General features: G+C 41.5%; 1 protein-coding gene across 1 annotated transcript; it reads right to left on the bottom strand.

Moving 5' to 3' along the window:
- Positions 1-19,218: 19,218 nt before the first annotated feature.
- Positions 19,219-55,167, bottom strand: IRS1 (insulin receptor substrate 1). The gene is made up of 2 exons (XM_075268817.1): positions 51,134-55,167; positions 19,219-20,295 (listed from the first exon to the last, which is right to left on the bottom strand). Exons 1-2 carry the CDS (start codon positions 54,372-54,374, stop codon positions 20,291-20,293), a joined length of 3,246 nt encoding a protein of 1,081 aa, XP_075124918.1. The 5' UTR covers positions 54,375-55,167; the 3' UTR covers positions 19,219-20,290.
- Between the last annotated feature and the right edge of the window lie 16,922 nt (positions 55,168-72,089).

Here is a 72,089-nt window from a genome sequence, read left to right as displayed (position 1 = left end):
GGATAAGGGAGAACAGCCGGGTGGAGTCTGCACATAGAATAAAGAACCTTTTATCAGGCCATTCTAGGGATGGTCATTCCCAATAACTAGCCCATGTAAACCAAATCTCATCTATTTATGCAGCACATCACCCTATGTCTACCCTATTGCCTCACAATACAAACTGCATGGAGATGAACGATGTGTTTGTCCCCATACAATTGCAATTCCTAATCTTTGCTCCTCTCAGTCAGTCCATGTTTAAGAATGAAAAAATAAGTCAGTATATCTCGCAGGAGAGCTATATTGATGACCCTCAAAAAAATGAAAGATTTTACTTAAAGCCAGATTGATTGGATTAAACACGTGACCACAAGTAAAAAGCATACCTCCAACTATAAAACAGGTTAAAATATAAAACTTTGTAATATATTTTATTAAAGAATTGTATCTATTTATTGTGATTACGGATACACATCATATTCCGCAGCACTTTTTCAGAGATATTGTCCATACAAGATAGTATCAACAATCTGAATTTCCTATCAGTATGTCTTTGGAGTGAAGGAGGAAACTGGAGTACTCTGAGGAAACCCACGAAAACACGAGGAGAACATACTAACGTATTTGGCTGGATTTAAACCCAGGACTCCAGCGCTGCAAAGCATCAGCGCTACCCACAGCACAACCATATGTTATCACAGACTTAATTTCTGCATATTAGTCAAGAGTGGAAAAGAAAAAACACTCTAATAATCACTGCTTTTACACTCTTTGTACCTTGCTTTTTTAACATTGCTAAGTTGTAGATTAACCCCTTCCTGCCACAAGCATTTTTCAGTTTTCACTTTGGTTCCTCGCCTTCCCAACCCTGTAGCTTTTTTATTTTTCCATTCACAAAGCCACATGAGGGCTTAATGTTTGAGGGACCAATTGTAGTTCGTAATGGTACCATTTAGTATTCTGCATATACTGCGTTTGTGCAAATTTCTTATGGGCTTCATTTGTACAGCCTTGACTGAGTATCCCGTATGACATGTCGCCTATATTGTATGGGTCAGTACGATTCTGGGGATACCAAATTTACATAGTTTTTTTATGTTTTTACCCCTTATAAAGAAAAAAATCCAATATGTTGCAAAAAAAAAAGGAGAATCTTATTCGCTAATATGGAGGAGGATATAATGTAAGCAGGCGGACTGAAGATGAGGAGCGATCAAAACAATGCATGTATGCAACGTGGGGCCCCGGCGTATGGAAGCATTCAGTGGTAAGAGGAGCAACTCCAGCAGAAATTGTGAAGGAACCCAAGCAGATTTATAGAAGATTAGCTGAGCTGAATCCCATATCCTCCAAGGTTGATAGTAATTCCCCCAAAATACGATATTGCTCATGGTATCCAAATGAAGGCTGGTGTCCATATGGATTAAATATAATGACAAATAAAATAACAGCACTATTTGCCAAAGGGCACTAATGGGTGGTAGATCAGAGCTAAGCAAGGGTAAGTTTACATTATGCTTTATTATCATTCACTTAGGAGATCCATTTATTGGATATTCCAAAAATAAAAAAATGCAAACAGATGTCAGCAAAGGGGATCCACTTTATACAGACTAAAAACAGTCGCTGTCCTTTTTTCTTTTATCAGACAGAACGGCAAAGTCTGCCACGCTTTTGTGTTCAACAAAAACAGATGGCAACAGATATGGTTTTGACTTTTCTTAACACTGAAGTCTATATAAAATGGATGCCCTTTAGTTGTTATCGGTCTGAATCTGTTTTTAGCATATGCATAGTATAACTAGATTATAGCAATGTCATGTGCGACTTTTAGCAATTTGGATCGGTGAAGGAATAAGGCTGGTCTTACACGGCCGTAATGATTTTATGGTCCGCAAGTTGCTGATCATCAACATAGACTCCGCAGACGCCCGTAAACTGCTGCACTCGCCCATAGAACGCTAGAAGTCTGTGCAGTGACGCAATTCACGGCCATTATAGACATATCCTATAAATTGCGGATCACGGTTGCGGCCCGGCCACTCCACAGATAAAATATTCGGTGGTGTAAGAGGCCACATTGAATATAATGTGTCCGCAAATGGTCCGCAATTGAAAACCCTCAATTGCAGACCATTTGCGGACTTACATTACGACTGTGTAAGACCAGCCTAAAAAAGCTCTCTTGTTCAGGTCTGGGCAGCAGTAGGTGGACATCAGTCTGAACACTCCTCTGTCACAACACTAAACTATAAAGGAAGTGTGTCACCAGGGTCCAACATATCACCCCAGCCCTGCAGATAGATAGGTTAAGGTCACCTGAATGGAACAGTATTTTCTCCATAGTAAGTCAATGCCATCGCTGCTGAAATATCTCAGTTTTTCTAACTATGAAAATGAGATCTTTTGAGCAGTGAGGGCACTGTCATTGCTCCAAATAGCTAATTTGCAAATTGACAAAAATGGCAATACCTCAATGTCCGATGTGCCGATTCACAACACATTGATTTAGGTGACCCCAACCTATCAACGGGGATGGTTTCAAGTGCTCAGTTCTGGTGATAGATTTGCTTTAAAATCCATCTTCAGAGAAAAAAAAAAACAAAAAAAACGTGGCAATTTATACGCAAAACCAGCACTGGATTCATAAGCAATAGAAATGAGAAAGAAATAATTTATACTTCTCCATCCTTGACCCCCTTTATTATTAACCCTTGTGAACTAAAGAAAATATCCCCTGCGTGTTTTCAGCCATCGGTCTTAGGTAAAGCGTCATCCCATAATGCTTGAAAGAAATAGTCATTGGCCTCGCTTACAGAATCTGGAGCAATTAATATTACCCATATAGAATGAAGTACAGTTTATCTGATACACTTATCTGTATTATGAGTGACACTTCATTTCCTCCACATGGACTGTAATATAAGGTGTAAAGTGTCTACTTTGGTGCGTCAATGGTTTTGCCCTTCGACTCCACAAACATTAGACAGTGAGTAACGTTTTCATCATTGATACAAGTAATGACAAGACTGGAATTCTTCCAGGAAGCAATGTTTCATAAGTGCTTTGAAAAAATATATACAGCCTACCAAATTAGCCTAACAACTATCGTAAAGATGTCTAGGTCTAAACCATGTAACATTTCTAAGAAAATGACTCACTCCGTGTTCTGCGTAATGTTTTAGGAAATCAGCGAATATAGGGTGAGGTACAAACATATAGGTAAATGTATATTTATGTAGATTGTGAGCCCCACATAGAGCTCACAATGTACATTTTTTCCCTATCAGTATGTCTTTTTGGAATATGGGATGGAAATCCATGCAAACACGGGGAGAACATACAAACTCATTGCAGATTTTTTTTTTTTTGCCTTTGTTGGGATTTGAACACCAAGACTCTAATGCTGCAGTGCTAACCACTGAGCCACCGTGTGGCTCCGGTAAATGTATATTTATCAATGTCCTTAACCTTCACCTGCAGAAGTAGAAATACATAGTAAGATATTATAGATATAGACAAAGATAGACTTGGTGCAAGATGTCATATGGCCTGGAAACCAGCACAGCAACTACAGGTGGTGGCACTACATAATAACATGTATACAATCTAACAAAAGGATAGATGACATAGGACAGATACAGAGCGAGAGAGAGAGAGAGAGAGAGAGAGATCATTAGCTCAGATAGATGATAGATAGATAGATAGATAGATAGATAGATAGATAGATAGATGATAGATAGATAAATAGGAGATAGATAGATAGATAGATAGATAGATAGATAGATAGATAGATAGATAGCTCAGATAGATAGATAGATAGATAGATAGATAGATAGATAGATAGATAGAAGACAGATAGATAGTAAATAGATAGATAGATAGATAGATAGATAGATAGATAGGAGATAGATAGATAGATAGATAGATAGATAGATAGATAGATAGATAGATAGATAGATAGGAGACAGATAATAGTAAATAGATAGATAGATAGATAGATAGATAGATGATAGATAGATAAATAGATAGATAGATAGATAGATAGATAGATGACAGATAGATAGTAAATAGATAGATAGATAGATAGATAGATAGATAGATAGATAGATAGGAGATAGATAGATAGATAGATAGATGATAGATAGATAGATAGATAGATAGATAGATAGATAGATAGCTGAGATAGATGATAGATAGATAGATAGATAGATAGATAGATAGATAGATAGATAGATAGTTCAGATAGATGGATAGATAGATAGATAGATAGATAGATAGATAGATAGATAGATAGATAGATAGATGGATGGATGGATGGATGGATGGATGGATGGATGGATGGATGGATGGATGGATGGATAGATAGATAGATAGATAGATAGATAGATAGATAGATAGATAGATAGATAGATAGATCGATCGATCGATAGATAGATAGATATGTAAACACAAAAAGCTGCAACAGCTCTCTGCTAGTACCAAAAGTATTGCACCTATATGTATTAAAAATAAAAATAATAATAAATTATATTAATTAATGAGGTTCTTAGCACACATTTTGATCAAACTGTGAGAGCCCTTCTGCCATTGACAAGAGGATCTCTTTAGGCTGCAGAAAAAAATTGCAATGAAAAAGACACAGCAAAAACATCTGCAATATTTACTGCTATTCTGCTACATTTTGCATTTTTCCCCCATTTAAGTCTATGGGGAAAATGTGATTTCGTAGGGAAAATGATCATGCTGCATTATTTACATTGCTGCATATTTATTTTCTTTTTTACAGCAATGTGGGGATGAGATAAAATGGGACCCTATACTACAAAAACAAATCTATCTGGGTCTAGGCCTTCAGAAAAAAAAAAATCAAGGGATGTGCGATTCAGCCATATAATGGTCTAATCTATAGAGATACAGTTCTGCTTCATTTTATGTAAATTTAACCACAGGTGGGAGCAATGAGGGAAGGACAATGATAATTCATTGCAATAAAACTGGTACAAATCCCACCATGATATGGACATGGAACAATAGGCCCTATCTAATCAGTTTCCATTATCTTAGAACATCAATAACGTATTAAATATAACATGACAGCTCTGTGGATTCTGAAGTAATGACTACATGTGTTAACAATTCTTTGAAGAAATAGGATACATTCAGGCTTCGGTCTTACAACACACTTAGTAAAGGTAAAGCAAGCAGTATACTCAGAAACTCAGGACTGTAGCATTTTACAGAGGGACAAGACAGAAGACAGACACATATAAAATTATTTTGATGATTTTACATGGTTTTGCTTTTTCCAATTCCAGAGAAACAGGATAAATTGTATTCCCAATTTGTCAGAACTGCTAATGGTGTCTTTTTGTATTCTTAATTGTGTATTCCTAGGAATATGGATTCTTCGTCTGTATTTTTAGGATATGATTTACAACTCCAAGGTAGGGAAATGTAGCAAAACATATGTTGGTTCATATACTGTGATATCTCCAGCAATAATGTTGTTTTAGACAATGTAGCAATGTAAATATAAGCCACTAAAAATATTTAAAACTGACCTTCTATATGTGAGGAGTTATTTTATCCTGTATATTTAGTGACTCCTATTTCTGTAGTGATGAGAGCACCAAGTCTAGGACTTGGAATAGAAGTTCCAAAGCTGAATTCCAAAAAGCTTAACAATTTAGCTCAACAATTTAGAGCATTAATACAAGAAATTAATAATGACTATACCAGATCCACCCAAATAACTGGAAAGTTTGTAAACTGAATTGAAGCATGAGAGTGGCTGACAACCCGTAGCTGCTTCAGTATACAGTCTGCAATCTGAGCTTGCATGATACATGCCTTGCTTGGATCTTGCTTGTTTTGCCACCAGTGCTTCATTTCTTCCAAAACAATAGCCTTATGGTATATCTGGACATTTGGAGCTTTTCATAATAAGAGAGCAGTACAGATCCATGCATGGAGCACTTCATGTGTCAGAGATGAGACCTCCTTTATAGAGCACCATGATTCAGATGCCCTGTTTAAGGCTAAAGCCCCCTGTTTTGGAAAGCATTGCTGGACTAAGCAAACAGATTCAACCAATTTGATCTTCTGACATAGATATTTTTGGCTGGGTTTCTCCTCTGAATAGTGGATATGAATACATTTTTTTCCATCCCTCTTCCTATTAGTTTAAAGAAAAAAAAATAACAAATGGAATAGCTATCATGGTTCCATTTACTTTAACAGGGAAATAAGTAAAGTTTTCCACTCATTAACATGAATGGGACTACAGATAGAATAACTAATGTAGGGGATGACAATAGTGATCAGTCTTCTACTCATTTGTTAACCAGTCCTAAACCAAAGATGAATGGATAACAAATTGTTGGGAGCATATACTTTCTCTGACCCAACATGATGCATAGTTCTTAATGATCACGCATTCCTATACAGATGTAGCAGAGTTAACCTGAATGTCTGTAGTGTAATATTGTACTACAGAAGACAAAAAAATGAAATATGTTTTTCCAATGACTTTTCATTTTTGATATCTTCAGTGAGATAACACATTGCAGCAATTTAACAAAATGCAAAAGTTCAGGTTAACTTGGTTATATGTGTATTAGATGATTTATATGGGTAATGTGACCTATAGTCTGCCTAGAGACAAATAGAGCAGCGGGAGGTGTAGCAGCGAAACAATGCTTTCTGATACGATATATTACAAAATTTCATACAAGCACCTGTACTTTTTTTTTTTTTTTTGAAACAACAATGCCTATTTAACAAATTTTTGTTTTTTTCCAGAAAGTGCACAGCAGGGGCCAAGCAATACCAACCAATTGTCCAGAGGCAAATTTCAAATTCCAGAACTTGAAGCTTCTGGTTCCAATGTATAATCTCTGATGGAGCGCGTATCTACTTTGTGTCACTTAGTATAATGGTATATTTTATGTGACAGAAGGACCTTTTGAGCCCCCTCAAGGACCAATCCACTTTGCATTCACTATGGCTACACCACAGCAGTTGTCCAGTTGTTTTGCAATCTGTAACTGGACTGTGAGAAGAGGGGCTGACAATAATTGGGGAACATTTTTTCCAGTACAAAAAAATTGCAATATATATACACTATATATGCACTGGTTCAAATGTCAGAAAAAACAAAAACCTTAAGAAAGCTATAGCCTGAAAAAGGGAAAAAACATTGCTCAAAATGTTGTGGAATAATACCCTGTTATGATAGCAATAAAAGCAGTTAGCCTACTATGGGAAGGATTACAAATGTAAAAACACTTCCGATATCAAGAATGCACAAGTCTTTACAATTTTTTTGCAACTGTTCCCAGGCTGTGAAGGCAGCAGCTGCTAAGATGGCTACAGTAAAATATCTCAGCCCTTGGCTACATTTACAGTTTCAAAGCATAGTTTCCTGTAGCCATAAATTATGTTTAACGGAAGATCTTGTTTTAGAGAAACCCTGCATATATCACGGATGATATTTGATCAGAGAATTTCAGTTTGTAGTATGACTTCAGCTCTGGTAAGAATGTGATGGGACAGATTTGTGACAAGCAGCATTGTACAAAGTACTGTTTTGCCAACATGCCAAAGCCAGTATGCCTGAACCCTCTGCCTAGGCACAGGGTGGAACATTGCTAAAGGCTGGTAGTGGGAGCTTGGAGTGCACATGTATTATCTTGACAGCCCAGCTGTCCTGAATGCACATGGTGTGTCTGAGTCGTCATTTAACACAGATTGCTAAACCACTGTGTAAATTTAGACCATTGGTTTGGTTGGCTCACTTTTAATGAGATCAATGATGATATTAACAGCTGAGCTGTTGGAATAACACACCGACATCTTCCTAATCTCCAGTTTTGCCATGCAGATGTCCCGAACCAACACCATAAAAATACAGGCTTTAATAAGTTCTAGGGAATGTATTTATCTGCCAATGCTGAGACTCTTGTCAAGTATACAACAAATAGAAAGTGTTGTATTGTAATGCACCCATGATTTCAGCATTAGCGCCTTATGGTAGACACTTGGCTGACAACAAGGACAGTGGTGGTTATAGTCTGGTGTATGGTATATATTGTATCCAGTGCGGTTTCCGCCTGAAGATAGGACATGTCGCTTCTTTTCTCCGCTAGCAGCAGCCAGCCGCTAGCGGAAAAAAGAAGCCCGGCAGTCTGCATAGACCACCATTGTAAAGGGGCGGATTTTGAAGCGAAATCCGCTGTCAAAATCCGACCCTTTGCCCACATGTGAACGAGCCCATAAAAGGCCCTTATTGTCTTAATGGTTGAGATTAGGGTTGAGCCGATCTTGACTTTTCAGGATCGATTTTAAAATCCGATTTCCAATCATTTTTCATTCGAACCCGATCTCGATCCCAATGCAATTCAATGGGATTTTTCAATTAATCGGAGATCGGATTTTAAAAGCAATCCTATTCACTATACAGCATGGAATCTAACAATTGTTAGAATCCATGCTGTGTAGTGAATCACTAAAGTAGCCAGAGGATTTTTTTTTTTTTTTTTTTTAATCCTCTGGCTACTTAGTTCCCTCTGGTGTCCACTTACCTCCAGAGATGGCTGGTCCAGTGCCCGGTGCCTTCTTCTTTGCTGCCGCTCCATGCTGCACCCTGCCCCCTCCCTGCCAGGTTAGGAGAGTGTGGGTGGGTTAGGAGAGTGTGGGCGGGTACTGGGAGGGGAGATGTCACGTCTCCCCGCCCTGTACTCGCCCACACTCTCCTAAGCCACAAGCCCTGCCTACCTAGCACTTTAAACACTAACCTAGGAGGCGGGGCAGCGAAGCAAGAAGAAGAAGGGCACCGGAGTAGCCATCTCTAGAGGTAAGTAGCTGCTACAGATGTTAGTTTAGCCTCCCATTCCAATGAATGGAGGCAGCTGGCGCGCAGGGGGTTAAGGCTGTGTGCTGGCTGCTTCCATTCATTCCTATGGAACTGCAGCGGAGCCTTCACACTGAGTATACAGCGTATACTCAGTGTGAAGGCTAAGCAAAGCATTGTGGGAAAAGATCACCAATCTCGATCCCACATAAAAAGATCGTGTTCGGAATTCCGATGGCGATTGTGAAATTTTCTCGATCGCCGATCGGAATCCGATCTTTTCCGAACACGATCGCTCAACCCTAGTTGAGATTCTACCAAGTCAAGAGAAAGTTCTGGTTGTTACTCACCTGTTCTAATTTAGTTCCATGTGTTATCTTATTTTCTTCCCCTATCCACTTCTTGTCCTGCTGAGCATTGGGGCTACCCTGACAGACAGTTACTCTCTGATGACATCACACACTGGATTTGTGTCCCATTGTACAATGATCTGTTGAGTAGAGTATTAAGATATTCTCTTCTAAAAACTTTGCTTCTAGGGGAGAAAAACACACTATTCCACACCTTTTCCACCGTGTCACTATTCCGCGGGGCTAGCCGAAACAGGATGGCGATGTAGTGCATTGGCATCCTGTCACAGTATCCCGCACCCGATTAGGCCAGAATGAAAGGGCCTAAGCAGGAGTGAGTCTCGAGCTGCAGACGCCGCAGTTGGTTCAGCCAGGGAATCCGCGGGAAGATGGAGCATGTCGCTTCTTTTTCCTGCTAGCTGAAAAAAAATCACTAGTGGCAAAAAAAAAGCGAGTGACTCCCATTGAAATGAATGGGAGATGTTTTTGCAGGCAGATTTTGAGGCAGATTCCGCATCAAAAACTGCAAGCAAAAAACACAAAAATACCCTTACAGAATGCAAAGGAAAAAAACCAAAGTCGTACTGAGGTACTGTAAGCCTAAACTAACATTTGCATCTTGAAGTCCACCAATAATTGACAGAGGAAAAAAGTCCTGCATGGAGGACTTTTTCCCATGCCGATTTCAGTTTAAGAAAAGCAGCCAACAGATCCCATAATAGTCAGTGGGATCCACCTGACTTCCCGTGTAACCACTATTTTAGAGGTCTGCGTCTCCATTGTTCGAGTGTGAATCTAGCGTTAGTTCAAAACAGCCACAATGGAGCTGTGTGCAAGAGGCCAAGTGAGAACTTCTGCTAAAGTAAGGGTACAATATCAAGAAAATGAGATCTGTGGTATATTAGGAAAACCCACAACAACATCACAATTCTCTTTGCCTGGGACTCCAGTAATACCATCTCTTCACAGCAATTTATACAATGAATGACCATGGTCACCGTCATTGCAGTACATGTAGGATGAATAAAGGATGAAGATGACCTTGGCAAAATAAATGCAGTCAGAAGCACAACTGGTAACCAAAACACAAACTTCACGTTATACTAGAGGGATAGCATTAACTAGTACTTTGGGATGGGATGTCCATCTATGGATTTATTCCAACTGCCATATTTGGAGATGGGAAAGAAAATTTCTCACTATGTTACTATATAATAGAATACCGTATATACTCGAGTATAAGCCGACCCGAATATAAGCCGAGGCCCCTAATTTTACCACGGAAAACTGGGAAAACTTATTGACTCGAGTATAAGCCGAGGGGGGAAATGCAGCAGCTACTGGGAAATCTCAAAAATTAAAATAGTCAGAGTTTTTGGGTGCAGTAGTTATGGGGTGCTGGGGAAGGGGAGGGGGTGTTTTGGTTGTCTGTCTACCCCTTCCCTGAGCTTGAGGACTGCTTTTTCTTCCCCCACTTGGAATTCAGCCTGGCTGAATATAGGGTATCTGCAGTGCTCCTATTAACCCCTTCCCGACGGAACAGGAGCACTGCAGATCCCCTATATTCAGTAGACCAGGCACTTTCAGACACAGGATACCTAATGTGTATGTGTTTCACAGTCATTTTCTACTTTTGTATGTATTCTAGGGAAAGGAGTGATTTAGAACTTTAATTTAAAAATTTTTTTTTTTTTTTTTTTTGCTGACTCGAGTATAAGCAGAGGGGGCCTTTTCAGCACAAAAACTGGGCTGAAAAATTCGGCTTATACTCCAGTATATACTACGTTCATTAGTATATGAGAGGCCAGTAAGTTAGTTCTGGAATGAATTGATCTATTGCAGACAACATAGATTGGAGGCCGTCATTTCCTTTCAATAGAAATGATACAGGGAAAGGATGCACATTTTGTAGCTATAGTGTCCCTGCAATGTGTATGAGATGACGACTATTGTGCTTTGGGACATTTAGTATTTTCTATGTATTATTTAAACGCTTAAATAACTACATTATAAAGACCAGCCTATATGTTGGCATTATCAAGACTTTCTAGCTTTCTGGGAAACCAGAGGTAACCACTTATCCTGGTAAAATCCAAGCAAGTCAAAAGTACAGAGTTCTGCTATCCAAAAGATTTTATGGGCAGCAATTACAGTGTATCTGGCCAGCTTAAGAGTTTTATAAATATAATTCATATTCTTTATATATAGCACACACATCACTATAGGATTATGTTGCTGAATGCTTAAGAACTAGGTCACACTAGGCTTTCTAATGCTACACATCTTTTGTTGAACAGCCGATTTCCTGCATTCATTCCTCCAGTGTTTCTCAGTATATACATGCAGATGAATAAGACAATTACGCACTTTCATCAAAATGAATACATTAATATAATATACACCATATATTGCAGAGAGTATCAAAGTGCATGAATAGTTTTCAGGGCAAGTGAAGGTCACAGTAAAAATATGGAAGCTCAAAGGTATATTGTATCATACACAGCCCCCATAGAAGTCTATAAACCTACACTGTATGTTTGTATACCTCTTAATTCATCCTGAATTTTTTTTTATCTTAGATTTTGATATCCAAGATAAATCTAAAAAAAACATGAAAACTGTTTATTTCCAATTTTTCCTTTTTCAGTCTTGTATCTAACATAAAAATCTATAGAAGGTAGGAGGCCAGCGGCTAAAGATGGACATCTGCACTCTATGTTTCACAGATTGAAGTGTTGATAAGGTGAATAAAATATATGACCTTTATTGGACAAAAACCTACTGCACAAAACGTTCTTCTTCAGGTGAACAACTATTTGCCAGGTGAGGTCAGATGTGTCACAGACGTCCATCTCTAGCCGCTGACCTCCTTCCTTCCATTACCGTCTGGTCCTCGATGACCAGTCTGTGGATTCTGCAGCCACCTCAACCTCTATGCTTTCATTGGTGTTGTGACTCATTCACAACACCTGAAGGTGAGGGACCAACTGGTCCATTTCTCTGTACATTTTTATTTACAACATCCATTGTAAACTCATCTACACTATAAGCACACTCGGTGCTCTCCCCCTTTTTTGTTCTCGTGAATCTATACAATGTGGAAGAGAAGTTTGTTAATAATTAAAGTTGGCCATACAAGTTGGGCTTTTGTTGGCTGAAATGGCCAATTTATCATTTGGCCGATCAGTTCTTAAAATACTGTGAACATCCATGTTGGAAATCTTTGGGCAACTGAAAATGAGTGTTTGGCATTATCGTCCAGTTTTGGTGGATCATCAGCCAAATTCGACAGATTCGCTGCATTTTTTTTTCTTGAAAAAGATAAATTGCCCCCTTCCCGACCAGTAAATTTAGTGGCTAATGTTAATAGTGAGATCAGTCGTACAAACAATTCCATCATTGATCAGATGGCCGAATCACATCCATCAAAAAACAAATGTTTGAGTCTACCACATCTAGTAAGGTAACACTCCATCGCTGTACAGAATGAGACAATAAAATACTTACTAGCCAGCAATCTCTTTCTATTACCTCCTCTCTGCGTCGACTTACGTGCCTGAGTTTGGATACACATACAGGGTTTTCGAAAGGTAAGTACACAAAATGAAAGGGTGGACTTTATCCAGTATATGAAGCGTTTTTTATTAATGAACATGTGACCGGAAATGCACCGTGGAGGTGCTGCAGGTAGACCGACAGTGTATTTCTGCAGGATGATTTGCCGGTGTTGCTCGAAGAAGTGCCTGTGCCTTTGAACATGAGAGCAAGGATGTAGCTCCAGCAGGATGGAGCACCTCCCCATTTTGGCCACATCATCCGTGAACACATCAACAACCGATGCCCGAATCGGTGCATCAACCGCGGCGGACCTTTGCTGTGGCCCCCTCAGTAGCAGGATTTGACCCTTGATTTTTTTCTTGTGGGGGCATGTCAACTCCATTGTGAACGCATCACCTGTGCCAACCCGCAAAGAGCTCGTGCACCGCATGCAGGCTGCGTTCGTCACGGTGAGCGCCATGCCAGGAGTCTGTAAACGGATGCGTCAATTCATCTCCCGGCGTTGCACTGCTTGAATCTAGGCAGACAGCCAGCATTTTTAGCAATTCTTGTAATAATTAATAGAGATGAGCAAGTAGTGTTCGATCGAGTAGGTGTTCGATCGAATACTACGGTATTCAAAATACTTGTACTCGATCGAACACTACTAGCTGTTCGAAGCTTAAGGTTCGATGCAGAACCAGTGTTAATTGTCAGAATGCTATACATTCTGCCAATCAACACGGGTTCTTCTCTTACCTTTCCGAAGTCTTCTCCGTGCTGCGTCCCCGCGTCTTCTTCCAGGTGGAATTCACTCTGCCTAGGCATCCAGCCTAGGCAGAGCCGACTGCGCATGCGCGGGCATGCACGCGCATACACGTGCATGCGCAGTCGGCTATGCCTAGGCAGAGTGAATTCCACCCGGAAGAGGACACGGGGACGCTGCACCGGGAGAAGACTTCAAGCAGAATCCAGCTCAACCGTCACTCGTGGACTTGGTAAGTATGATTTTATCTAATGTTGCGTACCCCTGAAACGAGCATTTCCCCCCATAGACTATAATGGGGTTCGAAATCCGTTCGAACAGTCGAACAGTGTGCGGCTGTTCGAATCGGATTTCGAACCTCGGACATTTTAGTGTTCGCTCATCTCTAATAATTAACAATGATTAAACTGATTTCCCATTAAAGCGCTTTCTCTTCTTCGTTTCTCCTTTCACATGGTGCAGCGAGGGATAGGAAACCGACATCTCGGTCTACCTACAGCGCCACAACGGTGCATTTCCGGTCACATGTTTATTAATAAAAACGCTTCATATACCGGCTAACGTCCACCCTTTCATTTTGTGTACTTACTTTCCAGACACCCTGTACAAGTGTATCAGAAATAAGTCTGAAGAAAAGCTCCATGGTAAGTAGAGGATGGACTGCTGTACTTGATTCCTTTTCCATTCATGTCAGTCCTGCCACCAAACACTTACCATCCATCATGTGGGTAATATATTGGTACCAAGATTTTAAATTCTCATTGATAATATTTTGCACCAATGTCCAGATATTTTGGTGAAACCAATATTCAATTACTTCTATTGACTAGGGTATGGGGGCACTCGTCCACATTAGGGAGAGTGTTTGCCTACATAGGCAGTACGGAGACTTACAAGTCATTCCTGCTCCGCTAGGGATTATGGGTAAAAAATATGCAAATCTATTCTCCTGGATGGAATTAGGAGAACAGTGCACTCTGTATGCCGCCCTCTAGAGGGCAGCATCCTTAACATCATGAATGACTCAGTTATAAAGTCTTTTAATCATAATGTGGATTTAATTGCTAAATCAGTATTTCTGTCCCAAAAGGAACAGGTGCCCAGCTATGGACAGCGCTGTTTCGGCCTATTGGGCCATCCTCAGCATAGCGTAGGGATACTGATTTAGCAGAGTGAGAGACTATAGACCAGGGTATGGGGGCACTCGTCTATTGACTACTATTCTATTGACTACTAACGGATACTATTACAAAGGCCATAGACATTTCCACCTAACTTTACCATACCCCCAATTGGCAACTTCTCAGAGTAATCCAGTTGGTGACGTATGACTTCAGATTTACCATTTTAGAGTGTGTGAAAACGATTGTCATACAGATTTTTAGAAACAGACAACTGTAATATTGGATAGCCCTGTATTTCTGGGAGATTTCTGGAAATAGACTTTACAGATACACATAAATCTTATTACTCCATAATTTCTAGACAAACTGTTTCTAAATACAGCAGCTGTCAGGCTGTTATATATATGTTGTAGGAATTAAAATCAAAGCACATTTTCAGGAAAAGATATATGTGGCTTTAATGGTTTATATTACTTTATCATGGGAACTGTGTAAAGGAAAGAAAGAATCAACTTCATGAAAATTTTAATGAATGAGCACTTTGTTGCTATAATATGGTCAGTATTCATCAGGACGAGGTTTGAGGAGCAGGAAAAACAACATGGAACAATTTCACTAGTTACTGCAGGCATGTTTTCAGCCTGGTCTGACGGATGTGGCTCCCCACGCATGGGCCTCTCTTGAATATCTAGTCTCGCAGTTGATCACGTACAGCATGCTTTTCTCTCTGCAAACAGCTCGGAACACCAAATGGGGAGAAAGAGACGACTGGACACAATTACATATGTTTAGAGAACTCTGAAAGTGCTCAGTTATTTGTAAGGGGCATCAAACTAATCTCTGTGTTACGATAAGAGAAAAGCAAATACCAACAATTTCTACTATGAATATATTAGAATATATGTTTATTTAAGAGGATTATACACAGTAAAGTCACACACTGAATATTTCTCAATCTCTCCTGACATGTCTGTTCTATTAAATACTACCCAGAAAATAATTCGGAAGTATCTTTTCTTGTAACGCTAGGTTCACACCAGCATCAGCCTTTCCATTGTTCTGGTCCATCAGAGAACCAGAACAACAGATAAGCAGACTACTATTACTGCTGCTACTACTACTACTACTACTGTGGCCACATACAGAGCCAAAGAGAACCCATTAAAGAGGACCTTTCATGTCCTCATCAATGTACAGTATTATATACCGCTAAAAAACCAACAGTGCGCTGAATTCAATGTACTGTCAGCTTTCCCGATATGTGCCCTAGTGCTGGAGATATCAGTGCCGTTAATTTTGGCACCAATATCTCCCCACTGTCAGAACGGCATGCCTTACAGCCTAGTGTCATCGCTGGGCTGTGAAGAATGCCCCCTTGACTGTAATCGAACATAACTTATTGTCATATGGGGCATCTCTTACAGCTAAGCATTATCACTGGGTGGTAAGGAACCTCCCCTCTGACAGTACAATGCTATGATACAGTACAGTAATGTGGGGGGCTAACCTCACAACCCAGTGATGACGCTAGGCTGTACGGCCCATCCTGACAGTGGGGGGATCCCCTTCAGATCAGCGCCGAAACTAACTGATCTCTAGCACCGGGACACTTATGGGGAAAGAATATGCTGAATCCAGCGCACTGCCAGCTTTCTAGACGTATGTAATACCGCACATTAATGAGGACATGAAAGGTCCTCTAACTATAATCGTGACCCTTCTTTAAAACTGAAAGAGCCTGACAGCCGGTAGAACATGGCCGTGCACATAGGAACCACTGCAGTCAGCTGACTATACAGTGAGCTTCCGAGCAGTACGGTAATGCTGTAACGCTATCCGTTCATTACTGTAGTGAACAGGCCATTCAGGAGCTCACGGCATCGTAACGGACCATAATGCAGTGACTCCTATGCACACGGCAGAGCTCAGTCCAGGTCCTACCTCCCAAACATAGACTGTTTTCCAAAGACAGGACTCTGTCGTGTGCAAAGACCCTTACAGGTTTCTTTTAAAACCAGTGTAAGCCGATGGCTGGTCAGGTAATGGAGGGGGTGTACATCTCACCCGGACTACTCAGGTGGGTGAGATGAGAAAACTCCAGGAATGTTTGTTCTCAGCAGACAACTTTCGTCTGCTGAGCATTTTGGTAAATGCTCAATTTTGGGCTACATTTTTAGGAATGGCAGGTAGGTTGGTAGTGGGACCTGTCATTCCACCCCCCTCCAGTCCACACTTTGGGGATGTTTCAGCAGCGACTCAGCTGCAGAGAGTCTCCTCGTCAAGGAGGCTTAAGAAGATGCTCCAGCAGCAACACTTTGGCAGAGTTTGGCTGGAGAGCCAAAGAGAGGGGTCATATTTTTGTAGCTGTGTCCTGAATGATTCTACTGGCTTTTTGGATTTCTGTTACTCTAAGTGAGGTAACCTTTAGAGATGAGCGAACACTGTTCGGATCAGCCGATCCGAACAGCATGCACCTATAGAAATGAATGGAAACACCTGTGACGCCGGCCGGCCGCCGGCAAAGTCAGCGTCACAGGTGCTTCCATTCATTTCTATGGGAGCGTGCTGTTTGGATCGGCTGATCCGAACAGTGTTCGCTCATCTCTAGTAACCTATTCTATGTTTAGTTAGAGCCTAGCCGGGCAGGTATTTATTTTTGTATTGTTTCCTTTTGTTGCTGAACTACCTTTTTGTGAAAATAAACTCCCACCTTTGTTTTTGGACTAAAGAATCTGGTCTTTTGTGTCTATGCCACCCCACCTAGCAACCCCAGACCCTGACACCAGGCATTTGTCTATAGGGAGCTACCTTGCAATAGGTGGTGCTAGGAGCAAATTCCTCTTTTTCACCAATGAGGTCTTATTTGTATTTGTTACCCAGAATCCTTAGCAGGGCATGCATGGCTTAAGGAGTCCCTGGTCCATCTCTCCCTAATAAGACATTACCCCTTCTGAACAATGATCTATCTACTGGTAATAGACTGGTAATAGGTAATAGGTCAGATAACCTCCCTTTCATGTACATTGTAAGGAAACTAGATTGCAATGTGCATGCTGCTCTGCAAGACCGAAAATCAAGAAGAAAGATTTGTTAGGAATTATACATTCAGAAAAACCTCACTCATTATTAAAAAATAAGTAAATAATTTTTTCTTTAAATTTTAACTAAGGTTTATATGTAACTGTTTAGTGCACAAATATAAAATTAGCTTTCTGATCTCAGTGTATCACTGTGTGCAGTATAGATTTCATTGTGTACTTGCAACCCCATCATGTTTATCCCTGTGGCTTGTACTTATGGACAGGATGCATGAATAGATAATCTACGAAGATAAGCAGGAGATGACAACTGACAAATATACACTCTCAGGCTCGCTTCAAAATCTGCGTTCGGTATTCCGTTCGAGGGGTTCGCTTGGCGACCCCCGAATGGAAATCTATAAGCATTAAAAAGTGGTTAGCTAAAAAAAAAAACATGGACTCCATAGACTATAATGGGGTCTGTGTGGTTTCGATACAAAATACACAGAGTGAAAAGTGCTGCTTGCAGTACTCTTCTCTGCACATGGTTTGTGACACTAAGTAGAAACCACACGGACCCCATTATAGTCTATGGGGTCCGTGTGGTTTCTTAGCTTAGTTTCTTTTAATGTGTATAGGTTTCCCTTTAGGGGGTCCCCAGGCGGACTTCCCAAATGAAATACCGAATGCAAATGTGAACCAGGCCTCAAATGCTGGCATAGTCATGCTGATAAAGATATGCCAGGTGTGACAGACACCATGCTTGGTACTCCAAATGGATTTGAGGCCTGGTTCACATCTGCGTTCATTATAGTCTATGGGGTCCGTGTGGTTTCTTAGCTAACCGCTTTTTAATGCGTATAGTTTTCCATTCAGGGGGTCTCCAAGCGGACTCCCCGAAAGGAATACCGATTGCAGATGTGAACCGGGCCTCAAATCCATTTGGAGTACCGAGCACGGTGTCTGGCACACCTGGCATATGTTTATCAGCATGACTGTAAAAGGCACATTTGTATAGGCACTGCAGTGGAGGACACATTCATATAGAAACGACAGTGGAGGACACATTTCTATAGGAACTACAGTGGAGGACACAGTCGTATAGGAACTACAGAGGAAGACACTTTCATATAGGCTCTGCAATGGAGGGCATACTCATATAGGCGGTGAAGGGAACACTTGTATGGGCACTGTGCATTTGTATAGGCGGTGGAGGGCACGTAGTTTGGACACTGCACTGTCTATACTCTTGTATAGGCACTGCAGTGGCACTAACTACAGAGCAAGGCATATTCATATAGGCTCTGCAGTGGAGGGTACATTCATATAGGCTCTGCAGTGGAGGGTACATTCATATAGGCTCTGCAGTGGAGGGTACATTCATATAGGAACTACAGTGGAGGACACATTCGTATAGTCAGTGGAGGGCACATTCATATGAGCACTGCAGTAGAGGACAATTTTATATAGGCAATGCAGTGGCACTAACTCCTCGGACTCTTTTATAACTACAACTATGCCATTTATCATACACATCAAGACAAATAAAAGACACTTCTACATTAAAAACAAAATCCAAACAACGTTACCAGAAAAAAATTAAACAGTATCTAGTTTATTACATATAGAAAGATTTTCCAGAATTTACAAACAACCACATTGCTCATTCCAGGGAGTTTCATTTTAAGAGTTCAGCCAAGTTTCACTTTTTTCCCTTTTATTATTATTATTATTTTTTTTTTTTTTCATTTTTGTTTTACATTATATACAATGGAAGACTCTTGATTTCATTTTTATTTTCTTGTACCTGTGCAATGAATAGGCCTGTGTGTAGTTTTATTTGAATCTTTTAACCTGTGAGTAACATGTGTAGGATCGTCAGTTCTAATAAACATTTTAGAAGAACTGCAGCCCTATCTGGCACAGAAAGAGTTAAAGCACATCACTGCTGGGAGTGCAGAGTTATCCTTACATACGCTTATATTACAAGTGTCTCTAAATAGGATCCAAAATAAAAAGAAGTCCTAACAATCTAGGACCTGCTTTGTCTCTTAGAAAGGAGAATAGTACCCTACTTATGTCATTAGCCGTATTTTAGCAATTACCCAACGTCTGTTTACAACAGAATACCTCAAATTCCCACATAAAAAATGGGCTCTAACAGAAAAAAAAACATGTATAAATCAAAACCTATGTTAAATATTTAATTCTCATCAATCATTATTAACAGTTCTTTCGTACTTAATAATTTACACCAATGATTTTGTAATACAGTTTTTTTTCTCTCTTGAAATTTTCAGCAGCAACTTAAATTGAATGAATTGAGAACAATGTGCGAAGATGCAAGTCCGTGCGCACCGCGAGCTGGTGCAGGGAGGATCGGATCGGATCACTGAGGTTGTCTCCAAGGATGTAGTAGGAGCAGATTGCTTCTGTCCAGACGTCACAGTGCTTTTTGCTTGGCACAACAGAGAAGGTGCAGTTCAGTCAGCTGACTCCTGAGGTTTGCGTGTGTAGTAAACAAAGTGAAGTGGATGCAGCGTACCATCTATTGAAGAGGAGGATGTGAGGTCCTGGTTGTTGTGATGTGTGGAGGCTACTGAGAGTCCATAATCCCTTGAGATTGAACGGGTATCTTGCTGAGGTTGTAGAGGTTGTTATTCTACAGACAAAAAAAACAAAAACAAAACATGAATATAGTAATTTATCATCAAAGGAAAACAACGTACTACACAGATCTTTACTCTAAATAGAAAGGCAACAAGACAATTCAAGTGACATAAACAGTAGAGATGAGCGAGTAGTTTTCGATCGAATACCTCCCCTGCATTGTTATTGGTGTAATCGGTCGAATACCACGTGGTAAGCGCAGTAAACATTCACTTCCCTTCCCACCTTCCCTGGCGCTTTTTTACACCAATATACTATATTTACCATATTACTATATTTTACACAATATACTACTCGCTCATCTCTAATAAGCAATTTAAGTCACATCGAGCATTCGATGCGTTTAACCCCTTGGTGTACGGCCGATTACACGAATACCTATGGCGGCGAGGTGTTTGAATACTACTCGCTCATCTCTAGTAGTGTCCTTTCACATTATGCCACCCCTAACTGGTAACACAAATTTCTGAATACGTTTAGAAAACTATATCGGAGGATGGATGACAGGTCCTCTAAACACGTTTCTTTGTACTCTTCCTTCACGTCTTAACTAAAAATGCTCATGGTACAGGATTTAGCTGCATTTGTATCTATAGCACTGTAGAAAACAGGGAGCAGGGGATCATTCATCACCCATAGCTACGTAGTTTTGACTTGCACACGTCAATAATATAAAAAAATAAAATCAATGTACGCCTTCATAAACATCGACATCTGTCTCAGTCGAAACGCCCGATGCAGTCTGCACTGCTCATTACAGACTTATCAAGTGCTCAGTAACAATAGCTGAAGAGGCTGCGAGCGCTGAACTCCATGCTTAGATCAGTGTCTGGACTCACCATTGTTTCTCATCAACAACAGTCACTATTTCCTTAACAACCTATAAAACAAATGGCTTAGTGCAGGGGATCTCGGGCTACAGTGAGCTCAGCGAAGGATCATTTAATGTCACTGACATCACTGCTGGCAGCTTAGGAACAGGGGAAACCTGTGTTTAATCTATTTCCTACTTACCGCCAGCAATAACTGGAGTCCCTGATAATACAGCTTTGTGGTTGGGCTGGACATTTTTGCTGGCTTACACAAGCCTTCCTGGCAAGAAGAACATGTAACTGAAGGCTACGAAGGGGCGCATTTTTGCATTAGTCTTGTGTTTCACATCTGCTCTAAGGTGTGTTTTAAGGAGGTGAAACCTCATTATTTCAGATGAATGCTAAAACGTTCCCAATAAGACTATTCCGAATGTTATACAAAATCATCCTCAAACTGTGGGCCAGAGACACAACAGAAAGACTATAATCTCTGTAATCCAGACCCAGATTATTTCATCACTGCTAATTTCACAGGATGACTGCAGCTTTTTCTCAGGCTTCCGAGCAGAAACCTATGCTAGTTACAGGCTCCGGCACCTCCTGACCTCCCTAGGTGGTCCCCATGTAAGGCTGCAGACAAACCTGCTGCATCAAAGCAGGAATCTACTAAATCTTTTAAGCTTCTCACATGCTAAACAAGGTTGCCAATGCTTAGCTTGCAGTTCAAATGCTAAAGCAAATCCAGTAGGTGAATGCACTCGATGAACACTACTGAGAAGAACAATTATCTTACAAGCCAATAGCCCTAGATGTCAGCCACGTAACACAACACGAAAACATGCAGGGCTGATTCACAACACTTGTACATTGTAATATATAGCAAAGGTCTCAATAAATTTGTTTTCTTTTTGCAGAGCTGGATCCCAGACGGGTTGAAACTTCCATGTAATGTTATTGGTATGCATTTCTGGAAAAAGCACAAGGAAAACTTGCCAGACCTTAAATGATTTACCATATCCTATGACGATATACCAAACACAAAAACAAAATCTAAATGTCTGGAATAGTATAGGCATTATAACATGGCTGCCCCTGCGGTCCAGAGACAGTAGTACTGCTACCTGTCCCACAATGCACCAACAGGACGGCTGAAAGTATGTCTACAGAAAAAGTGTACACCATCTGATGTGAGGGCATCTAGGGGTCTTCTGCCTGGTTTACACACTAGGGGGGCATAGAATAATCCTGCTTCACTGAAGAGTTACTATTCATATAAGACCGCTGTTGGCTGAACACTCCTTTGGCTGACAGACATTTCATCAGAAACCCCCATATACATTCCCATTCTGCTTGTTCTAAATGGGGAGGGGGTACAAAGCCACCGCCAGACACTTCTGTGAAAGTTATCTATTCAAGAACAAAAGGACAGGACATGTTGAAATCCAACAGCCTGATCATTATTTTCCTTTACATTTTCCACTGGGGTAGGGTTGGGAAGCCCCAATAAACAAACCCACGATAAGTGACAAAGGTACCATGGCGGTTACCTGTGTGCAGAACAGGCCATATTCTGATCCCTCAACTTTCTATCCTGTTTCTTCTTAAACAATAGGTCTGTCATCCCACCCGAAAACACACATGAATGTGATATGGAGTGAGAAACACATGTGGACGTCTGATTTAATGCAGTGTTTAGGTTAGTAGCTGGTTGTTTCTAGGAGGAATGCATTCAGCATACTTGCATGTTTAATCCGGATCCCTGTTATGCCCCATAATTCAGAGAAACAACTAATGAGACCAAGAAAAGACGTCATGTCTGGTTTCATCTAGCCATCTTTGAAAGTCTTGCAAAAGTGATCATTAAAGCTCCGTTTCCATATGTGGAGCCTTATTCTGGGCATTGCCTAATAACTCAGCCATTACAGAACTGAAGGGCTTGCACAGCAGCAGACCACTAGTGTCTACAATAAGGATTTTGGTTACAGAGGCTGCCAGACAATGCAAGCTTAGCAAATAGAGGAGCGTACTGGACCACGGACTTAAAGTGTTCACAGTCATAAAAGTAATAAATCTGCATATTCTTTGTGATAAACACAACTCCTGCCCATACGCCCAATTGAAACTCCATCTATGAACCGCAATGGATAGTCATTTGGTTCCGGTTCTTGCACACTGGAGCCATTCCTGTAGAACATGGACATCCCCTCATCTGAATGTCTGCCGTATAAAACTACCTGGACATTTTGCCTTCCTCCAGAAGAAGCAGTTGTTTGCCTGGGGTATCATGAGTGGGACCAATGAGACAACCCTTTAATGTAGAAGATTAATTCATTTACAAAGCAATAAGGTTTTCTTCATAGGTTATGTGTCATCCCTCATTTGCTGATAACATATCTCAAGTCTTGCTAGGGTTTAGTTACCAGAGACGTTTTGTTTTTGACCAGCCACTAGGGTACCCACCAATCACAAAATAAGAGTCTCCTCCCTGAGGTCTAACCGCTGGGAATCTTAAGGGTCCCCAAATGCCCCCTGCAAATGGAACTGGGGTGCTCAAATGTGGGAACCACTTCATTCACCTTTGTGGGACTGCTAAACTATAACAATAACCAGTGCGGATGTCCTGCAGAAGTAAATGGAACAGAGGCCGAGCATGCACACTATTTCTCTATTCACATCATGCACTTGTCGAAACCCATTTTTGTGATTAATGGGAGTCCCCAGTGTTTGGACCCACTAGGTCTAACCACTGACACATTACAGTGATAAACCCCTAAAACCAGATGAGTCATTTACAAGTGAGCATGGCAAAATGACAAAGAGGTGCCTAAAGTGTTAACCCTGTGTATTCAATACAGGTACACCAAAAGGCCACACTGCAATGCTGAGTCTATAAGCAATTCTGTTATCAGTACCCACAGATAAAGGTCTACATTACGCGAGTGTGGGGAGCAGGACCAATCTGCTGTCTCAGAGATACTAGAATGCATTTAATGCCTCCTCAGCCCAATACGTTACTACAAAGCGCAGAGCAAACACATACTCCTGAGATGAAAGCCGTCCTGCCAGTTTAAACTAGAAGCTGAAGCGCTCTATATATAGAAGTGATGCCTCAGCACCAAAGCTTTGTAACATGCAGTATCGACAGTGCCAGGGAATGCCAGGCTAAGCCCCCAGAGGAATATCTGGCCAATTCATGCAGGATAAACAACACAAAACAAGAAGGATACAGTATCCACATCCACATCATTATCTACGGCACGGAGCGCGCTCACTAGTCACCAGGAAGGATCAATCAATTCCCTGCAAAATCACAGCTCTCCTGTAAGAGAACTGTGCAGACCAGCGTCACATCCATGTGCAGTAATGTGCTGCACGACTCCCAAGGATCAAGGAGTCTTCCATAGTGCTCAGTGTCATTCTCAAATATAGGACGTCTGTAGACACAGGCAAGATAAAGGCGGCACAGTAGTACTGACCTCTAGGATTCAGGCAGGGAGGAGGGAGCATGAATCAACACTTTATGTCACTAGGGATCCTTCTACCTTATCTGTAGGGAACCTTCATCTGCTGCTGTGAAACTACAATTTCCAACATGATCCATTTACTTCCATGGGAGTACCAAGAACAGCAAAGCAAGAATGCATGCTGGGAGTTGTAGTTTTGCAACAGCCAGAGAGCCAAAGGTACCCTACCCCTGCGGGTTACATGCATGGAAGAGATGTATGCTGGCAAGGTCTGGAGAAATCCTAGTTCCAGGTAGCAAATGCACCTAACCATTAAAACAAGTGATTGTCCAGAATAAGCAAGAAACAGCACCACACCTGTCCATAGTTTGCGATTGGTATTGCAGAGGACCTTTCACCATCTCCCCCCTGTTTGCACCACTGCGCTGTCGTTTTTTTCTCTAGCCGTCACTGTTCCTGGGCAATTGGTGCTGTTAATTTTAGCATCCAATATGCTAATAAGGCTTCCTTCTGTCACATGGGCGGTCTCAAACAGTCAATTCCCTCTGGGGACAGCCCATCTAACAGTAGGGAGCCAGATTAGCATATTGGGTGGATGTATACATAGGATGCAAACTGTTCAAAGGTCCTCTTTAAAGTAAATGAGACTGAGCTGTAGTACAACACGGCACAACCTGTAGACAGGTGCGGCAGGGTTTCTGGGAAAAAGCAGCCATGTTTTTCTAATCCTGCGTAACCTCTAAATTCTTAAAGGTCTCTGCAATTATCTATTCGACTCCTAAAGTTCATAGTAATATCATCCTTTACAAAGAACATTGTTTTAAGCTCATTCTGAAGGTTTAAGAAAGAAGTTCCTGGGCATCTCATGGGCATTTCCATCAGAAGGATTCCCAAAGCCATAAGTGAGGAAACCCGTCTCTGCCGAAATACGAGTGTGAGTGTTGCCCAGCAACAAGCGTACGGCAGACAACGGTGCATTCTATAAAGGTTGTCACAAGCAGCACACAGCGACAATAACCATCATTGTAGAGGATCACAAAACTAAACAGGACCAATAAGTGACCATTTTATCACCGATCTCACTCTCCATTTACACTGGCCAAATTCTATAACCAGTAGTACAAAATGTGCAAATTGTGGTTAATCCGTATACATGGGCCTTAAGCAACAGCCTAAGGTACCACTATATAATGTTACATTTACCATATAGGACATAGAGACACAACAATAAAGCACGAGACACACAAGATACCACACGGGTTGGGATTTTAACTGGTCATTGTGAAAAACTCTAAATAAAAGATTAATCTTTCTTTCTTATCTTTCTTTTTTTTTTTTTTTCCTTAAATGTAGATTGTGAGCCCCACATAGAGCTCACAATGTACATTTTTCCCTATCAGCATGTCTTTTTCTTTTTTTTTGGGGGGGGGATGGAAATCCATGCAAACACGTGGAGAACATACAAACTCCTTGCAGATGGTTTTATGCCCTTGGCAGGATTTGAACACCAGGACTCCAGCGCTGCAAGGCTGCAGTGCTAACCACTGAGCCACCGTGTGGCCCCTCTTATCCATCTTTCTCCAGACATGTTTAATACAGTTATCTTTGACCATTACACTGAATGAATTCTAGATATGAAATATTACATATAATAAAGACAAAGACCATTATAAATCTTCCTATCAACTTCCAAATTACTGCAACACAAAAGCAATCTGGGTGACATAATGACATCACCGTGTATGTCAACATATAGCCCAACAATCCCCAGGACTCATTAATATATATGCCATATCCATATATACAAATCTCAACATCTACCCACGTAAAGTGTCCCTGAATGCCATCTGGTGTTGTAACTCACATCTGAAAAGTATTTGTACCAAGACCAAAATATGCAAAGGAAAAGTACATCATGAGGGACTCAAATTACTCCGTGGTCTCAAACGACTACAGCAAAACACTGCATTTATCATCAAGAGCAAAACGTTCTCATGGCCCAAATATGTAAAAGGAACAATTTTCCATACACAAGGAAATGAGAAAGGCAAAGCAAAGAGGCTTCTGGCATGTGACAGAGAAAGCTCCTTTACTAGTAAAAGTTAATGCGGCCTGACTATAATCTTCAAGACCAGTTCTGGATAGCCGCGACTCCAGCTTTAAATCAAATAGGAAACAAGTGTCCCCGGGGCGGTTTATACCTGTGTACAGCTGGGTGCATGTGACTTTGCTTCAAACCTTGGAAGAACTGGTTGGAGTTGGTTGGGTCATCCATGCCCGTTACTTAAGAAGCTATTAAACACTAGTAAATAGGAAAGCAGACCTTTAATGACTTTGGGTTATATTATTGTTAACATGTTAAGGTTAAAGCCCTTGTAAAATATGGTTCTTTAGTAAAGGATGAGTATAGTACATAGCCCTAAACCGTATCCGTAAACCACATTCAGGGTCAACAGCAGACTGGAATAACATAACTTGGTAGATAAGGTCGGATAAAGATACAAGTCAATCAACTCCAACCTATAAACCTACCAAGTACATCTAAGGGGAAAGACAAAAAAACAACAACATTTGTTCCATCAGAGGAAAAAAAAAAGCTCTTTCCAAACTCAAAATATGGAATTGGATGAAGTCCCTTGATCAACATCCTATCCTAATTTCTAGCTCCCATTCTTCAGAAGGTGGTCATCACAAGGTCATCACTTTAGAGAGCTGACCTTCTTGGAAGCTCACCATGGGTTACCTACTACACTTCCAAAGTGACCTGACCAGCTCCAGGAATGAAATTTTGTAAAATATCATCTACTTTTCTGTTTTTCTGCAACAAAAAATCCACAGCATATCTATCACATGTGGTAATACCCTTACAGTGACCTCGATTCAGCTGGAGTGTGCATATGTTCTGAATGGGGAGAGGGGCTTATCTCTTCTGTGTGCAAATGGGCTGAATTTTGAAGCAGCCTTTCTTTCTGTTAGAGAAGAGTTGGTTCCAATACACAGGATTGTCAGTTAGTCCCACTAAAATTGGGTAGCCCTATTGAGCATATTAGCAAATGTCTAGTCTTAATGGATCATCTGATGCATCGGAATCCAATAATGGGATAAATCCCCAAAAAATGGAGGAACTAGTACTGGTCCAGTAAAAATGTCTTTATGAAAGCATAAAACACTACGCGTTTCGGGCAAAGTGTATAAAAGTGATGTGTCTGATCCCTATGAAAGCTTTCACAGCTCTTCGATACATAAATGTCCATGCCTCAAAGTTAGCTAAAAACTGGAAGTGCTCACACTAGAATTGCAGAAACAAAGTAGTGAAGAGAATACAATGGAGCAGATCTAGTCTTACTATGCTGATATCTGATTCTTGAGGTTATCAAAAGAAAATTATGGCACACAGGTAAAAACATAGAGTAGTATCAGACCGCAGCCTCATACCCTATTATAAAAGGACAAGGTTTCACCCCATCTCATTCATAGATTTTTAAAAGGAAGGAACAGAGGAACAGCAAAAGGCAATAATAAGGAAAGCTTCAGAATTATTATTTAATAAGGAAAACAAAAATTGCCAAATAGGCAACAGGAGTATTGCGAGGTCCTCTTTAAGGCAAAAGATAAAAGCAGCCACAAACAGTTTTGTAGCAGATGAAGACCCCCCATAGGAATAGCCATCAATGCCTAGTCACCAAGAAGGTCATTGGAGTGACGAATACTTAGAACATTGCTTAGCACTTGGACTTTACATAAGAGAGTCTTCCTAAGTTTGACTTTGAATGGTAGTGAAGTGCTCTTGGGACAGGTTTGCGTACACAGTGAGGCAGGGGGCAGGGTGGGAGTGCACCAGCCGATGCTGTTCCTAAGCACTCTACTCCTGGAATGCTGCCAGCTGGGGGGACATGACGCACTCCCTAGCACCGCAACGCATGTGGCCTTGCATGTGTGACAGATATATTATTTTTAATCCACTCATAGGGATGGCTGAAGGAGGCGGGAGAGGAAATATCCCATGACTGTTCATTATATACATATACCGCATATATACACTGAACAGAAGGGCACCAATCAATTACTTATTGTGTAATGTGTGCAGGGGATAGGACTCCTTCATAGGGACTGGTAGACAGCACTGAATCCAACATAGAAAATTTCTTAGACACTTTCCCAAAGGATATCAAGGAATAAAAAAAGTCATGCAAATTTAGATTATATTCATACATAGTGGTTAAAATATGTTTTTTCATCCAGTTGCCAGTTTTTCAACAATGTGAATGTGCTTCACTTGTAAAGACCACAACCCTTAAACATCAGAGACTTTTTTCAAAACTGTATAGGATTATGAGCGGAATTCTAGAACAGTAGTGAAGACTGCCACTCACAGGTAGATCAAGCGAGAAAGGGAATCTGTAAAATAATGAAAATTTCTATACCATCCAGGAAAGGTCCTATATACAGTGTCTACCTACTGTCACCCTGACCAAATCCTGTTAGACTAAGCTCACATTGAAAAGCCCAATTTAAGAATTATAGAGAAGAACCTACGGACTAGCATTTTAGAGAGGCCTGCAGATACATTGGCAAATAGATACTCCGGGATAGAGATCCGCTTTGTTTTCTCTGAACTGGAGAATCCGTAAAGCGGTGAATTGGCAATAAAATGGTATTATTATTATATTTCATGGTATTTTATTTAAGTAGGAAAAAACTCTTAAAACGCTGAACAAGTGCCATATAAAAGATTATGTAATGCAAGACAGAAAGGCAGATAAAAGCAGTGAGGACGGCGAGGCCTGTAATGAGGAACATGTATGCAGAGCGCCATCCTTCTCGCCATTATCACAGCAGCTGCTACATGTTCTGAAACATTAAACTCTAATTAACAGACGGCTCCCATTGTGCCGCACCGGCCCCGCTCCATGACGTTGGGGCATGTGATCGTTTTATAGCTAAAGCCATCATGAATGGGAGATCACAAGAACTGGCAGGCACGTGCCCAGAAGTCTCTGCTGAGAGGTGCTGCATGCTTCAAAAGGAACCTTCTCTTCAGAGCTGCCATCACACAGGGAGGGATGTGGAGATCTGCCAACGCTACAACCCATTTTACTGTGCTGTCATGTTGGCCAATATGCACTTTTCTCATCTCTAACCAGAATGAAAAAGGTGGACGCACACCAGCTGCAACGGAGCGAACGGAAAGCCCATACTGCTAGCACTTGTCCATGTAACAGCATGGACTTCATGGGATTAGCTTATACTATGTAGACTATAGCAGAGGTAGTTGCAGCACGAGGCACATGTAAAATAATCAATGCACACAAAAATTAAAAAAAAATGATATAAAGAAAGCTGCAGTGTAGTGATGTGACAACATATAACCGGGTATTTAACGGTAACGTGAACGCAGCCTTAATGGAGAGGCGAGTATTCAGCATTTGTTATTTTAACCACACAAGGAAGAAGGGGGGAGAAGGGGATATCACAGCCCACTTACATGGCCTTCTTTGTTGAATATCTTACTCACATGTGTTACAGTGACAGAAAGGTGGATACCCGGACCAGTTATTCCATTGGTTTTGGAACGGATTTAGACACAACAACAGGGAGAAGTCCAGCACCACACCTGAATCCTTAAAAACTTTAACTTTTATTGACTTCCAGCTTTAAAAACCATATGACATAAATGCCATTAACAAATCGGTTCTTTCATATTAAGAGAGGAAACACCCAGCTGACGCGTTTCGGGGATAGAGGCTACGGACTAAGGGGAACAATCTTTATCCCTGAAACGCATCAGCTGGACGTCTCCTCTCTCTATATGAAAGAACCGATCTGTTAATGGCATTTATGCCATATGGTTTTTAAATTTGGAAGTCAATATAAGTTAAAGTTTTTAAGGATTCAGGACTGGACTTCTCCCTGTTGTTTTGTTATTTTATTATTATTATTATTTATTTATATAGCACCATTAATTCCATGGTGCTTTATATTTGAGGGTTACATACAGTACACAGAATATACAGGTAGATATAATACTAACAATGACCGACTGGCACAGTGGGGTAGAGGGCCCTGCCCGCGAGGGCTTACAATCTCCACAGATAAAAAAAACTGAGGAAGCTGAACCACCTTTAAAGGGCACTCATGGATACGCATATTCCTTTGTGTACAGGTGTCTGTTTAATGGATGAATGTCCATACCCAAATGTGGTTCTACCGACCCAAACTCACAATCCTCACATTTGAAACACTTAAGTCAAGTTATATGTTCACATGGATTTAATATGTTGTAATAAAAGATTATGGTTTTAACCATCTGTGATTCCATATGTAATACTTGGATGACCTATGGTGCAACAAGCAGCCTGTTCACCTTCAGTTCTATCCAGAGATCCAGACATAACGGGAAATACTACTGCAGTGTGTGAACAATGAACATTGGCAGACAGGGAGGAGAAAACGAAAAGACAATAGCACTAGACCCTATTCACACCTTGTAGTTAGGTCAAGCCAAATCCCAATGGCCCTACGTTACTTTCTTCTATCATGAGCATCTTTTATCATAACCTGCTATAGAATATCAAAAAGTCGCTCTGAATTTGCAAACCTTTCATAGCTCTGGAGGCTTATGGGACATTTGTGCTTGCAAATGGAACAATTCTATTAAAACCTTCATTTTATGGAATTGCACTTGGTACAATTTCCATAATGAAGTGGCTCCACGTCTGAAAGACTAAGGCTGACTCTAGAGAAGCTTATTGAGAAGATGGAGAATGATAAACTATATGTCACTTCACAGCAGGAAGCAATCTCCTTAAGCATCATCCCTTGACTGACCCCAAAGCCAGTCATCCCTTTAAGTCCATGGCAATGAAATACAACGCGGTCATTACAAGCAAAGCTAAGGAAGTGATGTCCGAAACTGAAATAAGTGAACTGCTCGGCTGCACAGGGTCGCTGTACCACATGGTGCTTTTGTATGAAGATTTTATTCTGGACTGTTTTTAGGATAGCAAACTAGTGGTCAGTTCCTTGCCATTTTATGCAGTAACCTTTGCAGAGTCTGTGCATACAGCAATGCCATTCTCCATACATTAGTGCCAAGCCAAAAACGCTGCCATCTCACAATGTAACTGCTGCACTCCCCAGGTCTAATATAGGAGAACATTCAGGGCTGCCTGTGCTTGCTGCCTCCATGAAAACCAATACCTCCAAGCTGCAATGTGTGTTGTTTATGTGAAGCTAAAGTTAGTAGCTGAAACAGGCACCATGGAAAATAAATCAAAATTGTGCGTAGATACGATACAGATATGTTCTGAAGTGAGGTATGAGGCTACAAACAGGAGTGAAGTAGGAAAAATATAAGCAGCCCACCTACCCGATGAGGGCAGAGTACATCGGATATCACTGCAGCTGCAGGGAACGGGGTCCAAAGTATTCAACTACATCAACTACATCCAAGTCAACCTGTAGATATAAAAAACAAAAAAAACTTTGCAAGTCTTCAGTAGGTGATACCTTTTTTAATGGCTAACTCATAATGATGACAGAATATGACGTTTCGAAGCTTTCCTCTGAGCTTCTTCTTAAAAAAGGTATCACCTACTGAAGACTTGCAAAGTTTTTTTTGTTTTTTATATTTTATAACCACTGGCTAACACGGTACCAAAACAAACATTTTCCTTTAACCTGTAGATAGTCAGCTTTTATGTAGAGAACAAAATAAAGATTTGGGCATACTTTATTTATTACACATTCTGGTAAATGTGCACATTGTAGAATATATTAGTGAGTGTTTGCCACAGACCCTCACCATAGTCCTATGGAGATCTAAGAAACTCTGAGGTTTCAACAATACTCAAGACTATGTGATATGGAAAGTTTTGTATAAGATATTTCAAGAGAACAAGTGGCAAGCTGTATGGATGGTGCAATATTCAGAGGTTATATTGTAAAATAACACCATAGCTGAGTTACTGCAGTGTATCCACTGCAAGGACGAGATGTCTGGTCATTGCCGCATCAATGAATGCTACAGTGGTAAGTATGGAAGGCCACATATTAGATTGGTAGGACTGGCTATCCACCAAATGTATATGGTGATCACAACTTTCACCTAAAGGTAGATGTCAAGGGAAAGAAAGATAGGTAGATGAAAGTAAGTCTGCTGCCAAACATGTCTGCCACTATCTTACCATAAGAGCCAACACAAACGATCCTTCTGGGCTCAAGGGAGTTTGGATACCCCAAGATATGTCTGGTGTCGGCACATTACACATGCATCCTCAGCCTAGCCAAGGGGTTTGGGGAAGAGGGAGACATAAATCCAATAACTGATTAACTAACAAGTAACAGCCTAATAGCTACAAACATTAAACTTGGGTTTGCCAATTTATCAGCCGACCACCTAATGCATATGAGATTTTTGCTAAGGAGGAGGAGAAGACATATTGAATTTCAACATGCTCAAGTCCTTGTTCTGAAAAGTAATAAGATGTAAGCAGGAGAAATGAGACCACTTATTCCCCTCTTCCAATGAATCCCAATGTTCCTAGAGTCCCTATGGACGGTAAATCTTATGGGCATGTATTACTGTATCTGGTTCAGTGCCAGTGGTATTCTGGGGCAGAGGCTAAGCGGTAGAGAAAACTGTAACTCATCTGTTGGCTTTTCCTCAGTTATCTGTCTGAACCTTAAACGTATTACCTGATACAGACTTAGAGAAGAGATCCACAACATGGCACACGGACAGCATCTGGAATTTTGCATCATCTAGGAAATAAGCCGGTTTCTTTTAGCTATTTAAGAAAAAGCTCCCTCTGGGCAAGACGCAAAGGCAATCTATAAAATGTGATAAATTTCCTCTAAACACGGGGCCGATCACATAGCGTTCTCAAGCTGTTTGTTTCGCTCTGCTTCGGACTATTTTTAGTCTCTTTTCATTGAGATTGCTGCATTTTCTCAGTGCCTTCCTTTTATATCATCTTGTGGTTTTACAGTCTTTAGAAGTATGCAGAGCATTGAGAGCTTTATTTTCCCTGGGAAGAATAGAGCATAAAGCTGTGCCAAAAACATTATAAGCAAAACCGCATAACAGCACCATTTGTGCCACGCGTCAAATACCCAGAGCTACAGATCTCCAAGCAGCACAGAAGTAAAAAGGTACCACCCTACAAGTCTAATGCTCATATATTAAAGGATATTTACTTTTACATTTTTATTTTTACTATAAATTATATTAACATTAAAGCTTTAGAAAAGAAGCAATATAAACCTGTGACAACCACGAACATGGTAGTAGTATTTCTAATTTATATGCACGCAAAAAGCTAGGTATAAAATCTGGAATAAGCTCAGTAACACTTAATAAGATTATATATGCTTTGGGGTTGTTTTTACAATATATGTTATGCAGTTTATGAACGGTGCTGAATACAAAAGGGTTTTCACAGACATCCACTAGAGATAGATAGATAGATAGATAGATAGATAGATAGATAGATAGATCTATTGTTCAAACATAGTGTGAACAAGACCATAATTGACCAAAGTGAACCAAAGGTGTATAGCTGGGACAACACATAGCCTTTGCCATTTGATAAACCTAAAACACAACCTATAAAACAAGACTGGTACATAGAGTTGTGTAATAATAAATTTTTACAACTAGATAGGAATATGCTGCAATTTAAGTCAATTTTTCCACCACTTAGAATAACAAAAAATGTCCATGTTCATGCCACACATGAAAATATCACTATCCATAGGGAAGGCACTGGATACACGTTCAGGATTTGATGGCGATTGTGATGTGGAATCTAAAATTTTAATGAAATCCACTTCCTTCAACCTCCAATATGAAAGGGGTTATGGTATCCTCATACAGGCAGAGATAAATTCAGATAGATTGTCATCTAATAAAAAATGGCTGTAGTGGTTCATGTGGTCTTCAATAGATAGATTCCTCACATAATAGATGATGTAAAACATATCAAAACACTGCAACAAAATGATACAAACAAAAATGCTGAGCTACTTCCATGCAAAACCATCTAGATCTTTACTTTAGGCTAAAACGCTTGCAAATCCTTACAATGTGGCTTCTACGGTACCATGAAAACGAAGGTCTGGACAGACCATGTGAATGGTGAATAAAACGTCCATCAAGACACACTAGGCCTATAAACATTACACATTGGCTGCTAAGATATAGACAGTCCTCAAGGGGCATCTCCAGCTTAGTGAATGGTAATGCCAAGGTACGTCACCATACAATCTATCAGTTAGCAAGGATAGGGTCATGATCCATTTTTCTGCAGAAACTCTGAGCAGTGGCACGGAGAACAGTGGTCTGCATTTAAAAGGTTAAAGCTATATAGCCAAGAACAGTGATCCGCTATAAGGGAGCAATTTAAGGCTCAATGGGAACCCCTATTGACAGAGCTCTTTTGCCTCCACAGGCATTCACAGGATCTTTCTCCAGAAGATCCAGTTTATGCTAAAACCTCCAGCTTTGTGGGGGCGGAGAGCGAGCTATCGGATAGCTGTGAGCTGTGGCCCAAAGCCATTAAATTCTTTGCTGCTCCCTGCTTTCCCTGCGTATCGTTTTCCGATCGCACAGAGCTTCCATCAGCTGCGTGACCTCACGTTTGAGGACACATTTTGAAAGTAAAGCCCTCTTGGGGTTTCCAGCTCACAGCCATCGTGGCTACACACAGAGCCAAACATGTGCTCTCCAGAAAGATGTTTACAGTCTAAATTCCAGTACAGTTCAACTGTATTACATTATGCTCAATTTTGATCACAAGTTACTAGGCAATAGGGGAAAAAATAGTCATGTTCTTAAAAACGCCCAGTCTGAAGTCTCGCTGCTTTAGCACACAGCCTTGCAAAACTTACCTTCTTCCTTAGCTAAAAATACACCACGATGCAAAATTATTCATCTCTATTATTAATATCTCATCTTCTTACTCAGATCGGTCCTACGTCTATCCAAAAAAAAAAAAAAAAAAAAAGTAAAAAATAAAATAGTACACTCCACATGTCTAAGCATCCTGGACCTCAGCTAGTGGATGCGAAGGGAACAGAGATTGACTGGACTCAGATTTCAGCTGGAGTACAGATGGGAATACACCTTAGGTAACTGCCAACCAAACATTCACTGAGCCAACAGCTATTCCTTCCAGCCCCCTATACACATGTATGCTCAGCTTGTGTACTAACGGTATGTAAGCTGATGTCAGACAACACTATCAGCTTATTTCTCTTGCGAATAATAGGAATGGATATATTGATACCCAACAATGGCTAGTCCTCCATCATATGCCATCTGGAGAGAACTGGTGGACCCCATAGACATCAGATGGCAAACACTGATCCTCATGCATGTTCTAGGTGGTGCGGTTCCATGTTGCACTCCACCATCAGACACAGGTTGTCCACTTCTGTCTATGGTTTACTATTAAGCTCATAGGCACAGCGTTGGATGGCTCATTACTGAAACCCTGCACTAGTATTACACATGAAAGTGATCATTATAATCCTCATTAAGTCTAAAGAATACTTGTAAAAACAGAACAGAAAAGCTGGCACCTGTGCTGCGAGCTCTACTAGCCGGCCCCGTGCAGTCCTTGTGCCTTCTGTAAGGGTGAGCAATCCTCGGACACATCTTTTAAAGTCTTCAGAGACGAACAGCTGTTTAACTACTTTGTAGGTGAGAAAATGGCAGGCATTGCAGGCGCTCCTAAATAGCTGAAAACATTGTACCGGGGGCAACTCCAGCCATTTATTTATACAAACAGAGTTTGGCACAACCTGCTCATAACCGAGCAAGCTTGACATTCATCACATAATGTGGAGCTTCTAAATTGGTAACATCAATCTGTTAAGCAGCTGCAATAGATATACATTGACAGATTTCATATATGCCAATGTACTCACAATCATAAATAAATTAAAAAAATAAAAAAACTCCCTCATCCGAGGGCCCTTCAGTACAGATCAGATCAGTGCCTAGCATGCATGTGTTTTCAATTGGGACCAGTATTGCTGTGGTTTACTTATCAGAGAACAAAAGGATCACGCATGTTGAAACGCAGTATGCTCGACCCTTTTCTCCTCCCCAGACATTTTCCTTTTCAGGAGAGTCGGGATATCCTCATACGCATTAGATCAGAGGATCAGCAACCTCTGACACTCCCACGGTTATGAACTATAGCTCCCAATGCGTTCCATTCACTTCTATGAGAGTTCCAAGGATAGTCAAGCATATGTCCATGCTATGGGTTGTACTTTCACAATAGCTGGAGTACCAAAGGATTCCGACCCCTGAATTACATGGTCGACTGGTTATACTGAAATCAACAGGTTTGGCGACATACAGTCACACAGCAAGTTACAAAAAACGCATTTACATACATTGGAAGTGAAATTCTAGCAGGTGGTTCAATGCTCAACAAATCCTAAATATTTGCATGGTCCTTACATAGATTAAAAGGGAACACAACACTCTCCATTCTGTATACCCAAGTTACGAAGAGAGCTCAACATTGGGTGAGAATAACGTATAGAATATAAAGAACAGAAAATCACTACAATGTAAAATACATTTACGGTACATAATTACAATTACTGAATGAAAAGTTTAGTAGAGTGAAATTTTGTGAAAAGTTTTAAAATACAGAAAGCTGGAAGGTTAGCAGCAAACCGCCAACACGCCTATTTACTTGGCTAGATGTAAAAAAAAAAATTATTTAGCGGGGAAGGATTAGATGTCTGTCAATTTAAGACCTGCTCCGAGGGCCTAGCAAAGTCAATGAGTCAGGTTGATACACCATTAATTTCATTACAATATCCCTAACCTAATCTCCGCCTTGTGTCTCCAAACTGGCCAGCGACCAGAATGCTTTGTGCCAAGGTTTAGAGTCAAGATGAATCGAGGACACGAATCCCAGAAAATGTGTAATACCGTCTAGGAATTCAAGGTCAGACTGTTTAGAAAGGGTGGAGGGTAGTAAAATACTTCATGTTTTCGTACTGAATGAGAATTTAAGAAAAAAAAAAAAAGGGGGGGGGGAGGTTGTTTAAACAAGATACACAAGTCTTGCCAGAACCTTAGGAATCCTAAAACTTCCAGATTTAACCCCATGTGAAATATGGAACAAGACCACACAAACGCCAATGCTTTAAATGGAAGCCCTATCTGATGGTAGGGATGTAAGTATTATTAACAAAGTACCATGATGTTTGGAAGATTTCTTACCTTAACCAATATATCGCCAATTCTAAACATGGATCATCAATTTTGACAGATGAGTGGGAGTCCAACAGCCCCCCTACTGATCAGCTTTGGGAGGCAGCCATGGAGCTCAGGCAATAACCACTTCCTAATCTTAGGCATTGACATCACAACCTCTTCATAGGTATGCTGGGTGTCAGACCCCCCCACTGATCTAATATGGATGACTTATCCTAAAGGTATGTCATGAATATCATAGTTCTGGAAAAGCCCTATAGGCTAAGGACCCATGATTTTTATGAATTAGCATTCCGCTCAAAGAGGCGTGTCCTTCCACAGCCAACAATATCAGCAATGAGTGGACAACTGAACGAGTTTGAAGGGACACACCCCCAACTAACTCCACCCAGCTGTCAATGTATTCAAAAATTTCTAGGAGGAACAGCAGATGAACAGTACAATACAGAGTTATAGGAAACTATTGTCTAGATTTACTATGGGGAATCCAATTTACTATAATTGCAATGTCTGGAGAGGCGATGACAGGCAGAAAGAAAATGCTCCTCTCCCCCACCCTGCCAAGTCTATATTCACACAATAAGGTTACTTGGCTATGTGCATTCTGTGATCATGGGGATACGCTACTTTTTCATAGATTGGACTGTTTGGTTCGTTTTTGTTTTTTTGACGGAGGTGAATGTGTCTGGATGAAACAATAAATAAAATACACAGGATGCAAATCTGGCTGTGAAAAACATAGCTGAAACAAGACCTTGGAACAAGTTTGCTATCCTATAATATTCCAACAATGTATCATCTTCATTGTAAAAGAAGATTTACTTAAAAGTTCTGTGCATGTCTTCTTCATCGGAAGACACACTCCATGTACATATTAATCTGACTGCCTACAGATGAGATTCCCAAGATCTTCTCTCTGGGGAACACCATTAAAGTCCTTTAAGAGCACAAACAGATTCTGAGAACCAAAAAGAATCTATAGAAACCACTACAGATATTGTATGTATATAAAAAAAACAATTGGCAATAGAATCTTCCGGAGTCTAGAACGTATTCCCCAGGTTGTGTTTAGGAGAATTATGAGAAGAAAAGACGTGTATGTATGCACATTGCTAGGAGGCAAAAACCCTGCACAGCTACTACATACTCTGAATACTAGAACAGCAGGACAATAGATGTTGGAACACATCTATGGCGAGCTGGCCGGGCGCCATTTGTGCAGTCACTCACTCACTACTGCTCTTATAGTTTTATATTCCATTCTTCAGTCTTGTCCAACATCTTACACAGCTGCCTGTACATTACATTTATGGCCCAAGACTAAAGCTACATTTCCCTTGCAATTATCTGTTGTAGCAACGCGAGAGATCTCCGATACCACAGGCTCGAAGACACACAAAAAGCGTGTTGGCTGGGCCGGGCCTGGTAGGTGATTAGGTTTCTCACAAAAGCTCTTCATGGAGGTAAAAGGGGCGCTTTCTGTTAATTTTCAGCTTTTACCCAACTACACATTTGTAAAAATAAAGAAGTATAATCCATTTAAGACCCAAACTCCCAAACGTCCACTGCTATTCAGAGATGATTCACTAAAATCAGATTCCAATGCAATGTCCTACTGAATAAAACACTGAAGCCCCGAGGATGAATAGACATTGCCACCCAATTAGATCAGAATGGGAAGGCTGGAGGGGCTTTGTGAGCGCCTGATAATAGCAAGCCTCTGCCCCAGAGATCCGGCCCAACAAAGGCCTGTGTGAAACAAGCTTTGAAGACACAATAACATTCCTTTGCTGAGTTTCAAGCCCCGCGGGCTCAGCAGCACCAAAAACAGCCACTCGCTCTTCCGTATTGAAGCACATTCCTAACCAGAGGTTCAAAGGCCTGCAAGATAACATGCCAGAGCTGCACCTTTCTGCTGGAAGATTAACCTGTTCAGAGCTGCACCACATCCCTCCAATGTACCAAACGGCACAGGCAACTGCGCTGTACACCTGTCCTCGAAAACTCCAGTATCACCTGCATAATGGACATTTATGGCCATAGTCAAATTTTACTCACATTCCAGAAAGTTACTTGGTATTTACAAGCCAAAATCTGCAGACTAAAAGTTTTCTTCCAATGACATCACTGCAAAGTCAGCTTCAGCCATACTGTCATCATGAGACAAATATATCTCTCGCTTGACCATGATGATCTTGCCTACAGTGACAGCACTGGGGGGCCGCGTGTTAGCTGCCCTTTGGCTGCCGGAGAGCTTAAGCAATGCTGACTGCAGAGACCCAGTTAACAAGTCTGAAGTGCAATAAAAGGAGACACCGATAGCACAAACAGATGATCTGAACACCACAAAATACAGGCTTATGTAATTTTCCACATGACAATGGCCCGGTGGATGGAGGAATGTTATTAGAGACAAAATGCTATATGGTTGTGGTATTAAGGCATATTTGCTAGATGAAAAAGAAAAAAAAAGGTAGAGAAACATACCTAATCCCAAAATTATTGAGTGTTTAGAACGAAGAAGGAAAAGAGGGAGGGGTAAAGTCAACCAGTATTTTCCCCTAAGTTCTAAAATATTAGGAATAGTCAGTGGGGCCAGTGTTACACCAGTATTAACCTATTACCCCGCTTCGACAAGATGCGCCAGAATTCTGGCACACTATGGGAGGCCCCAAACACCAGAACTGAAATCTACCTCAGTAAGGGAATGGTGCAAGTTTCAGTTATAACTCATTTTCTGACCCAAGTTATAGTACATTTGGTGGGCTGAGGCATCACCGCCTTTATCCTGGCCTTTTTCATAAAGTGACAGGAAAATATATGTAGCCACATCTACGTCTGAAAACTGGTCTGTACATTCCCCATTCATGGGCAGGTGCACATTTTGGCACAATAAAAATGAAGACAAAATATCACATGACAACACTAGGCCACAAAATAATTGGTGACTTTGGCACTACCACAATGTTAATGGGTTGTCTGTAATACACATTTCTTTGTAATAAATTTTTCCCATTTCTGAGGAATGGAGATTCTTCTAAAAGTGACCAGAACAGCATTTGGCCCCAGATTCTCTGTATACACTTGGTGTAAACAAGTGTGGATGTATTTTGCATTGGGAAGTAGATCGAAGAATCAACCCTTCTTTATCCCAACGTCCACAATCATGGAGAATCTGGACACTACAGTACAGCTGGTTGACTAGTACTGCCAAAATTGGATATATGGCCACTTCTGGCAAATGCTTAAGGAGCCCTGAGAGCATGTCCCTGGGGAAGGTGCCTCCTATTATACTATATGCGTACGGTTTAAGGGATTTGAAACATGGTTGTCTGGCACAACATACAATGAGAGAAGGGGTTGGGTTGATGTTAGTTCTTGGAGCTAAATTCTTCATTTACTTCCACAAACCAGGGATTGTGGTGGATGTTGTATGCGAAGGTGTGTGGCTGCAGACTGCAGAACAGACCAGAAGTGATCTTCCCAGCAGATTCATTATTAGGAGATTAAACCTTTTCATATCTGTGGCAGTAGGTATCGCTGCCGTCTGCCTGCCGAACCCTTTGTAGCAATCAAGGATTTTCGCCGGCATCTCAGACATTGTGCTAATTAGGTAACTGCAGGTGGGATGCAAATCTGCAGCTGGCTGTCAGCGTTGCGAAGCTCCGATAAAACCAGTGAAGCCTGGCACACGTGTAGCAAGAACGGACAAGCACAACCATCCAACAAATCTGATTCGTTTACTCATAAAGGCTTCGTTCCAATGTACAGTATTAGATGGCTAGTGCAGCTGGATATGCTCTGATAAGTGGGGACATTTCATGCAGAGAAGTCTATGGCCCCCCTTATATGAAACTCAGCTTGACAGTGACATCTGGATGGGAACAGAGTGGCAAGGTGGGTCAGCAATACCCAATATTAGTGAATGAGGTTCTGTTGCAGGAAAGAAAGGGTATAAGAAAATGGATGCACATACACAGCAGATACACATTAGAAACAAAAGGAGGAAGAATCGCCCAATTATGTTACATAATATGATCATGCATGGACGGAAAAAGTAAAAAGCTACATTTTTCTTTAGAAAATTGTATTCTCCACTAGAACACACTTCTACATATCACAGCAAAATATTACTGGGGAATATAACACAAAAAGAGAACATCTCCCAGCTACTTTAAGGATAAATCTCTAAAGACATCTTCTGAGTTAGTGACCTAGATCTGTCACATTTCATCAGAAAATTACACATCAATACATCTCCAAGCTCCCTGCAAATAAAGTAAACAAATGAAACGCTCATTCCCATCTCACAAGAAATTAGAGATTTATGTCGCAGAGGGCACTTTCTAGGGACACCACGTTAAACGCCACCATTTACATTCTGCTCCCTTTTTAATGTACTGGAACTTGTATTTTAAAAGACCATCGAGCCAGAGCTGGTATGAAATACAGGAACACATATCAGCATGTATCAGAGGGTAAAATGTGTTCTGAAAAACATCCGTACAACACGGTCCCTTCTTCATCAAGAAATTCACGTTCCTTTAATGAAAGTAGGCTAAACAAAGTCTACCATTCCAACAATTCTGGACCAAGACATCACATTGAACCATACTACTGTCTCAAATGGAAAGGACATAACACACACCGCACCTTTGTAGTTTGTAGACTACAAGTTATTCTCTCTGCCCAATTCTATGCCAAACCTGCAAAACTATTACATGACCAATGCCTATACTGAGTCAAGAAGTCTAATACACATTTTGCACCCTGTAAAACTTCTATTTGAAGCCACTGAGAACAGAACAGGAGGAGAGTGTGATCCTGGGGCAAACCATAGGCATACCCCAACAGTAATAGGTTTTGATGTAGTTGTCCAGCCATACATTTTTTCAAAGGGTCAGAATGGCACTTTTTTTTTTTTTTTTCTAAAAAAGGGATCATACTCGCTTCATTGATCCTTTTACACAACTTCCCAGGTCACTGCTGGTCTCTATCTCCTGGTTCCTCTTGACACACAGGACATGACCTATCATTAGCCAGTGACCTGACTGTGTGGTCATGTCCTATGTTGAATGGGACCAGGAAATAAGAGACCAACAGGGACCAGGAAAGTCATCGGCCACCTGTTTTCATCAGCTTTTTGCATCCATTAAATGGATCTGCTAAACGGATGTAAAACAAACCATGATGTGAATGGACCCTAAGGCTGCTATGTTATGTTGTTTCCACTGGAAATTGTATCCTAATTCCCAAGTTGAGCAAAATGGCTTCTTCTCTCCTGTGCGGCAAAGAACTTAATAATTTCAAAAGACCTCCACAATGCTTTACGATAGAAGGAAGAGCCAGCCCAAGGCGAAAGATTACCTATAAGCCTATAAGACAGAGCATTAGACCCATCACAACAGAGCATCAGGGGGCTGAAGCTGGGCATTATCCTTTCACATAACAAATCCTGCCATTATCACGCAAAAACAATCCATTGTGTTGCTGAAGGTTAATGGAGATGCCTACCTATCCACATGTAGAAGTGAAGAAGCCCAATGCTAAATGCAAACTGTAGCAGAGATCCCTTTCGCCAAAGGTCAGCCCTATTCAATCCTCCAACAGCATGAGGTACATTACATGCTGGATCAAAGGGTCAAGTTACACAAAGTTCCCATGAGAAAGGGACTAGGAAATTTGCTGTCAAGTGTTATTTACAGGGAATGTGTCATCAGATAAATGAGCTATTGTTTCTATTAGGTTTTTATTATGTTAAACATGTTTAAAAAATAAAAATAAAAATTCTCTCTGCTACTAAATATTTGCAAATAATTCCAAAATCTTCAACAATTATCACAACAGGCTGATGCTTCCAGTTCTGTAGAGATCACTATATATATATATATATATATATATATATATATTTATTTATTTATTTTATATTATACACACACATATAAACTATAAGGTTTAATAGCTATAATGGAGCAGGATGGAGACCTAACAAGTAACCTAGAAGTCATATGTGAGGATTTTGTCCTCCACCTCCCTGAGCAGACACCATATAGCAGCTGTTTGATCTAGGGAACACCATATCTATTAGAGTACAAACTCGCCTACTCCCCCCCTGGCCCCTCACACTGACATCTCTACACACATCACCGGATTTCCTTCTAATAATGAGGTAGCACATCCTCCACACTGGTAAGATAAATTTATCCTGACACATCCTAAAACCTCCCAAGCATGCAGATACCTTTCCAAAATGTCACCTACAAGCATGTCTATCGGTAACAGGGCTTTGGATGCCCCTCTATTTTTAATCTGCTGTCATGGAACTGCTGAAATATCAAGCTAATACATATCTACACACTATGGATGGTTGGCAAAAGCCTCTACATCTTTGAATGGAAATGTCCCCAACATTAAAGGAGTCCATAAGTTTTGCGCATACGTGATACGGTAAGATTGAGAGCACCAGGGCTTGCTCAACCAGACAAATGATCCCACAGAGATCAATGGGAATTTTCACTTTTGCATAACAATATTGCGAAAATTAAACTAGTGTGTATGTATAGTAAGACTGGTCAGTCCTTCGATCCAGACAGATCATAAATATGACCTTTGGGTTATCTTCTACTAATGCTCTACAGTACTTTTCCCATCCTTGACATATAGGGACATGTTCCCCGAGACTACTTTTCAATAACCCATTTGGGTCACCACACATCTGTCCATGTAAAGGAATATTTCACCCCGTAATAGTATAGAGTTAATCCATTCATGGTTCCAGACAGCAGAAAAGCATTAATAATTCAGAGGATACACACCGTCTGGTACAACTTATAAAGGCTATGTAGTAATGAAGCTTTACTAGATAAACAGTAGCAAACTGCATCTCCAGTGAGGGCTGCATTCCTTCATGACCTCAGCGGCCATTTTCCTCTTCACAACATGCATTGTGTGACTAGGTTTTCGAGGTGAATGAAGCAGTATTGAAGATAAACAGTGCAATGCTTGAGGGAGAAGCAGCAAATTTCATACCAAACCACCGACTCCTCACAAGACGAGCAGTCAAATCTTATTCAAAAGGCAATATGTGTGTGCCTCTTCCATCAACACAATTGGGCCACCGGGGGAGGGTTGGAGAATGGATCCACATTTTATCACTTTCACAAAAAAAGTTGGCAAGTTTATATATAAAAGAAAACAAAACTATTCCTAATAAAAGCAGGTCCGTTAATAGAGTAAGGTCTGGCATTACATTGCAACACAAGTTGGTGAAATCTACTTTTTACTTGTAAATGAAATACCCACCTCTATGAAATCTATATGCCTTAAGAGAAGGGAGTATTCAAGAAACAACCCCTTTAGGCGTATACGGTGATAACTTACCCCTATCTAGGACCCTCACCAATCCTGATCATGAAGGGTCTGCACTCTGTAGCACTGGTACAGCACAGCAGCCCCTTCACCAAGATTTCCTACAAAGCAGCACCCGGCCAAGTGCTGTACAGGTGAACTTTAGCATGGTCCCAGGTGAATAACCCTTTAAGGCTAAGGTCCCACATTACAGAAATGCAGCTTTTTTATTGCGTTTTTTTGAGCCAAAGCCAAGAATGACTACAAGAAGAATGGGAGATATAGAAATTACTTCTACTGCTGCTTTCTGCAGCAATCCATTCCAAGCTTTGGTTCAAAAAAACGCAACAAAATCTGCAACAAAAAAAGCTGTATTTCTGCAACGTGGGGTCTTAGCCTAAAACAGTCTAAAAATTAGTGTTTACACATAGAGGACACCTTAAATTATTATATCAGATAAGCCACATACATTTAACACATTTACAGACACCACTAAGTTCAAAGGAATCGATCACTTGTCAACAATGTTGTCCAATTTGCAGGTAGCATGTTATAGAGCAAAAGTAACTGAACAGAAAAATATATAGTTTGGTGAAAAAAGATTCAATAGCATCCATTTAAAATCCATTGAAATCTCTGCTCCAAGTCAAGGCGGTCCTCCTAGTGCATACAAAGATATCTGTCCGTCACCAGGTAGGACCACCCACTTGGCTTCTTAGAAAATAAAAGCATAGATATAAATGATTAAATTACAAATTATATTAATTCTTTTGCAAAAAAACCTATATATATCAATGTGCTCGGCACCACTCACTCTATAACATGTTACCTGCAGACCGATGCACTTTCCATGCGACAGGTTCCCTTTAAGTATTAAACATGGTGACATATTCAATGAAATCCACAAAAAAAGCAAAACAAAACAAAAAAAAAAAGCTCTTTGTCTGCATTAGATGTGAACGAATTCATAGCACTGTTGCGTCAACAATATAAGCGAGGTCTGGGAATGGAATGGCATTCCTGTGGTTTAATTAAGTAAAAAAATACTCTGCTAGATTGGCCTGCACATGGGAAACTGATATACCATTCTCAGCAGTCAATCACTTCTTTAGTCTTTTGCTGGTTTGGAAAGAGAAAAGAGTCTGGCCTGTGAACAGAGGCTCAAAAGAAGAGGATTGCAAACTACACAAAACAAGGAGAAAAACAGCATGTGACAGGTTCAGATCAATCCAGAAGTGGAGAAAACACATCAGTTCAGCATCTATGCAGCCACTTCCATGTCAAAAGCCATGAACAACGCAACAGATATCATGACCATGTAACGCTGGTAAAGCTCATTCCAGTGCAATACATCAAGATAATGGAGACTAAATGCGCCAGCCATTACAAAAAAAAAAAAAAAAGGTCTGAACTAACAGGTTTACTTATTACAATCCGCGCCATGGCATGACCAAGACGTCAATAACAACCTTCAGGTATCAAAGATTAGACTGATCCACATCCATCTTACAGCTCATGCATACACTAGTCCGCTTTTAGTTCTGTGAAAAATGGACAGTTACCATGTGCAATACGTTTTTCACTGATTCAAAGGAGTTTCACCATGAATATACTCATATTTAAAATTTATAGACCATTAAAAGTTACACATTTTTGCAAGTAAAAGGAATTAAAATTAAAGATTTTCTCTAACCATCTTAGGGGTGAACGTCTTCTGCCTTGATCAGTTACCAATAGATACGACCATGAATGCAGAAATCTTCCATGGCCCAGTCATGGCTTCCTTATTGTGGAGAGATCATCGGGTAGAAATACTACATGCATAAGAAGATAACCTGCCCACAATAAGTAAATCACAGCTGGTCTTCTAACTAGTCATGTTTGCATCCACTGGCAACCAATCAAGACAACAGACTGTCACCACAAAAATGGTTAGGGAAAATCTTTAAATCGGCAAAATTCTTCTTTACATTTGCAAAAACATTTAACGTTGATATGATGAGTTCTGGTGACAAATTTTCATTAAAGGGAATGCCCAGGGTTAGGAAAACATGGCTGCCTTCTTTCAGAAACAATGTTACATGTCAATGGGTTGAGTATACGGTATCTCAGTTCAGTTCAGATGATGTGAATGGAGCTGAGCTGCAATACCCAGTACAACCTGTGGACAGGTGTGGTGCTAGTAGTGCAGTGGTGTTTTTCTAATCCTGAACAAGCTGCAATACCCAGTATAACCTGTGGACAGGTGTGGTGCTAGTAGTGCAGTGGTGTTTTTCTAATCCTGAACAGTCTCAAGATTTTTTCTGGTTCTGTAAATCATAGTTTATCTTCATGGATGGAGCCAAGTCACATACAAAATACATATAAAACAGGTTATAACGAGTCACTTCCTCTACTTCAACTATATATCTACTGAGATCTCACAACAGGTATCTGTGCTGTGAATACTAGAGTAGAGGAGGCAACCTGGAGCATTTTGCAACCGTTCCCTATCTAGAATGGTGTTTAGGATCTTTGACCCATAAAAGCTCATTTTACAGGGGCAGGTTTACTCGATCGCCGATCGGAATCCGATCCTCAACCCTAATCAATGCTTTTCTATGGGAAAAGTCACTTTTAGGGTTGAGCCGATCTTGAGATAACCCGACCTTGATCCCGCTGGAAAAGATTGGGATCGGAATTCCATTCGTGATTGTGAAATTTACTCAATCGCCGATCGGAATCCGATCTTTTCCGATCCCGATCGCTCAACCCTAGTAGCTAGTCAACTGGTGCTTGTTAAACTGAAATTTACATGCAGCCACTATTGTACTGTATAGGGGCTACGGGGACTTCAGTCCTTATACAGTACAGTACAGAGGATACAGGATAACTGCTAAATTTATCACTGGGATCCCACCGATCAGAAGAACATTTGGATTAAACAATAGTCTAGGCCCTATACCCTAGGGGGCTGCTAAGGATATTAGGGAGCTGGATTAGACTACCACCATTAGGTTCATAGACAGGAAATGGAGCACTAGTGTGCATGCTCAACCACTATTTGGGACTTCCATTCTCATGATCGGGGGGAATGTAGGGGGGGTTGTGTATGTTCTACTGATCTAGCAGTGGATAAGGGATGACTTATTTTTACTGGGATACCGCTTCTAGTTATGTTATAGCGTAATGTTGAAATACCCAGACAAAAGTCTATAAACCTACATACATAACTAACCCCATACAAACCGTTAACTCCTCCGATCCTAAATTATTAAGCAGACTCTCTTCCAGAACCACTTCAGTCTATAGTTTTCATTTAAAGGGGAGAGATCAATTTCCAAACCGAATGCAGCACTTACGGTACTCTCCCAGCAATGGCATCCACCATCTAAGATCACATTACCTTACATGACCTTAGTTCAATAAGCCCAGTTATTTCTTCCGATGACATAGTGAACATTATTTTATCCCGCAGTATATCTGTTCACGTGATAGTGAGTGTAATGCGAGTTTCCAAGCAGAATTTGCCCAGATAAGTTATCAATAGTTATAAAGGGCATTTCACGGCTGATAAATATTGACACACTAAAGTCCAAACTTTAAGCCGCTTGTTTGCCGGAGAACAATTTCAGAGACAGGTCCAAACCAACACGGTCTGAACGTGCTGCTTTGTGTAATGTGAACACAAACAAGACTGTTTAACCGCTGAGGACATTGAAACGACAAACACGTCACCTTTACTCCCTAGCCGTCCCATTGTCATCTAAAAACCTTATATAAAAAAGACAACATACATAGCAAGCAAAAACATAGCAAAACAAAAACAAGAGGTGCAGATAAAAGCCACCTACAATGCTTTGCTGATGCAGGACTTCAGCTCAGACCGCGCACCAGTAAACATCAATTCTCTCCATATCAGACACAAAAAGCAGACAGGGTGTCTCCTGCGTGCACGCTGTAAAAGCACACACCTGCCGGCAGCCGCAGCACATGCAGTTACACAGGCCTCCTCAATTTATTGATTTTTTTCACATCGTCCAATTTGGAAACTGGTGGATTTTATTGTTATATTCCAAAGAAGATAGGTGATAAAAACCTTGCAGGGCTGTGAAAGAGTTAAAACTAGAAGCTCTAGCAGCCACAATCTCTGCATTATTTTGGCGCCACACGTGGTGCATTGCTGTTTATGCAACTGGGGGAGCTTTTTGTTGTCAGCTAAATTCAGTGGAGCCAAATGGGCTTGCAATGGCAAATGTTGGCTGCTCAAGACAATGTAAAGACTTAAAGACCTACAAAAACAAGAAGCCTATTCAGAAGGATGAAGAGTAAACAAGTTGACACACAGAGGAGCATGCTTCTGCCAAATGGTTATGGAGAAGCTTGGGGGTTAAGCGGATGTGTGCTAATAAGAAGGAAGAGAGGGCGGGATGGAAGCAATGAGCCCATGAAATGACAGGTTCCCACGCTCTAATTTGTTCATTCATGAAGCTCTGATGGTCCACTAAAGAAATGTGCAGAATTACAACAACATCTTCATGATCATCCCATTACCTTGCATCTGTCCTTAGTAACTTACAACATTCACATGTACTGTCACTTTAAGAGTGAAAAGCAGTAAGTATGTAGCACTCATGGATGACACAACGTTACAATGTCAACAGAAAGGAGAAAGTGGATATTCTAATCGGAAACGGCAAAAAGCCGCAATTAATTACAGAGAATAATTGGCGACTGCGGAGAATAAAACAATCACATTAGTGACGGAATTTCCTCTAATTGGGTTTTCACCGTGCAATTAAACTCATAAGAGAACTGATATGATTCCAAGCAAAACCCATTAGGATTTAGTTTTTAATAAACTTCTGGAACACCAATAGGCATAATCTTAGGAGACCTTGTAAAGTGCAAGAAAGTGAACACCCTGGGCTTTATGTTATCTATGTAAAACCACAGCATATCAAAAGGGAACACTCAGTAATATTTTAGGATTGACTTCTCACATGTAGGGTGGTCTCAGTCAGACACAAAGACGCGAAACAAAGGGGGCAGGGAAAGCTCTAATGACTGCTCCTTACAACATCAAAGCTGGAGCACATGGCCCAAGACTGACATTCTCCAATAACCTCTACTCTGTTACCTACCCTCTAGATACCAAAGCTATGAGGGTAACATGCCACCAACAGGCAAACAAGATTCCTGACCTCTAGACATGAGCTGCCTCACAAGACACAAGGTAATGCCGCAGTACCACACATGCCTCACCCTGGTAAAATAAAACACGTGGCTTCAGCACAGGAACTTTCTACAGTATCACACGTTATGACCGAGTTAAGTAATAACAGCGGCAGCAAGGAGGAAAAGCAGTACACACAATGCAACAAGGAAGGTACAAAGACAAGTCTGCTACATAAAAGCAAAAAAAATACTGTATATATATATATATATATATATATATATATATATATATATATATATATATATAGTTGGGGAAACACAAAGGTAAACCAAATGACTTATTTTCAAGTCAAAGTACACCAGATAAGAAAAAGCACTCAATATATGAGCTGGATGATTGTGCCCCACCTTTATTGACCTCTGTCACCACATGTACAACAGTGAAGCTTGCATAATGTGTACTATTACTGATCAGTTTACAAGTCTGACACACACAAAAACAAACAAAAAAACACACAGGATTGAGCAACATGTCATAGGATATCCACAATCTATTAGCAAGCAAAAACAGAATAAAAAAAATCTGCAATATTATGAAACTTTACCAATATACTCACTCGACTATTAGTTCTGATACAGTGAGGTATGGACTCTCACAGTGAGCAACAGCTTAAAGTTGGGGAGAGTATAGCAACTAGTTACATAACAACAGTAACAACCTGTAATGCATATATGGTACCCAATGAACAAGACTTCTATACTTGATCTGCAAATATTTCAAGGGTTCAGCACTGTGTCACCTACCTTCTGTCTCTGCCTGGCTCCTGCGTTCATCCAACTTGTGGAAAGTGATGCTAGCATAAGCACTCAGATCATCTGAGGGGTGGGTGATCCCAGTCTGATGGGGGTTACAATGTTCCAGGCCACTAAAATCTTTAACTAGATCCAAATCAATGTAATTGAGGCCATTATGATGGTGATCTGAAGGTTGCTGTGACTCTCTCCTAACAGGGTCTCCAGGCCTGAGCCAGACATTCTCAAATGAAGCAGAACTATGTCTCTTTACATCATCGCCAGAAACAGGTCCAGCACTCACTCTGGCTGTGGTAGGGGTAGAAGAAAAGGTCTCAGAGCTGTGTCTCCTCCGACCCTGTGGGTCACCTGCCCTGACAACTTTGGCACTCTGGTTGCGGTTTGGGCTTAGGCTAACACGGGTAAATGCACTTGGGCCAGAGCCCTGGCCCAGAAGAGAGCAGGAGGTTTCAGCTAGACTTGTATTTCCAGACGGTGGGGGAGCAGGTAAGTTATCTGGGACTCCAATTGTCATTTCTGCATAATTGCTGTTACAAGATGGAGAAATTGGTTTGGGAGTGGTCCTAGTAGGTGGTAATTGACTGTAGTCTGAACAAAGGGGACCAAGTTGCATGCTCATATAGTCCCTCTGAATGGGCTTTCCTCGAACAGGCGGACGACTACTACATATGTCTGTTGAACACACAGTACTGACAGGCTTACATGAGGAGTAAGCATTTTTTGCCCTCCAGTGCTTGAGGTCCATGTTCATGTATTCAGATAAGTTCTCTCTCTGAGGAACCACTCTGCTCTGCACATAAGATGGTGAATGTATTGAAGATATTAATCCCCCAGGGAATAGCTTTTCATTGAACTCTATGTTCACGTACTCCCCAGGGCTCTTTGGCTCTGGAGGTAATGCAGGTTCTCGAGCCCTAGGCAACGTGCTGGCCTTACTGCTACTCTCTAAAGACAACCGGGTGGGTCTGGTCAATCTGCTACTCCTTCCTTGGAGACAAATTTCATTTTTCCGACTTTGCTGGGTTTCTTGTCCTCCAAGACTATCACTGCTTGTGGAAGAAGAGGACGACTCCTCAGTGTATAGAGGATGACCTGAGCTTACAGATGTGCGCAAGTGGCCATCTTCGTTCTTCCTGTGAACATGTTTAAAGGACCTTGGCAAAGAAAAGTAAGAATAGACAGGTTTGGATGGCTCTTCAACAGAATTCAGATAGCAATCAGGAGGAGTGCTAGTAGTTGAACCACTAGCTGGTGACATATTGATATAGTCACTGCAAGCCAATTTGCCATCATTGCTCTCTATGGACAATTTTGGGTTGGTACCATTTGTCCAAATTTTGCTGTAGTTACAGCTGTCTGGAGAGCAGCTGCCACTGGGAGACATCATCATATATCCATTGGAATCCACCTGTGTATGTCGTCTTGGATTAATAATCTGCTGTGGGGCTGATACACTCTTCGGACTCATGGGCATGTAGTCACCATTTTTAGTAGGCACAGGAGCAACACCTGGTGACATTGGCATATAGCCATCATCGCTGTGGTTTGGTCTGTTATTTTCCAGGTGGTGGAGATCTAGGCACTCTTCTGGATATGAGTAAGTGGGCACAAAAGCAGAGTGCCTAAAAGATGAGAGGCGCAGAGGATAAGAAGGCATCATCTCAGTGTATTCTTCTATTGATGACTGTGAAGGGGTCTTCTGATGAGAAATTGTGGGTGGTGAAGTACCTGAGGAATGAGTCCTCTTTCTGAACACTTTGTCAAGGTCTGAATTCTCCTCAATCCTGCTTGACTGGTACCTCTGCGGTGTGCTTCTCTGGATCAGATTGTTGGTTTTGCCCATGCTGATGTAGTTGTTCAAGTCTTCTTCTCGAGCTGGAGGCGTGTGCCCTAATGAATCTGGAGTCACACTCCGGAAGGAGCTCCTAAAATCACACGGACTGGATCCATACTCATCAGAAGAAATAAAACCGCCATCACTGGGGGAACCTGAAACTGAGGCACTGGATCTCCGTGGACACAAACAGTCAGAAGTGGATCCGTGTCCACTGGTGCTGCTAGAGGATAAACTCACAGGACTTGTAGCAGAGGGTGAGCAACGACTTGTCGGCATGGGAATGGAGCGACTATGGTTAAGAGGTGGGTGAAGTCGAGAGCTACCCCTATGCCGATGTGACTGGGCCCTGCTGGCACTGGGACTAACTGGACTGCCATCCATTGAGGCAGGTCTTGACATTGTACCCTCTCCATCGCTTGAGGCTCGAACCCTGAATGAAGATGAAGATCCATGTTTTCCGGTTCCTCCTGCAGGAGATGTGGCTGTAACACTTTCTGTGCGAGCTCTCCGGTTTAGCCCAACTTGGCTTGGTGGAGGATGGTTGAGGTGATGCCTCCTAAGAGGCACAGAAATAGGGTTGGAGCAATTAGAAGATGACTGACTCTTACTACGAGGTCGAAATTCATCACTCAATGCTTTCATAGCTTCGAGGATAGTCTCATGCATATTCTGCGCCACCACAGAGTCATCCACCTGCATCCAGAATTCACCAGCCCCAGTAACTGCAGAGCGACCAACTTCAATAAAGAAGAAATTTTCCGAATGACCACATCGGCGGATGTTCATGAGCTGCAACACTACTGCGGCCGCATCCGAGTTAAGTTTGACCAAACTGATTGTTCGGTGAGTCAGGCACAAGCGGTAGATTCCAACAAGATTTTTGAGCTGCCCCAAACCCTTTGGCTTCATAATTACTTGCCACACTTCCTTGAAGGCCAGGCCTGGGGGGTTGACATCTCCATAGACATCTTCTCCATTAACGCCATCATGCACCCCATTGGCAGCTCCTTCACTGTAATGATGGTGGTGATGAGTTTTGCCTCGATTATGCAGGTCCACTATAGCTTGGTACCATCCCTCCTGCTCTTGTTCACAGTCAGCAGCAATGGCAAAACACTCGTCTTTCGTGTACAGGGCGACTAAATGTTTGTTCTTTGAATCCGCCCTCTTGTTGATATTAAAGCAGCTTTCCAGTGGAATGGACCTTTTTGGGGCCCCAGATTTGTGCCTCCACTTTTTCTCATTCTCATAATACTCCAGACGGGCTAAACCCGACTCGCTGGCAGCTCGGAGCACGAAAAATCTTTTGTGCATGCTCTTAGGTTTCCTAAGGTAGCCTACCTTCTTCACATCAGAGAAGTTCTCTTGAGGTGGAGGATCTGTGGGGCTGGCCATGGTACCAAAGTATAAATAATAGTACAAAACCAAAAAAAAAAAAAAAAAATGTAGTCCTTGTAAATAAAGTCACGAGGCAAATTCACAGATCATTCAGCACCACTGTGGAGGGGTAGAAAAAGCCGCAGTATCGTGCAGACTGTGCAGCAAGAAGATTACGTCCACTTTGCAGAGTTGTATTTCCCTTGGATCAAGAAATCCAGCGAGTAGCAGAGCCCAGCAGCAGCAGCAGCAATAAGCCCATTGTAATCCTGTGCAGGGAGCCTTGTCCACAGCCGGGGAGCTTCATCGTGGGCTGCATGTGTCTGCAGAGCCGCGCTTCAAGTTCGCCTGCAGGTCTGGATGGATGCAAGCACTACTGCGGTATCTGGGCAATCGCTGTGAACTCGGCTTAATCCTCCCAGCGGGCTGCAGCGACCAGACACCCCTCCAATGTCACTGCTGGGAGGGGATCACTGCCTCTGTGTGTCCCCATTCAGTCCCATCGCGTTGCAGAAAGTGGCATCTGATGGGAAGAGGAGGGCAGGCAGCCGCACTCCCACCCCCGCCTGATCCTCCAACCCCGGCTGCCAACTGGAGTCCTGTCCCCCTCCCTCACTCCGGGGTGCACGACCGGACCGTGGCTGCAGTGCAGGGAGGAGGAGGGCAGGAGGTGCGCCGATAAAGAAGTGCTGAGGGGGAGAGCTGTGTCCAGGAGTTGCCGGAGTTTCTGCCAGGCTTCCTCTCTCCCCCCACCTCTCCTTGCGAAATAAACCAAAACAAGCTGTGTCTGTGTCTCAGTTCCCGGGAGCGCAGCCCCCGCCCCCTCTCAGCTCCTGCCCCCTCCGTCTCCCTCACAGCAACACAAGTAAAGAATGAACGTCACACTTGAGCTGTGCCAGTGAGCTTTCCTTCTTCTTCACCCTTGTGATAGTAGTAGAGTTAGAGTAATACCTTCTTCAGACTCTACAATATTATATAACAAGTGATAGTCCAATAATACATAGGTACAATATAATACACACACAGCCATAGTGAGAACTGCAGGTAGTATACTATAGACTTCCAGAAGCAGATTGTCTTTAGATGTTCACAGACAATAATGGGAGTGAATGAAAATCTATAGAGAAAATACACAGCTTTCCAGGTTATCTGTCTCCAAGGGGTTAAGTTGAATAATCACAGAGTACATATGGAGAACGTAAGACATAGTATGATATATACCTCAATGCATAGTGTCAGTAGCACAACACAAATATATCCTTACAGTAATGGGTCAGGTAAGTATCAGCGTCAACTATAAATCATAAGACGATAATTAACATCCATGTATGGGATCACAGAACAGAACAAGATGAGCAGTAAAGAGAGGTCATACAGCAAGCAGGTATGCTATTATAGAAAGCGGATATATGCCTTACCAGTGACGTAACTAGGAATGGTGGGGCCCCGTGGCAAACTTTTGACATGCGACCCCCCCCCCTTCCTGACCGACACCGAAGACCTCGGCTGACCGAAACCCACCGCGTTCCTGCGTGCTCTATTATGCCCCATAGTGACCCCTGCACACAGTATTATGTCCCCATAGTGGCCCCTGCACACAGTATTATACCCATAGTGGCCCCAGTACACAGTATTATTCCCCATAGTGGCCCCTGCATACAGTATTATCCCCCATAGTGGCCCCTGCACACAGTATTATGCCCCATAGTGGCCCCTGCACACAGTATTATCCCCAATAGTGACCCCTGCACACAGTATTATGTCCCCATAGTGGCCCCTGCACACAGTATTATACCCATAGTGGCCCCAGTACACAGTATTATCCCCCATAGTGGCCCCTGCACACAGTATTATGCCCCAAAGTGACCCCTGCACACAGTATTATGCCCCACTGTGGACACCCATGAACAATTATTATACTCTGGTATAAAAGTATAATAATCGGAGACCCAGGGGGATACAAACATAAAAAACCCACTGTTACTTACCTATCTCCGGCTCCGCTACAGTCTTCGCTGGTGTCGGCCATCTTTAATGACGTACGGACGTCACATGACCCGGGACGCTGGTCCCGGTCAAGTGACATCAGGGACATCATACAACTAGGCCCAATGCCTGTATGAAGCGTGGAGAGGTAAGTAACAATGTTTTTTATGTTCCCTTACCTTTCCTGGGCCTCCGATCATTATACTTGGGGGTCTGAAAATACCCCTGAGTATAATAATAGTGCTTGTGGGGCCCGCGGCGTCACTTACCGATCATGGCCCCTGCCAGGATCAATAAGTAAATAGGGCCCGTTATCGGATGGAGTAACTCCAGCCGGTAACAGCCTATTAAGAAAAAAAAATGCAGGGGTAGTGGCTGTCGCCGGGCCCCTAATGTCCCGGGCCTGTGGCAGCCGCTACTCCGGTTGTTACGCCACTGTTCATTACCAATTCAGATAATGAGGTTGGCTATGTAAGGTAAAGTTCATCACTGGACATCACGCATACAATTGATAATATAAGCTTAGAGGCTACAGTGTGATAAAAAGTTTGCTACACGTGAAAGCTAATTCTAATAGCAAACTAGCTTAATAATTCATAAGTGCTCCTTCACAGGGGCCGCCTGGTGACATATCCTTAGTTAAGTATACAATGCTTGTATGGTTACTTATGAGGATTGCATGTTATTCATAGAGTAGAGATGAAGGTCAGACAAGATAGCAGCCCCCATAATCATGTACCGAATACAAAAGCTACAATCAGAAAATAAATAACAGGTAAAAAAGTTATATACTTCACTATATTCCACTATTTCATTTAACCCATCTACACATTGCAGTGGAAAGGCAGTGTGTGAATTATACCTACAGAAATGCTGGCCTTCTCCATGTAGGTATTATAGAGGCAGAAAGTCTACAGAGGGAAACAGACTTTCTGTGAAAAAAAAAAAGCGCCTCCCATTGACTTCAATGGGTTCCTTCTAGCAGAAAAAGGAACCCATTGAAGTCAATGGGAGGCTTTTTTTCAGCGCTGAAATTCCACACCAAATTCCTCACCATTTTCCTCCGTGTGAATGAACCCTAAGGTGGTAAATGTCAAGCTAAACTTTGATACACACCTGTATTTTATTATTATTATTATTATTATTATTTATTTATATAGCACCATTAATTCCATGGTGCTTTACATTTGGGGGTTCACATACAGTACACAAAATATACAGGCAGATATAATACTAACAATGACCGACTGGCACAGTGGGGTAGAAGGCCCTGCCCGCGAGGGCTTACAATCTATGATGGAAGGGGGTAGAGACAGAAGGAGAGGGGGAGACTGTACAGATGGGGGTGCGGTGATAGTGCAATTGGAGGTTGTAGGCCTTCCTGAATAGGTGAGTCTTCAGGGCCTTCTAGAGGCTTGTGATTGTGGGGGTCAGTCTTATGTGTCTTGGTACGGAGATCCAGAGTATGGGGGATGCATGGGAGTAATCGTGGAGGCGGTTGTGTGAGGAGCGGATGAGAGCAGAGCGGAGTAGCAGGTCTTTTGAGGATCTGAGTTTACGTGTGGGCAGGTAGCGTGAGATTAGGTTGGAGATATATGGAAGGGACAGGTTTTGGATGGCTTTTTATGTTAACATTAGTAGCTTGAATTCTATTCGCTGGGCAATAGGTAGCCAGTGGAGGGATTGTCAGAGGGGATCAGCCGATGAAGAACGTGGGGTGAGATGAATTAAGCGAGCAGCGCAGTTTAAGCTGGACTGGAGGGGGGCGAGGATGTTTTGCTGGGAGTCCATGGAGAAGGGTGTTGCAGTAATCTAGGCGGGAGATTATGAGGGCATGGACGAGCGTCTTAGTAGTTTCAGGGTTAAGGAAGGAACGGATTCGGTGGATGTTCTTGAGTTGGAGGCAGCAAGAAGTGTTGAGGGTTTGAACGTGCGATTTGAAGGATAGATCAGAGTCCAAGGTTATCCCAAGACATGGGGCCCGTGGGACAGGGGTAAGAGTGGTTCCATTAACTTTGATAGATGGGTCAGGTAGAGGGGCCATGTGGGTTGGGCGAAGATGATGAACTCAGTTTTTTCCATGTTGAGTTTAAGAAAGTGGGAGGAGAGGAAGGAGGCTACAGCTGATAAACAGTCTGGAACTCTGGCCAACAGAGAGGTAATGTCTGGTCCAGAGATGTATATTTGGGTGTCATCAGCATAGCAGTGGTATTGGAAAGCCATGAGATTCTATGAGTTGGCCTAGGCCGAGGGTGTAGATGGAAAACAGGAGGGATCCTAGGACGGAGCCTTAGGGGACACCTATGGAGAGAGTGCGTGGTGAGGAGGTGGTATGCGAGTGATATTGTATGAAATGATAGCATATAAAAGGATCATTACATTGCAGCTGCTGTTATGTGTAACAGGTTGCATAGTGTGGAATGTGGTAATTTGCTTCTTTCAGTAAATAACAAATACCAAAGTGCATCTAGAGCTGTTCACAGCAATTTATAGTATACTGCTCCAAAATTCCTTCCTCAGTGGTGATCTTGGGGGTGCTTAAGGCCATGTGGTGTTTTCCAGTCCCTGCAAAGTGGATGGGATCCTAGCGAATCTCATCCACACATTGCAGAAAAATACATGAAGCAGAAATGTTGCGATTTCCAAAACCATTCTGGTTTTGGAAATCGCAGCATGACAATTATACCTATGGAAATTACGGCACTTTCCCTATAGGTATAATTGAGACAGAAAGTCCACAGAGGGAACCTCTGCAGACTTTCTATGAAAAGCACTGCAGGAAAAACCATGATGCATTTCTGTTGCCGTTTTTCCCACTCTGTTGCTGCAGCCCACCATGTGGGGCCTTAGTCATAGAATGTAGGTTGGCACACAGGTTGCTCAGGACATGAACAATGTCCATATAGATTTGTGCATGTTGTCAGTATACTGGCCTGTAAAAAAAAACAAGACTACGTACAGTACTGTGCAAAAGTTTAGAGGAATGTGGAAAAAAATGCTGCAAAGTAAAAATGCTTTCTAAAATAGAAATGTTAATGGTTATTTTTGTCAATCCTTGTAGGTGCACTTGCAGACAGTTTTTGAAGGAACTCGGCAGGTAGGTTGTTCCAAACATCTTGGAGAACGAATCATGGAACTTCTGTGGATGTAGGATTGCTGAAATACTTCTGTCTTTACACTTTTTGTGTGATGAATATGTCACATATGAAGAGGGGTCCTGAGTAGAGGAGACCCCCAATGTTGTCGTTATGTTTTAAGAAGGACTAGTGATTGGGATTAGATTATTGCATGACACAACCTTAGTCATTTATATTATCTGCAGCTAACCTACTTTCTGAATGGTTTCTCTCTACACAAACATGTTGACATTCATCTTTTGCAGAAATATGTCATAGCTGTGATCTGTGCTATTGAGAACATTCCTGTAATCTAAGGTTTAACTTGTTTTACTACAGTTTGTATACTTAACCGTTTTACATTGTCGCTTTCTACTATTACTACAAACTAGTTTCAAGAGAATTGTCATATTGTCATAGCATAGGGGAGGAATTTAAAGACTACGTTTAGTTTTTTTGAAACATCTGAAGAACAGAGCGCATTTGTATCAAAGGCTTGTAAATGATAGGCAGACCTTCTGATCCACCCTTTACTACAAGTAACTACATCTGCGCTGTAAGTTATTATGCACACCATGTTACATAATCTTACATAAATCACTGACATAAATGTTCAGTACGTAGCCATGAAACAAACTAGACATAAACAAATTAAAGTGTATCTCCACCCATCAACATTACTTTACTCCTTACATATAGAACTAATCTACTTAAGAAGTAAATACAGGCCCCCGTACACATCCCTATCAATGGGCCGATTATCAGGAAATACTGTTCCTAGGAAATGTGCAAAGGATCACCTGACAAACAAGCAAGCGCTCATCTGTCAGGTGATCCCTACATGAAAGATGCTAGAGTGTCAGCTACATATTACCCCGTGTCAACAAGGCGATGTTCTGGCAACAAAATTTAACAGTGTAGGGATAACAGTTCATTCCCCGATACAGTATGAATGCTGCACATATAGGCAACAAAAGGAGTGGACAATGATTGGGAATGAATGCTAGAAACACTGTATTTTATAGGAGCTTAGCTAGGCTTTGTGTTTGATGGAAAGTTTGCGAAGAGTTTCCTGTGACAACCCCTAAATAAATTCTGCTCTGTACTGGAGCACAGACTATCACTCAGGATCAGTATAAGATAATTGATCCAATGTAGTTAAAAAGTTTCTTCAATATTTGTGTGGATATGTTCTATCTACAGTATAGGCTTATGTTACAAATACTATAGAACCCCTGATTTGTAGGATTTAGATATCTGATATGGTTATTATATTGCTGTAGTATTATTATTTAATATCACACTATACATTTTTTGCTTTCCACTTTACTTACTGCACTTTCTGCTTGTTCATTTCCTCATTTCCTCCTCCTATTCAAGTTCTTAGCATCTGTTAATAGAAGCTGCTTCACTCATTCCAGCACAGTTGGATTTTTTTCCCCTAACTTTCACCGTTCCTGAGCAACAAGGACAGTTAGTTTTGGTGCTTGATATTCTATGACAGAATTGCAGTGTCAGACAGGGAGAGTGATTTAGAGCTTTGAATAATGTCAAAACTCGGAATCACACCCCCTGTCTGCTCCTGCCTGACACTGCCCTCCTGACAGTACAGAGCCTAAATATCATATCAGGCATCAAAACTAACAGCATTGATTGCTCAGGAAAGGTGGGGGCTAGAGTAAAAAATACTGTGCTGGAATCAGTGGAGCAGCCGTTATCAAATGATATATAGAACTGGACTTGTTAGATGTGGTGAAAGGTCTTCTTTAAATCAAATATTTTGGGACTTCAGTTCTAAGTGTAAACTTTTTTTTTGGACTTATGCACGAATTGTACAGGTCCACCATACAGTGCCCATAGATTGCTAAGAACTCATATTGTACCACAATGTACTTCTGATTTTACATGGAGGAACACATTTTGTATGTAAGAACATAATGGAAAACATTACTTCTAGAGGAGAAACAAGTGAAAATATACCTACAGGCACGCATGTAACCTATAGGGGCTCCATATACACGTACCACTACCAAGATCCATTCCATCCATGACTATCACCTCCTTCTCCATAGCTACAGGGACTGTGTCAGTACAAACAACTAGCCATCCTGATCAATATGTGATCACAAGATTCAGCATTACAGCTAAAATCTGGATGAAACAACAGGAGGCCAGTGTAAACCAGCCTATACAGTATGTATGGGCAGGAGTGTAAACAAGCCTATACCGTATGCATACATCCCAACCGTCCTGATTTCCGTGGGACATTCACGATTCCGGTGATGTGTCCCGCGGTCCCGGTTGGAGGGAGGTATGTCCCGATTTCAACTCAGATCTGCATCCAGAGGGAAATGAATCTGGGGGCAGAGATGGAGGGACATGAATCTGGGGGAAGAGATGGGGGGACATGAATCTGGGGGCAGAGATGGAGGGGTGATGAATCTGGGGGCAGAGATGGAGAGGACATGAATATGGGGGCAGAGATGGAGGGGACATGAATCTGGGGGCAGAGATGTGGGAACATGAATCTGGGGGCAGAGATGGAGGGGACATGAATCTGGGGGCAGAGATGTGGGGACATGAATCTGGGGGCAGAGATGGAGGGGACATGAATCTGGGGGCAGAGATGTGGGGACATGAATCTGGGGGCAGAGATGGGGGGACATGAATCTGGGGGCAGAGATGGGGGGACATGAATCTGGGGGCAGAGATGGAGGGGACATGAATCTGGGGGCAGAGATGGAGGGGACATGAATCTGGGGGCAGAGATGTGGGGACATGAATCTGGGGGCAGAGATGGGGGGACATGAATCTGGGGGCAGAGATGGAGGGGACATGAATCTGGAGGCAGAGGTGGAGGGAACATGAAACGGGGGACAGAGATGGAGGGGACATGAATCTGGGGGCAGAGATGGAGAGAACATGAATCTGGGGGCAGAGATGTGGGGACATGAATCTGGGGGCAGAGATGGAGGGGACATGAATCCGGGGGCAGAGATGTGGGGACATGAATCTGGGGGCAGAGATGGGGGGACATGAATCTGGGGGCAGAGATGGAGGGGACATGAATCTGGGGGCAGAGATGGAGGGGACATGAATCTGGGGGCAGAGATGGAGGGGACATGAATCTGGGAGCAGAGATGTGGGGACATGAATCTGGGGGCAGAGATGGGGGACATGAATCTGGGGGCAGAGATGGAGGGGACATGAATCTGGAGGCAGAGGTGGAGGGGACATGAAACGGGGGACAGAGATGGAGGGGACATGAATCTGGGGGCAGAGATGGAGGGGACATGAATCTGGGGCAGAGATGGAGAGAACATGAATCTGGGGGCAGAGATGTGGGGACATGAATCTGGGGGCAGAGATGGAGGGGACATTAATCTGGGGGCAGTGATGGAGGGACATGAATCTGGGCAGAGATGGGGGAACATGAATCTAGGGGCAGAGATGGAGGGGACATGAAACTGCGCCGTACATTTTGTCCCTCTTTCGGTTCTTCAAAAGTTGGGAGGTATGAGTATGTATGGCCAGGAGTGTAAACAAGCCTATACAGTATGTATGGCCAGGAGTGTAAACAAACATATACAGTAAGTATGGGCAGGAGTGTAAACAATCCTATACAGTGAGTATGGCCAAGAGTGTAAACCAGCCTATACAGTATGTATGGGGTTTTATGACTTAACATCTTTCAGAGAATTCATAATAACTCATCTTTGAGCATTGTACTACATATTGTACATGTGGAAAACATATATTCATTGATAAATCCACCAGAAACAATTTACTTCAACACTGCAGAACGCAGACTCAATGCTGCCATCTTTTGGCAACTTTTATATTACATGATGATCGTTAATAAGATAAAAACAAATTGGTAAAACAATATCTAATTTCTCGCTGTATATCGTGAGTTAATCTTCTTGTATATTAAAAAAAATAATAATTATTGTGCAATAGTAGTTTTTTTTATTTTTAAATTGTATTAATTCTGTTTATATTTTAGTTAATTATTTTGCTGCAACTGAAACTTGCAAATTTGTTTTCTAAAAGAAACCAATTCTTTCTAGTTACATTGACATTAAAGAAGTTTTTTTGTCTTTGACAATTTCCCATTTGTTGAAGCTGCTTGAGACAAAAATGTGCATATAGTGCTAATGTAAGTGTGTGCCTCCTAGGGGAAGACCCCTATTCTGTGTTTGTCATGCACATGCTGCATTGTGAGCGCTTGTACTTTGATGTATTGCACTATTATTTGATGATGAAAAAAGCATTGACCTGAGTGAGAAATTGAAGGCTCTTTCTCCTGGCTAGAAGTCTTCAGAATAACAGCAGGAGGTGTTTGACAGTCCCAGGTTCTATTGCCCTGCCACCCTGCAGTGACATTACACAATATGTGACCTATGAGCTAGAAACAAAGGCTTTGTGTCATAAGTAGACTTCAGTGTATGTTTTGTGTTGAGTGCAGTCTTGTGACAAATTTGGGTCCCCTAGAGACAGTGCTGAGGAAAACGAGTGTGACTGTGCAGAAGTGACGCTTATCTAGACTACCTGTAAGAAAATATAGGGTATGATTAAGAGGTGCATAGTGCTAGCGGCCCAAAAGTGAGGGAGAAAGACTGACAGCCTATTTGGAATGAGTTCCAGAAAACTGCATGATGTAGTTTCCCCTTAATCGGATTATATAATATCCAATGCGTTATCTCATAAGCACTAGCGATGAGCGAGTAGTATTCGATCAAATACCTCGCCGGCAAAGGTATGCATGTAATCGGCCGAACACTAAGGGGTTAAACGCATCTAATATTCGAAGCGTTTAACCCCTTGGTGTTCGGCCGATTATACGCATTCCTATGCTGGCGAGGTATTCGATCGAATACTACTTGCTCATCACTAATAAACACATTCTTGTCCATTGCCTTTTGTACCTTTATGGACATCACAGAGGGGTTCCATGCTTAACAAACATCCTATAATCCTGGAGGGAGAGGTACTGTGTAAAGGCAGCTCTTATTTTTGTTCAACTGATCCAAATGCTGTAAAGTTCAGCATTTAAAGAGGACATGTCACCAAGCTTAAAGAGGACCTTTCACCTCCTGGGGCACATGTGGTGTAATACACTGCTAGAAAACCAACAGTGCGCTGAATTCAGTGCACTATCGGCTTTCCCGTTCTGTTCCCCGGAGAAGAGCTATCAGTAGCTCTTCACTGTCAGAAGGCCGTTTCTGACAGTCAGTCAGGAATGCCCTTCCTCACATCAGCGTCTATAGCCCTGTATTGCGAGAGGGGGAGTGTTTCTCACAGACTGTCAGAAGCGCCCTTCTGATGGTGAAGAGCTACGGTACCAGCACCGATAGCTCTTCACCAGGGCATAAAACGTGAAAGGCTTTCTAGCAATGTAATACACCGCATGTGTCCCATGAAGTGAAAGGTCCTTAAAATGCTATATAATATACACCATTTGGTTTTTGCCAATTTGGTGTTTTCTTTTTAAAATCCGTCCATCCATTCAAAAGATACGAGCCCTGGAAATTTATATGCAAATTAACTCTGATTCTCCGTATGGGTGGGAACCTTTTTTCTCATAGAAAAGCATAAGGTTACCGCCCACTTAGAGAATAAGAGCTAGTTAACATATAATCTTCCAGGGGTTGTACCTTTTAAATGTATGGTTGAATTTTAAAAAGAAAGACAACAAATTGATCAGGGGAATTCGGAAGAGTCAAACAATGTATTTTATTTAGCATTTTTTACTTGGTGACAAGTCCTCTTTAAGGCTACAATTCCCTTAAAGATGGTCATCTTAGGGTTAGTTCACATGGCGGAAACCTTTTCTGCTGTGTGGCTGTTTCACACAGCTAGCCCCGACAAGTTGCTAATTCAGTGCATTTGCATCCTATCGCGTCATCCCGCTCCTGATTAGGCCCAGATGAATAGGCCTATTCAAGAGGGTGTCTCGAGCCACGAATGACATGGCTGACTCAGCCGCGGAATCCGTGTGAAGATAGAGCATGTCGCAATTTTTTCCACTAGCTGAAAAAAAATCGATAGCAGAAAAAAACTGCAAGTAACTCCCATTGAAATGAATGGGAAGCATTTTTGTAGGCGGATTTTGAGACGGATTCCACGTCAAAATCCACCTGCAAAAAATTCTGTGTGAACATACCCTTATAGTGATCAGCAGGCTGGCTCCTGTTTAAGCAGTTCTAATGAGACAACTCCTTAAAGGGGTTGCCCCATAACAAGGATCCTATCTATACTGCTGGTTTATGTGGATATAAGACTTTTCCTAAATACATTGGTTTATCAAAACTGCTTTGTTTGGCCGCTATCTTAATTTATTCACTTAATTGTTGACACTGGCCCTTGGGATTATCTGCTCATTTGTCAAGTGATGTAGCTGCCTGCTCTCAGGGGGGAGGGAGGGGCTGACAAGCAAAGGAGCTCCTCATATAGGGGATGGGGAGGTGAGAGCTCCGGGATTACTGTGCAGTCTATCTTCAGCTTTTCCACTTATCAGCCGGTTTAATTGAATTTGGCTGATAAGGGCTGAGATAGGGAGTCCCTTACCTCTATATGTAATGTAAGCTGACTCAAATCCAGCTCTGCTACATCAGTTTCCACATCAGCGTCATACTGTGGATCATAGCAGATAGCAGAGCAAGTGAAACCCCGTCCACTAATGTGCGAGAAATCCAGGAAGTGAAGAGAATACAGAGCCTACAGGCTGCAGAACAAGAGTTATGGGAATACCCAATTAAATTATATGTCTTATTGTATGGAAAAATATATACATGTTCATAGATATCCTAATGAATGGGCAGGGTATCTGTAAAGGACATCTACATGCTATAAACAACTATAAACAAATGTTTTACCTCAATACACTGAAAATGCTTGAGGGCTCAGGTCAAGCACAAAATTTTGGAGTGGCGCCAATGGCAAAACCTGTTTGAGATTAGTTTACAACATGTACCATAGAATTGTTTTCTTAAAGCAGATCAGTCAGATTTCCTATGCTGTTCTAGCTGAGGACAGTATAGATAGATGGAGTCCTGCTTACCCCCCACCCACACATAGTGACTGACATCTCTACAATGCTTACTACCATAGTAGGGCTCACAGCAGCATAGTCAGATGGAAGTCTTGCAGGCTGTCTAATATGAAGAATTGGGGGGAAAAAAAGTCTACTTAGACCTGAAATGATAAAACTCCTCTTCTGCCCTTGAGAATAGCTAACTTTTAGTGTTGAGCGAATAGTATTCGATCGAATACCTCACCGGCATAGGAATGCGTGTAATCGGCCGAACACCAAGGGGTTAAACGCATCAAATATTTGAAGCGTTTAACCCCTTGGTGTTCGGTGGATTACACGCATTCCTATACCGGCGAGGTATTCGATCAAATACTACTCGCTCAACACTACTAACTTTATCTAACTTTAAGCCCCATCTTAACAACAAATGACTACATGTTACATTGGTAATATTTCCACAGTCTTGTTTCCAAATCGCCTGGTAAAATCCTGACATCATTTTTTATTTACCAATTAGTCAATACAATTACATTGTTAGTATAGATAAGGATTGGACAGTCACCTTTATGTCAGTGGTGTAATAAAGATAGACCTTGAAAATGTAATCACTTTATAGATTCCTTTGCTAGGTCAGCTCTGCTCTGGCTGTCTTACTCTGTGTGTGAATATTGCCCTAGAACTCTCCTTGGTCATTCTAATTGTGTTTTACAAAGTGCAAATCAGATACCTGTGATCTCTGGGGTCATTAGATATACACATGGCTGTATATGTTGTATGTCTGATGGTAGATATGTGGATATGTGTGATTATGAATTTATGACTTTAAGACTAAGGCTCCATGTAGCAGAAAAAAAGCGATGCTGGAAAAACCGCAGCAGAAATGCATCAGGTTTTTTCCCACATTGCTTTTCACTTTCTGCTTCAGTTATACGTATAGAGAAACCACCAGCATTTCCATAGGTATAATTACCATAGTGTGATTATTTTTGTGTTTTGTTAATCACAGCATTTCCGCTGCAGGTATATTTGTGTGTGCATGGGATTCTGTAAAATCACTTCCACTTTGCAGGGCCTGTAAAACGCAGTGTTGTCGCTACATGAGGCACCAGCCTCAGGGTTATTCATATGATTGATCATTGTATAAGAGTAGCACGGTGGCTCAGAGGTTAGTACTGTAGACTTGGAGATTGTATGTTCTCTGTGGTTTTCCTCCCACACTCCAAAGACATACAGGTAGGGAATATAGATTGTGAGCCCTATATGGGACAATGACTGACAATGTCTGTAAAGTGCTGTGAAAGATGTTGGTGCTATACAGAGAAACAAAATAAATAAGTATCAAATCCAACTTGGGTACATATAGAGTTTTCCATTAAACACCTCACCATTTTCTGTATACCTTCCAACATATGAAAATTGGCATTGCATATTGTATTGTATACATGCATATGACTTATGTCTACACTGTGTACTTTGTATCACTGCCACTTTAAGGTTCCGTTCTCACAGAGTAACGCGCTGCTCATTTAGACGTGTCATTTAGACGTGCTCATACACGTGTCAGAGCGCGGCACTTCAAAACAGATAACATTGATTTCAATGGATGCCGGCTTACGCACGTAACACATTGAAAACAATGGGTTATAAAGCCTCCCATTGATATCAATGTGTAGCGCGCATAAGCCGGCACCCATTGAAATCAATGGGATCTGTTTTGAAGCGCTGCGCTCTCCGTGAGAACGGAGCCTTATTGTGCTGCTGAGTCATTGAACCTTCTTTTGTTCGGGAACTTTCTGGATTAAGGGTGGCACAATAATTCTTCCAAATAGGAGAACTTCTGTTGCACCCATTGGCAGTTCAGCAGTGTGTCTATTGTGCTCACTGTTTGGATCACGACTAGAGATGAGCGAGTACTGTTCGGATCAGCCGATCCGAACAGCACGCTCCATAGAAATGAATGGATGCACCTGGTATTTCCGCTTTGACGGCGGCCGGCCGCTTAACCCCCCGCGTGCCGGCTACGTCCATTCATTTCTATGCGAGCGTGCTGTTCGGATCGGCTGATCTGAACAGTACTCACTCATCTCTAATCACGACATCGAGGGGTCCAGGGGCAAGATTGGTCAGGATTCAGCCTCAAAATTCTGTCCAAAATACCCCATGTGAACTCAGTCTCAGCATAGAGACAAAAGCAAAGCATGTAGCCACTAGGGAGCAGCTACAAAGACAGTACAGTGTACACATTCTTGTGACTGATTGGTCTTTGTAATCCTATTATTGAGGGTTGCTGAAATATTGCTCTGCAAGCACTGGCATACAATATATTACTTGGTAAATCATGAACTCACCAGTGTTAAATAAGCAGTCAGTAAGCAATAGTCAACAACATGCAAATTCATTCTGCTATTACTAAGAAAAACTCAATAAATAGCCAATAAATCATCAATAAAAACATGCAAAACCATGCTACTATTAGCTATAAAAACGCAATAAATAGTCAATAAATAATCAATAAAAACCATGCTGCTATTAACTAGAAGCACTGAGAGTGGGGACAAACATTGTACCTAGGATGTGGCTATAGCCGCACTCTGTCCCTAGCCACTGGTGTTTCACTGGCCTGTAATAATATGCAGGTGAAAATAACTGGTCTTGAACTTACACAAAAATAAAAGTGTAGCTGCATCCTAGGAGCATAGTGTGTCACCATAATTAATAAACATGCTAAATTGTGATACTGTTTAGAATGGGTTTACGCTGGGCTTTTTTTGCTAAAGAACTGCGCTTGGTTTTTAACTGCAGTAATGTAGCAGATGTTACTATGTATCTCACATGAATGTTAATGGCCATTTAATTAAAAAAAATCTGGTTTACTGGCCATCAACATACGGATGATATGTATAGTAACGTGCTACCCACTCCTGCAATTGAAAACTGCATGCAGTTCCTCAGTTAGGCCCCCATGTAGTGTAAACGTAGCAATATGGTCGCGGCGTTTTACAGTACTTACAAAGTGGATGGGATTCTATCTATACCCAACTACACTTTACAGAAAAAAAATCTGCAGTGGAAATGCTGCAAATCAAAATACACTTGCGTTTTTATAAATCGCAGCATGTCAATTATAATTACCGTATATACTCGAGTATAAGCCGACCTGAATATAAGCCGAGGCTCCTAATTTTACCACAATAAACTGGGAAAACTTATTGACTCGAGTATAAGCCGAGGGGCGAAAATGCAGCAGCTACTGGAAAATTTTAAAAAATTAAAATGGTTGGAGTTTTTGGGTGCAGTAGTTGCTGGGTGATGGGGAAGGGGAGGGGGTGTTTTGGTTGTCTGTCTGCCCCTTCCCTGAGCTTGAGGACTGGGTTTTTCCCCCACACTTGGAATTCAGCCTGGCTGACTATAGGGTGTCTGCAGAGCTCCTATTAACCCCTTCCTAACGGAACAGGAGCACTGCGGATCCCCTACATTCAGTAGACCGGGCACTGTCAGACACAGGGATACTTAATGTGTATGTGTTTCGCAGTAATTTTCTACTTTTGTATGTATTCTAGGGAAAGAAGGGATAAAGAACTTTTATTTTTTTTAAATCCTTTTTTTTTTTGCACTGTTTTATGGGAGATTCTATACATTGATATTGTGGCAGGTCATAGACACCCCCCCCCCCCCCTTCCTCCTCCTAAAAAAAAAAAAATATATATTTTTTTTGTTTTTGCTGACTCGAGTATAAGCCAAGGGGCCTTTTTGAGCACAAAAACTGGACTGAAGAATTCGGCTTATACTCGAGTATATATGGTATACCTTGAGAAATACTGGTGTTTTCCATATAAGTATAATGGAAGAAGAAAGTCCGGAGAGGAAAACTCTATGGACTTTCTGTGAAAAGCGCTGCGTGAAAAAAACGCTATACGGGACACTCTAAAAAAAGAGTAAACCGAACCGAAGCACTCAGTAAACAATCAGATTGTAATAAATTACTGAAATACTGTGAAAAAATAAAAGAAAACACATTCATTTTATTTTTACTGTCCATGCACAAAAATTCATTAAACTACAGATCTGCAGCCTTTCATGATACAGAACGATGACACTGGTATAAGCAATATGTCAGTCACTCCATAGACTATGAATATTCATAAAACGCTTTGCTTGATTGTTTCATTTGCATATCTGATACAAGCATTTTTGCACTGGATTGCAGAGGGAATGCATCTGAACATTATTATGTATATTGTACAGCCATTAGGGTCCTTTTAATCCTAAAGCTAAATTTTGAGAAATTAGTTTTTTAAGCATTGGTATGAGTGTGTATGTGCAGTGACAAAGTAACAATTATTGATATATTACACTGGACAACAATTTTTTACAAAAGTTTGGTTTTCTTGAAAATTTGCAGTGATTATGATAAACTCATTAAAGCTAAGCAGAAATATAATTTCAGACAATCTTTATCACGCAGAAATTTTGAGAACCATGAGATTGTGTTAGTGACTATGAAGTTGTAAATGTTAACAGTTATTAGTTCAAATGAACCAAAAGTATTTTGCTGCTAATCTTTTGTACTCAATGTCTGGTGCATCCCGTGTCAGTATCCAGCAATAGACAGCTAGCACTGATGGATTCCTGTAGCCTTGATAACGCTTTTCCATCATGGCCATGGACAAAATTGTTGGTACCCCTCGTTTAATGAAAGAAAAACCCACAATGGTCTCGGAAATAACTTGAATCTGACAAAAGTAATAACCAAACTACATGTTGACAAGCCACAAAGCTTCTGGGAGAATGTCCTATGGACAGATGAGACAAAAATCAAACTTTCTGGCAACGCTCATCAGCTCTATGTTCACAGATGGAAAAATGAAGCATATCTTGAAAAGAACATTGTCCCTACTGTGAAACTTGGAGGAGGCTCTGTTATGTTCTGGGGCTGCTTTGCTGCATCAGGCACAGGGTGTCTTGAATCTGTGCAGGGTACAATGAAATCTCAAGACTATGAGGAGATTATGGCTAAGAGGAAAACATTGGACTATTCTGAAGTGGCCTTCTATGAGCCCTGACCTAAATCCTATTGAGCATCTTTTGAAGGAGCTGAAACATGCCGTCTGGAAAAGTCAACCTTGAAACCCGAGACAACTGGAGCAGTTTGCTCATGAGGAGGGGGCCAAAATACCTGCTGAGAGGTGCAGAAGTCTCATTGACAGTTACAGGAATCATTTGATTGCAGCGATTGCCTTAAAAGGTTGTGCAAGAAAATATTAAGTCAAAGGGGCTCTATCACTGGGAAAAGTCATTTTTATCTAACCACATGCTTGCATAGCCTTTAGAAATGCTATTTCACACTTACCTTTAGTATGTAGATTGCCTCAGTGGTGTCTGAATAAGTCCGTTTTTATTCATATGCTAATTAGCTTCCAGCCAGTACAGGAAGTTCCCAGCAGCCTCCTCTCTTCTATTATCTCCTATGTGTGTGAGGCAAGCAGGAAGCTGAGTCATCATCAGCAGCAGCAGTCTCCCATAGGAAACAACAGGAGAGGAGTGCACAATGTATCGTGCAACAGTCATATTAGCATATGAATAAAAACGGACTTA

This window comes from Leptodactylus fuscus, chromosome 3, assembly GCF_031893055.1.
Source record: "Leptodactylus fuscus isolate aLepFus1 chromosome 3, aLepFus1.hap2, whole genome shotgun sequence".
In the NCBI taxonomy this organism is placed as follows: Eukaryota; Metazoa; Chordata; class Amphibia; order Anura; family Leptodactylidae; genus Leptodactylus; species Leptodactylus fuscus.
Note: the sequence above shows the minus strand (reverse complement) of the source record. Positions and strands in the feature narration are given on the sequence as shown.

Coding starts and splice junctions, on each gene's coding strand:
- IRS1 (XM_075268817.1), bottom strand. CDS start 54,374: ATGGCCAGCCCCACAGATCCTCCACCTCAAGAGAACTTCTCTGATGTG.